At 40.5% G+C, this 72,089-nt stretch overlaps 2 protein-coding genes across 5 annotated transcripts; one reads left to right on the plus strand and one right to left on the minus strand.

Annotated features, from left to right (window-relative positions):
* Window positions 1-1,566: 1,566 nt before the first annotated feature.
* On the minus strand, window positions 1,567-27,799 carry RDH10 (retinol dehydrogenase 10). Of its 4 annotated transcripts, none has more exons than XM_030489174.1 (7): window positions 26,794-27,799; window positions 26,061-26,293; window positions 6,838-6,936; window positions 5,322-5,467; window positions 4,859-4,990; window positions 2,801-2,953; window positions 1,567-2,018 (listed from the first exon to the last, which is right to left on the minus strand). In XM_030489174.1, the coding sequence occupies exons 1-6, from the start codon at window positions 27,083-27,085 to the stop codon at window positions 2,830-2,832; spliced, it is 1,026 nt and encodes a 341-aa protein (XP_030345034.1). In that variant the 5' UTR covers window positions 27,086-27,799; the 3' UTR covers window positions 1,567-2,018; window positions 2,801-2,829. The 4 variants fall into 4 exon arrangements, with proteins under 4 accessions (XP_030345034.1, XP_030345015.1, XP_030345024.1 ...); XM_030489155.1 differs by having other exon boundaries at window positions 26,061-26,296; window positions 26,794-27,455; XM_030489164.1 differs by having other exon boundaries at window positions 1,567-2,953; window positions 26,794-27,472.
* Window positions 27,800-29,831: 2,032 nt separating this feature from the next.
* RPL7 (ribosomal protein L7) lies at window positions 29,832-37,423 on the plus strand. Its single transcript, XM_030489185.1, is given in 7 exon segments — window positions 29,832-29,862; window positions 30,776-30,875; window positions 31,367-31,533; window positions 32,149-32,286; window positions 32,661-32,770; window positions 34,171-34,381; window positions 37,359-37,423. Coding segments are annotated over 6 exon segments (738 nt in total). The 5' UTR covers window positions 29,832-29,848; the 3' UTR covers window positions 34,380-34,381; window positions 37,359-37,423.
* The last annotated feature ends 34,666 nt before the right edge of the window (window positions 37,424-72,089 follow it).

Below are 72,089 nucleotides of genomic sequence, written 5' to 3' on the forward strand. Positions count from 1 at the left end.
TAGGACCTTGCACTTGGCTTGGTTAAACTTCATAAGGTTGGCATCGGCCCACCTCACAAGCGTGTCAAGGTCCCTCTGGATGGCATCCCTTCCCTCCAGCGTATCAACCGAACCACACAGCTTGCTGTTGTTGGCAAACTTGCTGAGGGCGCACTCAATCCCACTGTCCATGTCGCTGACAAAGATGTACAGGTGACCAGCTTCTTTATGTGCTGTTTTTTTCTAGGTGTGACTAGAGGTGACAGAAGTTTCAAAATTGTTTCTAAAACACCTCATCTGTATCAGGAAAAACTAACACTTTGAATTTGTTTCTCTGGAGGCTTGAACTGAATTTAAGCTCAATTTCCCATTCTGCAAGACAAGCATTGTTCATTTTGTTAAGTTTGGAGCCATGGCTGTCTCCAGGGATATTGTGTGCAGTAACTTTGATATTACTTCACAAACTAAAATATAAAATTAGCCACAAAGCTCCTCCCCACAAGCACTTCTGCAGTTCTCACCAGATCTACAAGATAGCCTGTATCCCTTTTCTCTATCTGTATCTAATTGACTTTTGAATAGGAGATTAAAAGTTAATGGTCTGAACAAGATTTAGAAATATGCTCACAGAGTGCACCAGTCATGAGCCACCCCTCAGCCACACAGTTCAAGAACTGAGATGAACTATTGTATTTCTAGAACAGTAGTAAATTCAGAGAAACAAGGATGACAATGCATTTGATAATTAAAGTAGAACTCCACAAGCCCTGAAACTTGCTTTAAGTCTGTAACTATTGTAATTTGGCATGATGCTTTATAGAAGCTTGGTATTACTGGTCAGTTGCTTATTTTTCCTTTTTGTCAGGCTAATAAGTGTCTTGAGTATCAATATATCAAACTTCAAAAATTGCTTCTTAATCCAACACAACAATACAGATTGAGACATAGTAGAAAAACAAATGTGCATTAAAATGATGCTGCGTAATAGAATGAAAGTCACTGTACTTGCTCTTAGTGACTTTGCTGTAAGAACCTGGGAGTTAATTTGGCCCTGGGGAAGTCATTAAAAGGCTTTTTCAAAAAAGCGAGGAATTTGGAGTAAGGGTTAAAGCAAATAGCTTTTTATACTTTAGATTAATTTCTAAACAGGCTTAGTTAACAACACTATTCTCCACACAGATATTGGTTTATTTTATATGTATGCTGTATATATATGCAGTAATAACTACAATTGTACTGAAACTACATTTTTTAATTCACTAAAACTGCATCCACATGGGGTCATTTTTATGTAGATCTAAAGCTCCATAGAAAACCAAAATGAATATTCTTCAAAATATTCATTTTCTTTGATCAGTTACTTCATTGATGAGTGTAGAAACTAGAGAAAACGGTCACCTCCTAAAGCCTAATTTCACAGTACCTACTGATAAACCTAAGAGATTACATTGTAAAACCATGTAGCTGATAAAGTGGATATAGGTATTGAGCAATACATTTCTGAACTGCGTCAATACTCAAGAGCTACGGAACAGGCACAAGTAGTTTGCATTAGTTTAGTCTTTAAAGGAAGCATTCCAGTCACTGTTTTAAGGAAAAGGTGGCTCACTTTAATAACCACAGGCATTGGTCACTATTTAACAAGACATTCTAAAAAAGTAATCACAATTTCTCCGATAGTAGTTTACAAGTGGATGGTATACATTAAGATACAGAGGTAGAAGTTCACTTTTACAATGCTTCACTAATACAGATTACCAAATTCAAGGCACAAAATTGTTCGCTTTACAAAAAATACTGTAAAAATGTCATTTGCTGTTCTACAATGTGAGTACAACTCAAAAAAAATCTTTACACCCTTCCATATTCTGCATGTAGAGTTGCATCAGGCATTATTCTATTTTTCCTTTGCTAATAATTGGCATATGACCAGCACTTACATAAACAGTTTGTATCTCAGCTGAGTTGCTTTGTCTTTTAGGCACAAGTCCAGTTACAGAAATTGAATACAACAGCTTCCTCAGGGGGGTGAGAGAACTCTGTCAAAAGAAAGAATGAGGAGGAAGAAGAGAAACATATAACCCATAACAGTAGATGGGACTCTGACATGTAAAGGGAAACAGAACAGAGCATATTTCAAATCAAGTGACTTGAAAAAAGTCAGTTTAAATCATTGACTGCATTCCTAGAAAACCAGATGCCCAGTACAAGTTTGCTCTGAGAGTATTTAAGACATTCACTTGCCTTTGAATCGGCAGAGATTTACAAATTTCTTTTTATCTTTAAATAGAACACACAGTAGATACAAAAGAGAATTACACCATAATCGGGTCATGTGTCCTTCAGAGCTTGGGTGAACAAGTGAAGAGATGCATTCAGAAACTGTCCTTGAATTTACTAAAAGGTCATGAGCAGTAGCTTAAATGGCAAGATTTCCCTCCTCCTTCTCAAACAACATAGGGAAAGACAAACTATTTCTGAAACATTCCATCTTCTAGTTGGAGACGGTTCTTACAAACCTTGGCAGGCTGAGGAAGAGATATCACACAGTGCATCCCTACAACAACTATTATGACTAGTTTGCTGTACATACAGTGATATTCTAAAGGACAATGGTGGCAGCTACATTGTAAATTCATTTTGTTTTCCTATCAAGTACTCTAGTCAGTTTTATTTACAGTATATAAAAAACCCCATTGATTTTTAGAGTTCAATACACAGGTTTAGGACCCAAGAGAATGCCACAGCAAGATGTTGACATTTGCATCTGTTAGATGCAAGTGCACTTTGCAATTCAGTCATGTAACATTATCGTATTCACCTATAAATGTTAGTCGATCCAAAATAGTGTTACATTCCATTTTTCGCTTCATTGTTGTTTGTAGCCTGTTTCCTTTGAGCGATGAAAGGGTACATACACTTGTCTGCTCCCAAAAATCGGTACATGCATACCACTGCTTCAAAGGGCAGGATACTGTGAAAAACAGGTTACAAAATTGTTAGGAGACAGAGTAAAACAAAACCCCTGCTTACACTACGTACTTGGTCTCCTTAAAAGCAATATAACAGCTATTTGAGGGGCTTTTTAAAAGACTTAAAGGATTTTTATCTCACAGGGATACTTACAGAGAGAATTTAAATTCTAGAGTGCTAAGCATGCAGGCAAGCAGAAAGAAGGAAGCTGCTTAGTCACATGCCTCCAGCTTAGGACAGATTTTCTGCTGTTTCTTCGCAAGCAGTATGATAGCTTGTTTTAAAGAGGTGGGGGGACAAGGGCATCACAGAAGGCCCACTGAAAGCAAAGCATCTGCTCAAAGCTACATCAGCAGAGGTCACCAGATATTGAAGATGTTCTTTAATGTGGGATTAGAGTTAGTTAATGCCATTCTTTGATCACCAAATGTCTAACTGCCTTGACTTATATTCTAAACTCAATCATCCACCCTCAGAAAGAGAGGTTCAAAGTAAAGAGAGCAATTTCCTTTCTCCCCCTCCAGATAAAATTCCAGGAATTGTCTATGTGATGGGTACCTGACTACAGACCCTCCCCTCCTTCCCACATCCACGAAATACTTTTATTTCAAGCGTAGTACTCAGGAGCTCTAGCGAAGAACTAGAATGGGATTTCCTCAGCCCCAGGAAATAGTGGCAAACATTCATTCAGTGGAAAGCAGTGCACAGAATCTAGCCATTAGGAGTAATGCCCACTGAAGCACTGAGGAGTACGTCACGGTACAGATGTCCTCACTGCTAGTAGTACTGCTTGTGCACTAGTGACTGGAGGGCCTTTGATCCAAGTGCTGCTGCCTGAGGCATGGATTATGCAGAAGCTTTGATCTCCCTGTTGGAAGCTAAAGTGTTGAACCAGGACAACACGAAGGGCCTTTGATGTGACTGTTGCTGCATAAAGGCACTGTTTGTGCAGAGGGCACTGAAGGACCCTCTGAGCTTCTGGTTGAAGAAGATGGTTCTTAAAGATGCTGACAGTGGCCTTGATTTGTTGGCAGAAGACACATACACATACTCTTCCAGGAAAGAGGTGAGCGATGACAGCTCCTCTAGTCTTTGGTGAGCCTGTCCACCATAAAAGACTCAAGGCAGAGAAGAATAAAAGTGCAAATAGAACAGAAATCACCAAGGTTTTCTGTTTCAACCATCACTCACAGAAGGAAAATATGACAATCCTGTATTTTAAAGGTTCTTCCTACACACTGCACATTTAAAACAAAAACACAGACAGCTGTGAGGATGTCCTCTATACTAGAATGCAACTGATGTCGCATCAGTGGAACTGAGCCAACTCCTGTATTACCCTGCATCATTGAAATGTCAGCCTAGTTACAGCTTAAACAGTGTTCCCATCCAAAAACTGTGGTGTGTCAGAACAAAGGAGGTAATATCCTTTAAATAGCCCTTTTTCCAGACTTAGACTCTGAAAAATGGTTCTGAATGTGCAGATTTGCAGTTTATCTACCATATCTGTACAAGTCCTAGAGAATCTGTAGGCAGGGCCTCCTACACACTGGTTCTAGAGACAAACAGCTAGAGGTTCCTTTGCTGGAAGCTGCCTCGGGCCCTATTCCTAAGGGGAAACCCAAACAATAGAAATAAGTCCATTGAAAAGAAAGCAGGAATCTAAGAAAAAAGATACAAGAAAGGTAAAACAGGGATGCATAATACATGGGATCTGTTTTATGGAGCTTCCCAAGCAAGCAACCTACACTCATGCAAGCCAAGAAATATTTACGAATTCTAACAAAACAGCACCAACAGCCTGTGTGAGTGAGAGGGTGTTTATATCCAGAAAGCGGACATGCTCATGGATTTTACTAGTATTCTGTAGAAAGTATTGCCAACTAACTAGCAGTTCAGCTCTTACCTTTTCATGAAGGTGACCATATACATGAGACGAGGTGTGCAAATCATTGGCTGGTCTGTAAGGATGGCTCTCATAGCCTGCTTCACACAGTATTCTGGTTTCAAGGGTGGAAGGAAAGGCTCAATTTCTTTTCTAAAATATTTAAGACAGATTCATAAGATAAATAAAAGACCACAGACCTCACTCATTAACTCACTTTCTCTGGAATGCCTCAGCAGGGACAAAGACTTCCAATTTTTTAATATTCACAGTTAGGATATACAGACTATAGCTCAGAACTTGTGTAGCCTAACTACAAAAGGACCAAAACCACTCACTGAATTCAGAAAGTCTACTTTTTGAGTCTAATGCTAATGTATATTAAAGCAGATATAATACTTAAAAGTATTTTTATGGTAACAGGTTAGTTACCTTCAAGTACTTTTATACTACAAACATAGAGCAGGAGGAGAATTTTACTCACCTGATCCTGCACCCTCTAAACATTCCTGTATCTACAAGATAAGGGCAGACTAAAGTTGTTTTGATTCCATCTTTTTCAGCAGCCTTCAATTCATGGCTCAAAGATTCATGGAAACCTACAGCTCCAAATTTGCTGGCGCAATAATCCTGTGTTGCCAATGAATGAAGGAAAAAAAGGCAACTTAAAAAGGATAGATATGGATCACGTTCAAAGTCAAAGCAAATCTGCACAGATTTTCAAAGCAACAACAAAGGACACCCACTGAACAGAGCATCACATCAACTCATTATCGCTTTACTCTTGAGGCAATTAGCACAGAATCATGAAAGCAGGAAAGCTGAATGTAGGAGGATATTACCTTGGATTCAAGTCTGACCAGGCAGGCTCACATGGCAAGTTACTCCAATTACCAATTTGTTGTAACATTTAATATTAAGCAAAGGACTGAGACACCTAATACTATCTTGGGTGAGATTTGAAAAAGATTGGAGAATTGGCAGGGCATAGGTGCAAAAAAATCTTAAACACTTTACTTCTAAGCTTAGTTTCAACAGAAGATATAATGGAGATCTGAGTGTATTTAATTTTCAGAAGAGGATATAGCTTGTGTATCCCAAAAATACTAAGTTCAGCAACATTAAAAAATAGTTACATAGACAGCAGTAGCATTTGAGTTTTCTGTTGGATGCATCCACCTCTGCTGCTCACACCCACAAGTCTAGGAAATTCTTTTTAGTTTTCTCAAGACAGTAAATACTCTAAAAAGCCCAAACTTACACCAGCTTCATTCATTTCTGCTACAAGACACGGCAGTCTAAGGTCCTGGATTAAACCTTACCTGTATGGAAATAAGCCTTTGTATATGGGATAATATGACCATTATTCCATTAGGCACATTAATTAATTTTCATTAACTGAATGCTTTTTGTTCACACTTGCATTTGTGCTAATGACCCCAAAAGCAAGATAATAGGCTCTAACCCTAACCTAGCTTTATGTATCAAACAAGCCTCACAAACTGGTGTTCTCAGACAGCTGCTAGCAACTAGACAACCTCATGCTTATAACCGGGAGCCTACTAAAGCAAGTGAGATATGTATTCTGGAAGGAAGGCTGGTGGCCATTTCCTCACAGAAACAGAAAGCATTACTTTTGAAATACCTTGCCTTTTGCTTCAAGCTTAGCACTGAAGATCTTGACAGCAGTAGATAAGTGGGCACCTGTCAGTTTCTTAATTTTATCAGATAATTCAAAGACCATTTAGCATTCCGAAATCCTTTGCCCTCCTAGGCTTTCACTTTTAACTGGCAAGCCCACCTGCAATGTAGTTGAATACAGTGGCTGCCCAACTCCTGTCGATCCCCCCCACACGGAGCCATGTGCTGATATGGTACTCAGCACCATGGCTTCCAAGCATCTTTGAAGATTTGACTTTATTTTCCCTAGCTAATAATACAAAAAAAGCTTATCCTAAGCAAGAAGTGACAAATTTATTGTTAATTATAGTCTAACAAACCTCCACTCCAGCAGTGCTGAACAATCCCAAAGAACTTGCAACTGTCACAATGTGTCCATGGTTCATTTCCAGCATCTTGGGAAGGAATGCTTTAGTAGTCTACAAAGTAAAAAATAAAAAAAAAAAAAAAAAAAGGAGAAAACAAAATAAAAAACCCCGTACCACAAACACGCTATATTAGTGATAGGCCTTCAAAACCTCCATCTCAGTTTACTGTCAAGAATTTAGAAGCACAATCACTGCACAGGTTTTGAACTTCTGAGTTTTTCAAAAAAGGTCAAAAGAAAATCTCCAGCTTGTTTGTGAATTCAGACAGCAAGGCAGCAAGGATTATATCTCCAGAAATCCTAAGGTTAAAGGATCAATTGAGCTCAGACCTGTTTATTTTTCTGCAAGAGACTAGTTATCAGAAAGAGATAATTTGACCCTAAAATGGAAGTCAGATTTTTTTTTTAAGACATAAAAAGGAACGCAAAGTGTTTAATTACACCATCCAGCACATCTGTGTTAAGACCACTGAAGATTATCTGTTCTAATTATTGACAGTGTGTTTTGTAAGTTGGTTATGGCTAGTCTTACTCAATTAACTTATCTTGAGCATTTTACATTAAAAGAAATACTAGCGAAAGAGCTTTTGATGATGTTACTTTTTACACATAAATCAATAAGCATCTGCTAGTCTAAATTAATTTTCATCTTTATTAGTATCCATAAGCAATTGCTCTAACAAAAAAGACAAGATGTACATTTCTATTATCAATTCTTTAAGAGTTTTAAAATAAAATGAAATAAAACAAAAGCAAGTCACAAGATGAAACTTTGTTTTTAATCTCTAGCTTTTATGCTTTGAATTATAACAAAATTTGTTTCGGTTTAAAACCCCAGAGTTAACACCTTTAAAAAATTAAATTTTAAGCAATAAATCGAAGGCATTTGCTAGAAGATCATCCCTGCTAGAATACCTCTGTCATATCTGTTCGCTGAAGCTGACCCAACACTTTCCTTTTTTAAATAAGTATTAAGCAGATAACCGTGTATGCTAAAAACTACATATACCATTTTTCTACTTGATTGATTTATGGTTTATTTCAGCTTCTAGATTGGCAGTTTACTATGAAAAATCATTTTTAAATTGCCAAAGAACTTGAGACAATACTTCTTAATCACAAGCATGCCTAGTTAATATATAAATCTATTAACGACAGAGCTATTATTCTATTCTAGTCTAATTTGGTCAGTACCATGAATGCTTAATCCTCCCAGAAACGTGGTCTTCCCATGTAATTTGGATCCAAACTCAGAGCATGCATATGCCCCTTAAGTATTTGCTACTAGCTTAATTGTTGGTCTGAGTTGTGTCAGCTGCATTCTTAAAAAGATGTGCAAGCTACAGCTGAATCCATCTAATTCCATTCTTATGCTGTCTGCATTTTCCAATCACAGACGTCAGGACAGTTTTGCTCTAATGATTTTCACATGTTCTTGTACAACATTTTTGCCTGCAGGTGTTAAATGACTAATCCAGACCTCCTAACACCACACAAAAGAGTGTTTTCACTGGACAGCTGGCAGATGATAGAAGATTAACAGACCTCCTGACTCCTTGCCTTTTCTACTGTTGATTCATACAACTCCTAGATTCTGTCATAACTGCATAACGAAGCCAATTATAAAAATAATCTGAGCAAGCTGCCTTGCATTTGTTTCTTTCCTCATGGCAGGAATCTCTAAACCTCTTATACAGAGCCTCGGACAAGCATTTAGTTCACTGTTAAACTAATCTGTGCCAGGCACACAAAGTTTCAGCCTCTCTTCACATGTTGCATGGCAACAAAGCCCAGTGATCACAGGGTAGCGCCCTCTTAAAAGTAAGAGGCTTCACTCAAACACACTGAAGTTTTACAGCGTGTTATTTATCTGCAGCTTGCCTGATGCACCCCAACACTGAGAGTGTGTATGCTAGCTCTGACACTCCATGCTATCCCTGTAAGAGATCCATTCTCCCAACTCAGTTCTGCTAACAATTTACTCCTGCCTCTGGAGCATTAGTCAGCTCCATCAGCAGTTTCCACTTATGTCTCAGTTATCTGCCCACATCACATTGGAATGACTGACTGCCACCTCGCATTGCCAGAAAGTCTGATAATGCAGACTGAAGCTCTGGCTGCAAACCACAGCAACTACAGAAATGAAGGGGCACTCGCCTTGGAGCTCATCTTGGGGAAGAGAAAGAAGGGAAAGAAGCAGTAATAGATTTCCCCACCACCACCACCACCTTCAAGGCATGAATCAATGTGTTTTCTTCCAAGAAATAAACAACAGACAGACAAGCACACCAAGCTTTGTTGGACTGGCTTTTCTATGATCTTTATTATGGCACTGGTTTTTTCCCTTTTTTTTTTTTTTTAATATGGTGAGCTATAACTAGGTGTCCATAAGTGCCTATATCTACAGCTGAAGAGGAGGAGAATTTTCACAGGCACATATATACACACACACACACACAGAGGAAATAACCAGCACAACTGCAGAGCCCGTTCAACAATGCTACACTCTTTCAAAGCATAAAGATTACAAAGACCGAGTCTTCAGAGCTTGTGGCTACAGTAACCTATTTTCAACCAAGAGGAAACTGGCACATAAATAAACCCTGTTGAGGACACTTTTGGGTGACGTCTTCTGCAATTCAAGCGCAGAGTGAACAACTTCCAGCAGCAGAACCGCAGTCACTTCACGTAAGTCATCTCTTAAAAGGCCATTTATAGCCACATAGGAAAAACACAGCTCCTCTGCTCTGAAGACAATTAGCAATTCATGGAAATCTTTGCGTGAGACCTCAGTGTTCTGAAACAGCTTGTTCACAGCAGGCCCCTGTACTTTGTCATGGGACATTATCCTGCAAATCCATTTAAAACCTGAAGCTGAAGGACTCTATAAAGATAGCACAACTATCACATGTATAGAAAACTTAGCAGTCAACTATCAACATTTCAGCCAAACGGATGTCAGAGAAAGTCATCTTGGTTGCTGCCACCCTCCAGCCATCTGCAACAGCTGGGAGTCAGTACTTGAAAACAAGCACTGTCAGAGGCAGACACACCCTATGGGGGGACGCATTTCCAGTCTCAGAGTAAAGGCTTGCCCACTGCTCCTCCCAGCCTCCTCTTGCTGGGAAAAACAATCCCAAAGTGAAGTTATTCTCTTTCGTGGTATAAGCAATCCCCAAATAAATCAGTGCTCTTACTGAGCTTCTGGCACAGCCCACTTCCTTGATCAAAGCAGCTTCCTCCATACGCTGGTCCCCAGTTTTTTTGCCTGTTACATAAACCAGATCAACCTAGTTTCTTATTTCTAGTTTCTTTCAGCTTCAGCTACATCTGCCCGCCAGACCTGAAGTCTTCTGTGTGCTGCTGAGAAACTAGTTAAGAGCTTGACCGGTTCGGGGCAAGATGCCTCCTGGGTGGCCTTTCCATCTGGAGTTTGTCTGAACAGGTAGCACAGCCCACATTAGTCTTCTGAGGTGATGCATGGACATGCTAATCCTCCATAAAAAGTATTAGAAGATACCAAGCAAGAAATGTGTTTTGTCCATGGCATTAGAGGTCATGAACCAGGCCCCCAAAATAATTCAAATCAACTCAAGTGATTTAATCAACTATCTGCCTTCTGGTTTGATCTTTTAGGTTTCAGTTTTACCTCTCACAGCTGCAGAGGAAGACATTTAACCAAAACATTTAAGTACTTAAAGTCAGACCTGGGTCTTTTATTAATGACAAACATAACACACATTTCAACACTGAGGAGAAACCAGGAAGGAGAATATAGCAGAGGAAAGGAACTGTGTTGTGATGCATCAGGAGGAAGAATCGGGGAAGTTATGCAGCATTCAACAGCTAGAAATTTAAGTTAAGAATCCTCTTCACTTGGATTAACATCTTCTTTTAGAAAAAATTAAAACCTCCAAAAGCATAGTGCAAACATGCATTTTCTAACCTGCAGTGCAGTTTAGATAGAGCAACTAGGTAGGCTTAAATAGAACGCATGAGGCTGTTCTGAACAGAGAGTAGAGCTAGATTTTCAAGCTAGTTTAACCTTTAAGTTTTTTGGAACCTAGAGATCAATTCCTAATCTAACTGTTTTCCTCCATGCTTCTGAATATACCAGTAAAAACAAACTATTCCCAGTAGCTGTAACCAAACATCTATTTCATGCGCACACAGCTTTAATGACTTATTTCTCACAAGTGTGAAACTGAACAAGCATTTACATGTCACTTCATAGCTTTTGTAATCTGTTCTCAACATTTTGGTTTACGGCAAATTAACTTCTAACAGTCTAGCACTTCTTCCCTCCCCTTCCCCAAATTCTTTAGTTCCATTCTTAATGAAACAAAACTCAAAAGATTGTGCAACACAAAGAACAGCACAGCTGCAATGTCAAGACAAATTAGTCTAAATACAGCAAATGAGAATATGAAGAAATACTGTGTTTGGGAAAGTGATTTTTTTAATTAAATTTTGGATTAATTATTCTTAAAGAAGAAAGCAAGCATCCACAGAAAACAATGTTAGCAGTATGCAGCTCAAGACAATAGATACCAAATGAAGAAAGCACACCATAGTAGAAAAGTATGTGCTACCTCGTGTTTAGAGAGTTGTCTTTATATCAAAGAAATTAAGCAGAAACTTAAAGGACCTTATCTGTTGGTACCTATTGCTTCAATACAGTAATTTTCTTTACTTTCTGCCTTCTGTCAGCCATTTTAAACTGTTTTGATGGCATAAACAGCCTGCTTTACTGTAAGGCAGGAATTTCTTTATGCCAAAGGAATAACTCATTTTCCATATAGGCCTATCAGATAAGGAGAATAGAGCATGGCTATCTTTCTGGGGCTGATCAAAACAGGTGAGTTTTTACATCAACATTGTTATCCCCAACAGTGGTGTACTAGTGTAACAGGACATTTCCTCCCAAGTCACAGCTATTCCTGACTGCCAGAACAGCTGCATAACTGCAAAAGAGTGCAACATTTGGGTAAATGTATTGTTTCATTTTCATGTTAAACATTATTTGGCCAGACTCAAGAAACAAAATTGGTGCAATTAGCCAAGAACTCATCCAGACAACTCCGGGAGCTAATGTACCAGAGATAACAACAGCCTGCTGCCATATGTTAGCTAATTCTAAAACTATCATGTAGCAACAGAGCTGGTGACAAGAAAACATTGTTCCAAGTTTCTGTCCTTTCCCTCTCCCCTCACCCCCCTCGTAGCATGGACATTCACTCTTCTTTTCTTCCCATTCTTCATAGCCCACAGCAGGACACACCGCAGGTTCCCCTGCAAGACAGCATGTGGCCACTCACTCCACCGTGGAATGAAATACAGCGATTTCCATGTGCCCCAGTTTCTCTTTCCATTCCAGTAACTGAGAAGGAAAGCACAAAGGTCTGACAAAAGAGCACCTCTAACTATTGTGCAGACAGGCTGTAGCACCTTGCTTTAAAATCAGTTTGTCCAAACTGCATAGTACAGCACTAATGCACTACTATATGTTAAAAGGGAGAGATGCCTGAAAGGCAGAAAATCCCCACAGCAAGCTTATCAGTAAATATACTGAAGTTATTTTCAGCTACAGTCATACAGCCCAGCTTATTACAGAAGATAACCACTTTAAATACGTTTTATATACACTGGGTAAAACTTCAGTTACAGGATTACAGTGAAAGCCACCACCAAATAGTTTTAGAAGGGGCCTTGAAAGTATACCCTAGAACTGTGTAACTCTCAAAGGGGAACTTATTCAAATTAGAGGCTATAATATCCAAAGTGCCTTCTCATGCACCAAAGCATGCAGTTACAAGCCTGGATTTAAGCATTTATTTTCCTTCTAGCTTTTTTATCTGGTTCCAGTGGGTGCTGAGAATAATTACTTCTCATTTGTGCTTCCATCTCAATTACCTTTCGCATATTACCTCCACATCCTTTATAATTCCACTACACAAGCATCTCCAAAATGCTAGATTAAGGTGGGCTTAGTAACTGTGCTAAGACTACATGAAAATACCAAGTACTGAGTTGAAGACAAGAGAGACCAGAGAGCACAAAGGGTATGGCTCAGCCAGTAATAGGCTGAATACAGAAGGTAGACAGAAGTCTACAACTACTGTTGACCTTGCTAACACACGGGACCAAAGCTGTACTTTGAAGGACCTCAGATGTCTCTGCTGACTGTTTTTAAGAAGTGCTGGGCCCCTTCTGGATAATTAGCCACTGTCTAAGTAAATATTTGAATAGCTGTGGAAGTTAGTACTATTTTTGATCTTCAGTTTCTATTCTCAACATAATGAAAAATAGGCCAGAATTACTAAGTCTTCCAAAAGTAATGGATTAAAAAAGAAAGTCATATATTTATCTGGATTTTTGATGCTCTACTCAGGTCCTTTCAGAGCAAAAAAGATCAGGAGATAAACATGATGTCCTCAAGCCAAGCTTCCATAGACAGCTGTATTAAAAGCACTACAGGAAACTATTCAAAGATTGCCCTCGAGTGTCTTGAGCAGGCCCGGTGTTCAAAACAAAAAAAGCTACACCTTCCAATATTTCATCTCAAAAGGGGTCCCTTAGTTATGTAGCTCCTGGCAGGCAACACAACCTTCAATTTCTCACTAAAGCTTTATTTGTCCTTCACATAAAAACCCACTGTTTTGGGGCCATGGGGATTCCTTTAATACTGAACTGCAACAGCAGTTAATGCTTAACATACATGCACAGTAATAATATTACAGTTGCCTTGCAACCAGAAGCTCAGGAAAGAACAAGATAGACTTAAACAGAAGTCTATAATGATGACTAGTAACAAGGAAGCAAAGCCACACATACCCCAATACTTTGGATATCCTACATTTGCAGACAGAGTGAAACTACAGATAAGATCTAACCAGGTTAAAAGGTGAAGGTAGCAAAATAAATACCATGAAGAATTAAGTCACAATGAAAAGCAAAACTGGTTAATTTAAAACTGTATTTGATATATAGAGAAATAAGCATCTTTCTTCTCCTCTCCGAGTCCGCATGAAATACTGCTTTGAAGTACATGAAGTCTTAGCTTAATAAAAACATAAGCTATTACTTCAATCACTTAATTCATTACTAATTCATGTGAGTGATTAACATTCCTGTTTTCTCCACCCTCATGACCAACCCATACACATAAAATCCCCTGCTTCACAACAGACATTTAAGCAGCTGAAAAGCACCAAACTTGTACAAAACTAGGTTAAATTTTATTTACTGAAGTTTGTAATTGGGTTTGTTAGTAGTAAGAAACATCTGTCATGCCATTTGCTAAAGAACAAGTATCCTACAGTCCACGTTTACATTACTACTTTCTTTAGCATTTGCAGTATTTAGGTTCCAGCTCTAAAATTTCTTCAATTTTCAAAGCCAATAGTTACCACTGTTTCCTGTGAATAGTTCAGTTATTGTAGTATTTTGTCTTACATGGAATCAACTCATGTTGAGTATACCAGAAGAAAGCTGAAACTGAATTAAGTAGTTTCCTTAATCAGAACTTAGTGCCACAAAGCTGTTTACAATGGGTAGACAGTAAAGATAAGATAAGTAATGCTATTAAAAAAAAACCACACGGGAAACTAATACCACTAGTTATCTCTCAAACATTAATCATTGATTTCCACTCTTTACTATTAGAACTAATTATGCTATGCCTAGAGCAACTGAACATTGCCTGGCTAAATTGCCTTTTGTATAGCTTGTTAACAAGGCTTAGTTGAAGAAGGGTTATGTCTACAGAGACTGGGATATGAAAAGTTCTCAGAGAAGGAGATTGCAACAGAAACTTTTGTTACTGTTGCCTTATCAAATCACTACATTGTTTCCCCCCTCCCTTTCTTTTAAGGGCTTCATTTCCTATGATCTTACCCTAAATTGGGTAACCAAGAGTGAAGCAGAAAACAGCTTTGTTCTCCCACTTGCCTGAAGTATAGGATAAGTATTGAAGAACACTACCTAAATACAATTCCTGCTTCAGAAACTTTCTTCTTGAGAGTCAAGGTGGAAAAGTTATTACCTAAGCTTTACGGTTATCTGCTGTTGTCCTGGTTTTAGCTGCAACAGCGTTTAGGTACATATAACACAGCCAAAGGTGGCCCCAATTTCTTCTTAAGAAGATTTCACTTCAGCTTAGACAGGGCATTACTCTATATGCTTTCTGGGCATGAAGAAGTCCAGGTATTCAAGGTGAACTATCCTTGTTATTTCAATGCCAGCAAGTGGTAATTAGAGCCTTTACGCTATTTGTAAGCAGCCTCCATCTTTCTGCTCCTGAGAACTTTCATATTCTTTCTTTCTTCAAAAGAAGAAACAGATTTTAGATTTACAAGATTTTAAAATTATTTCCACCCTCAGATACCAGGTGTGCCCCGTAAAGTGTCTGATCTTTCTAACGACTATATACTACCAGTCATTTCTGTGGAAGCACCTAGCTGCCTCTAATGGACATGCTTGTATATATGCTACCATAAATACACACCTACTTGTCTACTTTCATCTGTTCTTGCAGATATCACTTTGCTGATGTATAACTGCTTCATATACATGCAGCAGCATATATAATTGTTTAAATCACTGGTGGTATTTATAGAACTCTTCCCTCCAGAGTTAGCAAGTCTTTGATTTCACACAGCTATGAAAAACAAAGCATACCCTCACAGGTTGCCCAGAGAGGCCACGGAAATGTCCATTTTTGGAGACACTCAAAAGCCAACTGGACACAGCCCTGGGCCCACAGCTCTAGGTGGTCCTGCTTCAGCTGGGGGGGGGGAGGGGGTTGGACCTGATGACCTCCAGAGGTCCCTTCCCACCTCAACCGTTCTGTGATTCTCCACTTAAGCATACCAGATCCCTGCTCAACTTCTTTCTCTCACAGCCCATTCTTCTTTCTCTCAGAGGAAGAAGTTCATAAGCCAGCAGAGAATTGACACTCTGTGTTCCTACATTAACTGCAAGTTTATCAACACAGAATCGTAACTAACTGGAAATCATCTCTCTCCTGTATCTCCCCTACAGGAGCTCCTGCTTGTAATAAATTATCCTGCTCTGTTTAAAACAGTGTCTGTTCTCCTTCCATTTCTCTTTCTCCTTTTCCTTTGGTCTCAAAGTCCTTTCAGCTGGAGAGAGGGTCCAATGAAGCAGTGCAGAGCACCTAGGCTAATTTCTTGTGGAATTAATATTCTCAGCTGAGTCCAGAACATCCACATACCAAACTGTTTTCAAAATCTAATGATGTCCCCCCAGCTGCTAAATGCCCTCCAGCAACTTCACTCCCTTGCCACCTTCTTAAGGGTATTCTGAGCCCTCACAGACAAATTCTGCCCACTTTTAACAGCTTTTAAAGCTTGGACAAAGCAATCATATTGGATTCTTGACAGCTAGCAATGAACCGGGAGAAAGACAGTATCTCTCTCTGTGCAGAACAGGGACAGTAAAAGTGCAGAACATAAGTTGCTAGTGGTGTTTGTTGCGGATTTCAAATGCCAAACTAATCTAAAAGCTGAGAATGATTAGTAGTAGGTAAGATGGCGTGGTAGGAAGGCTACTGGAGGCCCAGCTATGTGGTTAGCCTGCCTTACACTGCAAGACAAACAAGATACAGGTCTCAGCTGAAGTAGAACTTGGGAACAAATGTATACATGCAAAATAACATGCAGTTTAAAGAAAGTGAATCTTTCTGCTCAGATCTACCATGTCAATGTTTGAGCTTTCCACATACTCACAACTAATACAGAGCTCCAACATGGCTGTTACAGCCTAGTTATACTTCCATAAATTCAGGATCTTAAGTTACAGTCCGAGTATGCAGCACCACCAACCTTGTGTTCTTCCACAGGCAGATCTATGAGTAAAGATGGCCTACATTGCATTTATTCAGATGTCAAATCTGAAATAACTTTAGAGTTTGCTGGTCAAACGATATAAGAAATTGACACTTAGCTACTCTTTTTCACAAAAGCTGGTTTAAGCCCTGTTGAAGTCAAGCAACTAGAAATTCGGCTTTGTTTATACACTGACAAATGGCCATGTCAAAGGATTTGTAGTGTTTTGGAGCTATGTTGACATTAGTGTAACAAACACATTAGTCCATCACCTTCATTAGCACAAGTTTGAAGCAAATGTCCAACCATTTGGAGAGCAGTTATTTATTGCCAGCTATTTGATAATCTTGACAAAAATGAAAACACGCTCCTATGAGTCAGTGAAAAATCCACATAACAAATTCATTTCAGAACAACTATTGGATAAGAACTCAGAATATTGTTCAGTGAACAAGAACACAATCCAACTTTTATATACACATTTTTCTACAGCTTGCCATAAGCTTAGTCATCCTCTGGAATATTTAGTAAAACTTGGTATTTTAGTCTGCATGTTTCCAAAAAGTTACTAGAGAATAGCACTGTCAGAACTACTTACAGAAAATATGAAGTCATCATTCATGCTTTTTGATTTATGTAACAGACTTTTCAGGAAGTGGCTAAACTGAGACTATCTCATTTTATAGATACCGTAAAGCCAATACTTCCATAGCACTGCAATTGCTATAGTACTTGCGTGCAGATGAAAGCTGAGTCACTTTACTCATCCTCCCCAACTCAGTCACTAAGTCATTGTTTTGAATCGATTACTTTATAAAAAGTAAAGTGATTATGCGATAACTGAGTATCTCACAAGAGGAACAAGATTAGAAGGAAAGCTTCCCTTTTCATGTAACAGTCTTAATGGAAATAGAAAAATAAAGAAGATGTAGTTGAATGGAAGCTTCAAAGTTTGTTTAGGAAATAGTAAGGCCTTAGAAGGCTCCATCTTATGAAGTAACTCACTGAATGAGATGTAACATTTTTACAATGCATGCAGCTTAGAGGTTTTTAAAAAACAAGGTGTTTGTTTCATACTTTACCTCACTCTCCCAAAAAGAGGTATGCAGAAAACAACCTTAGCAGGTAAACTTTACCTTCATAAGCAAGCAAGAGCTAAAATGACAAAAAGCTTCCAGCTGATACAGTGACCAAAAGAGCGACTGATGCAATTGTCAGAGATTCTACTTGCGCAGGTATTTTAACCAAACACCAGCAAACTGCTCCCTTCCTCAGGGGTGAGTTTTCAAAGGCAGAGAGATACTTCCTTTGCCTGCCTGTGGAAACTGTGCTTGTTTCCCACAAGCTCAAACACGGCTCTGGCCTGGCTTTTCCACATTCAGTGTTAGTACAACTGATTTTCAGAGAAGTCAAACAGCTCAGTAAGCAGAGAGATCATTGCTCTTGATGGTACACAACGGCAACCACAGTATCACTGCAAGGTAAACAAGTTAGAGCTGTCAACACAACATTATTTCATGTGTTCAGAAAACTAACTTACCTTTAAGAGTTTTTAATAGCGTGTAACTAAAATACTGCAATTTCTTTAGAAGTTGTTACATTCAAACTGTTATGTCAGTGTCAGATTTGCTACAGCTTGGAACCATTTATGCTTAACTATTTACGGCCTGTAAATCCTACTCCAGAAAATCTCTCCAAGAATGAGGTTTCATTAGACAGCCACAGCTATGTGATTTTGTCTTATTCCTCCTTACCCTTTTCCCAAAACAGCCCCCTCCCCCCCACTGGCTAGTCCAAGTCTGAAAAGTCAATGCGGTGATTCTAGTCTCTAAACAGAAAAACTAATCGACCTGGCCAAGAAAATGAACAGCTTTCCTCACTGCCTTCTGGACAAGTTAGTGAGCTGAACTGGCTCACCCATGGATCAGATGAATACCAAAACTAGTGCAAGGTAAGATGCAGATTCAAGGAGTGGCCTTGCATGAAAGCTTGCTACCACTAAGCTTTCTTGTAGTTTAACCCTAAAATCAGCAGAAATTCTGGAGAAGTCACTTTAAAGTATATATGCTCCAGCACTTTTCCAAACCAATGTTAAAAGGTGAGTGCTTGAAAAGCTGTCACGCAAGTTCAAACAGATGGCAGAAGTGACCAGCACCAGGGCACATTTAGGTGCAGAATTCAACAGCCAAACAAACTTGAATTTCAAAAGGCTCACACCAAGCCAGCCACTTCGGCACTGCAGCTGTTCTGGCATTCCCTGGCCTACCATGCTCTCCCATCCCAGTTGTGATAACTCACTCGTGTCAAGTGCTAATTTGAGTGGCATATAAATCATTATACTAATATAATTATTTATAAGAACAGAGTGTTCATTCAGAAGTGTAAGCACAGATGTAAATCTCTCCCTTTTGTGACATATCTTCTTTCAAAATAAACTCTCAGAAACTGAGATTCTACCAGTCTTAAAGTCTGCCTACTTACCTACATTAACTGTATTTCAAAAGACTTTTTTAACAGAAGAAGCTCAAGACCACAGGTAAAAGCACATAGCATCACAAGAAAATCAGCTTCAGTTTGCCTTTGCAGAAAGACCTCTACCATTTTTTCCACAAAAGACAAACAGGTATCAGTAACTTAGTTTTACCATCAGTGTGAACAGCCAGAAAACCTCAAAGGTCAAAGGAGCAAGGTTTATCAAGAGAGTGATGCTCTGGCTTTTACATAGAGGATTGTGGAAAGGTTTAGTACTAGAGATACATAACAAAAGCCTTCCCTTTCCCTCCCCCGCAAAAAAAACCCAAAACAAACCTGGAAGTGAAATCAAAGCATGAGAAGCATTGGGAAAAAATACCACTTCATATCTTTATCATACTGATAAAGATAAAAGTAGAAAAGAATTAAGAAGTGCAGTGCTAAAATGGCAGGGATGGTGCTAGAAAACATAACATTCATCTTTCCTCAACCTGTCTGGTCAGAGTAATTGATGACAGCAAGAGCTACAGAAGAAGGATTGCTTACCCACACAAATCAGTTAAGACAGGTCTTAGGCAGTGATGGAAACACTGGGTTAGCAGGACACTTAGCCATATCATAATTAGGATTGCTTTTCTCCACATTTGAACACAGGCCTATCTTCTAGAAGTCTGCTATAGTTTCTTGGTTATTACAGAGAGTTAATAATACAATAAGATCTCATTAACTTAGCTGCTTTTCATAAAATTAAAGTAGACGTTACTTGTAGATAAAAGAATCTGGAACTCCATTGCTCTCCTAACCATCCACAGGACAAGAAAGGCATACACAATCTTTTAGACTATTTCACTGAAACAGTGAAAAGCCACTCTCCCTGCTTCTAGCAAAGTTAGGCACCACACTGGCAAAGACTACTGTGCCATTACAAGTAACAGCATAATATCAGACCAAAGTCCCAAAGTCAGTGCATAAGTTTTTGCTTATTCAGCTGATCTACCTCATTCCATAAGAAGCAGGAATTTAATCATCATACTGATTGGTCACCCAAGACTATTTCTTCTGAATAGATTAGCAACCCTGAAAGCATTCATATGGCTTCGTGAAAAGCCTCCAATCCGCAGAAAAAGTCACAGGAGACTGAAGAGTGAGATTATCCCAAGTGCCTTACCTCTGCAAGCTATACTGCAACTCCACCTTTTAAGTGGTGCAGCAAATTAATTTCCAAAATATGCCTGAGAGAAGCTGTCACAAAACCTCGGGTGTAACTTCAGTTTAAGGAAAACATTCTGAATGCTCATTTCAGATTTGTTAACTGACTGGGATGATCAAGTACTTTACATCCTTAAAGAGACGAGAAATGCATTAATTCAGTTGCTTCTTGAACAAAATAGGTCAGCATTCTCCATCATGCAAGGAAGATGCTCTAGCACAGAAAGTGTATGTAGGAACGCTGGTGTCATAACATATTCAGTCTTCTATACAATTTTCCACAGCCCTGATGGAAGTGCTGCCAATTAAACAAATCAAGAATGCTACATAAGCTGCTTTGTTCAGACTCCTTGATATATAATTACTCATTTATCATCAAGATACAGTAGATGATGGAGAGCCATGACTAAACAGCCTCAATAGACCTCAGAGACTAGAGTTGAGTAACTTGTAGAACAGAAGTTTGGTGGGCAGCATTCTGGAATCCCAATTATAGGTACTTGAACTCATACAATTCCCACACAAGGCAAATAAAGGGCCATTTTGCATAAGACTAAGACCCACCTACTACACCATCCCAACTTGCTTAACTGCGCTTGCTGACTCTTCAGATGAGTACATTGCCTGAAGAATCACTTTCATCCTTACCCACAGCTACTCCAAAACTGATAAAAGATAACTTCTACAGCCAAAACTTAGATATTAAGGTACCTAACCAAAAGGTTTGTGTTAGCTCCCCCCCTCTCAAAAAAACAACCAAAAAAACAACCCCACACCACTCAAAAAAAAGCAGAACAACCCAGGATCAGAAAACTGAAGAACTTTTTTAAATTATCACTACCACTAAAACCTGACAACAACGCTACATCACAGATACTGATCACAAGATACAGGTTACAAAATTCAGCATTGCATGCTGTGACAACTGTGCTTAACACAATGTTAGACAAGCTCCTAGTAGACTAGAAAATAAAACTGTGAGGAAAGCTCTGAGCCAGTAGTCTTGTGCCCACTCAAGCTCCAGAAATATATCTCCACCTATTTATTCTCTAAAACTTGTGGTAAATACATCCCTTTATAAAATGGGAAAGTGCAATTTTCTAGAACATGCATTTGGAAGATAGTATTTTCTTAACTAAGATTCTCTTCTATTTTCTTGATAGATGAACCCAAGAACATATGAACTGCAGAACCATACCAAAGCACTTATAAGTACAACTAACATGACTATTTCTATATCTAAGAGTAGGACTGTTTTTTCCTTCATACTCATTACCCAGCATGCTACCACAGTATACGAAACACATGTGCTGTCCAGGGTAATTTACTGGTGGCATGTAGTTGGAACCATTTTGCTGGGGAAGAGTTAGTTTTGATGACACTTTTTGGATCACATACACATATTTTGCTTGAAATTGATCCAGCTCATTTTTCAAAGAAAAAAAAAGTCCAGAACTTGTAGATTAAACTTTGTGAGTAAATTTGTGCATCTTGGGATACATTATCATGAAATGGGGGGTGGTGGTGGAATTAAAGCAGCTAATTCGTCTCATCCAAAATGCTAAATATAGCTAGCTGGCCTGTCAGTGGAATATTGTGTCTATATTTGATCATAGATACCAGAATTCTAGAGATGAAGACAAAAATCAAAACTGCTATGCCAACAGGCCACAAGACTCAGCATGATATAGTTTCAAATACTATAACTTAAGCTGTCTTTTCTTCTGTGGAACATTCAGTGTGCACACTAAGTGCAATAATTCCATATTTAAACTAAACAAACTACAGCCATGTGAGCTTTATTTAACACCAGGGAGCTTAAAGAGACTATCAAAATAATACATAAGTATTGATACATGATAGATAACTACAAGCCACTTATTTCCAAGGCTTTAGTTATCCTGTCAGTCTAATTAGACTGACAAATACAGCGGCTTGCATAAATAGGTATTTTGATTTAGTAACTCTGCCATTAACTTTTCTTCAAAGATACATTTAAGTTTTAGACTATTTACAAATGCCCTAATTCCTTGAGTAGTAGTTCCCTCTTTACTCAGTATTGTATTTTTCTGTGTTAATGTCAGGCCACCTAAAAGATTTTTCCCAATTCCTACAAATACCCCTGCATAACTTCAAAAAATCAAGTAATTTGCAAGTAAATGAGCATAACTGTTCTAGTTAAGACAGCCATACACAAGTCTCCAAACTCTGTGCTCTAGTCTCTTACTATGTAGATTATTTATTTTTTTTTAATAAATATGACAGAGCTGGAGCTGAATGCTTTTGCTTCCCCCTTTTGGTAAGTTGAAGAGAACTCTAGGAGAGCTTTAAGCCGAAAGCTTTGAAGGATCCACATGATAGGGAAACACAGATCATGGTTCCCCGAGCGTAATACCGAAGATCTGCTGTACAGAAGGACATTCATGTCACAGAACTTCAGAACCTGGTCACCACCTTGCTCTTGCCTCTCCATGAGTTCCATTCAACCACTAAATCTAGAAGCATTTCCTAGGTAGCAAGCTTATGTCCCATATTAATACCTACTTACCCAGCAATAGCATTATTCTTCTGGAAAAAAATGTTAGAGTAGTTACAAGAATCTCAAATTGTCATGAAATAAGAGTTTCCACAGCAGTTTTATTAGATACAATTCTGCAATTTAAACCACTGTGTTTTGATACACTTCACTTAAACTTTATTGTAAAGCCATAAGAAAACTGATTAAGCAACAGCTTATGTTAGACTACAATTTAATTTTTTTCAAATTTGTATCCTGACATATCGCAGGAAGAAAATTTCCTAGTCTGCAGAAGTTCAGTTCCAGTAATTGACAAGTGCAGCCGAGTTAGTTATTCTTGCAACAGACTGGGAGGAAAGATAGCATTACACTCCTGCTACAGTTTTATGCATCTGCAAATTATAGTAAACCAGAGCTGGCTTATTTCAAACCGGGAATGGATTTTGTCCCTATGTTTTCAATATCAGAAGCATTCAAGTTATCACAGCATGAAATAACAGGTTTTTAATACTGCAGTGGATTTTATGCTGTGGAAATTGCTACATGATGCAGTGGTGACATGTTTATATAGAACACTCATGGGAAGGATTATACAAATCATGAATGTCAGCAAATGGAAAGCATCTGTTTAGGCTGTGGCATGCTGCTAAGGCTCTCCTGACTGCCAGTTTGCGATATGGTACACAGCCCAGTTGGAATCACATCAGCAAAGCAGTGACAGACTCTCATGTCACTGCCTACTGCAGAAGTTGGGCAGTCCTCAGATTGTAGCTGCTAACAAAGCAAGCTCAGATTACCTGTGTTCTTCATGGAGAGCAGACAATCAGTCTTATTTCAGATGTTTCAAAGGGAAAATACTAGAGGCCCAATCTAGGTTTTTATATAGAAGCACACTGAGGGTTGATTAATGATAAAGGGATGATGAAGAATTTTCCATCACGTAAACAAAACCTCAACAAAAACCCAGAAAGTACAGACAACTACTGAAGCAATATTAACATGAAAGATCCATGTCTTTATAAAACCCATTTACAGCTTTTTGGAAGAAACACCCTCCAAGAATAGTTAAAAGCCTGCATAATGCTCCAGAGTATTAGCTTTGCTTTTGGACCACCAGTTTAGCTGACATGAAACAACTAGCTGTATAAAACTTCACACATCTAGACACATTGTTCTATTTAAGTCAGCACTGACTTGTACCAAAAAAAAAATTGGCTTCAAATCAGCTGATTCAGATGATACCTTATGAATTAAGTACTATTACTTTTAATAGAAGTCCACCCACTGCTGTCAAGCCAACCTTTTTCTGGGATCATGAAGGGGTAGACAAGGAAAAAAGCTTTGCCAAAAGTGGACAAAAAAGAAAAATGAAAGGCAAAGCAGGACACCAATCTGCAGGAAGCATACATATGAACAGATCCTCAACCTGGGTGTTGACTGCTCCTTAGAAGCTTAAGCCAAGATTTCAAGGTCCACAGGTCAGATCTAACTATACCTTCTTGGAGTAATTTTTTCTTTTTATTATTTTTAATTTTAAAGTCACTTCACACTAACATTTGGAGATGAATGAAACTTATGGAAACCCAATCATAGCAATATTAGACTAAGTTTAGTTTTCTATAACACACAGAGGGTGCTTTTAAAAAAGGTTTCTGAACTGTTATAATAAGTGTATGATCTTGGGCCTGAAGGAAGAACAGCTGGAGAATTTAGGATCCTCCATATTTTTAATTCATGGTGATGTCATAATTTAGAGTCTTTGGAAACTTTGTCAATTCAGCATTTAAACCACATCAATAGCAGTCATTAAATCTAGTGCACATCTCTGTTTGCTTAAGCATCAATTTAACTTTTATGAAGAGAACACGCAGAGCTCTTAGTTGTAAGTAGTCATATGAGCTTTCTCAGAACATTTCAAGTTGTCTTAAAATACACTTTCAGAGTTTGAAAAGTTTCTAAACACACTATCTTGTGTGCACTGAAGTTAAGGCACTCTCTCTGCAAGCTTTACAATACATTGGGAAAAGCCGGCTATGCCATTATGTTTCCACAGCACATATTTGAAGGGGCTCCTTTAGGGTTATGAAACAGCTTTTCTCTTCCACGTTAAAAAAAAAAAATTAAAAAATATCAAGTTTGGGAGGGCCTTCTAAGTTTTGAAAATGAGGCATTTTATAGAATTTTGTTATGAAAAGGTAAGACAAGCCAAACAAGGCTTAAATTGAAGTATATTTCAGATTGCTTAATCCTTTGATTGTTATGCAAGTGTATTTCATAACCTTATTTGAAGGACCAAAGAACAGTTTTAGTACTAACAATGGGCTCAGTCTGACAGCTAATGCTAACCCAAGTGTGCATCATGCCCTCCTTCAACACTTTAATTTATGTAACTCCACACCACCATGGGTTTAAAAATAAACTACACAGGAAAACAAGGTTGAGATAGAGTAAGATCACATAACTTGTTCTCCTTGATTAGCATCTGCTCTTCACGGAGACAATATCACCCCAGAAATCATGGTACAGATTTTCTTACTTCTCCTGGCAGCCCCCAGAGAAAGCTATGAGGACAAATACGCAGGATTCCTGAAAAAGTGTTCTTGGCTTGATTTCTTGAGAAATCTTTTTTGCCATCCTCCCAGCCTTCAAAAGGAACAATTTGCCTCCAAGGCAATTCAAACAACATTTCCAGCAGGGGTTTTAAGTATTTTTTTCCAGAAATGTGCAAGTTTGGTATTGCAACTATCATTAAAAGAGCATCTTAAAGCTGTCAACATGCTGGCAGAAGACTATAGAAGGAAGGCTTAGAAGCCATTCATTAACAGTAACAAACTTTACACAGATTCAGAGGTTATGCTTACAAAGGTTTCATACCCAGGGCTAGAAAACAGGGCAGGAGACTTGGAACTCTGGGTTATAGGAATATATAGTTGATTTAAAGCTATTTGTTAATAATACCCACCATTCCTGCTAAACAGAAGAGTAAGTTAAAGATAAGAAACCCTCAAAGCACTGAGCTTGCAAGTGAGGGAGCAATTGCAAATCTCAAGGAGACAGGAATTAAGCAAGAGCAGCTAGTTTCCCAAAATTAACTGACAAAAAGGGCAGCAGAATGGAGTTTATAGTTACCCAGAAGTGTGCATGGCAGTTGACCATCATGGTCCTCTCAATAAGCTCGTCAGGACACTCCAGAAGATGGTGCCCAGAGACCACACCAGCATTGTTAACCAGGACAGACACTTCGCCAACCTCCTTGCGGACCCTCTCAGCTGTTGAGTAGACATTCTCTCTTTTGCCCACATCACAGGTGTATGTGTAAACCTGCAAGTTGCAATGGGGCAGCGCATCTTTCTCTCCATCTCCTAAGGAATACGGACAAGAGAACAAAGGGGGGGGGGATTAAGTTGTTACTTGTATTATGTATTTGACATTCAAACAAGTAGTCGAGTGGAAACAGCAAATACATTTCCACTACAGTAAAACTTCTATTTGCTTTGGTGTTGCCAAAGTACACATGGACTTGTCTATTTACTATTGCTGCCAAGTGTTTTAAGAAAAGCTGCAGGGTTTAGAGCCGCTGTCGAAGTCCGAGGCTACACGAAGCAGGTCTGTCCGGGGCACGGGGCCGGCCCGGCTGGCAGAGGCACTGACCGGACGCCCGACGGCCCCGCGCCCGCTGGAGTCCAGCCCGGAACCGCTTTCACCTGCCCGCCGCACGCGAGAATGGCTCCGGGCCGGAGCCCGTCGAGCACGCAGCCCCGGCTAACTCCTGCGCGGCCCGGCAGGTGAAGCGCCAGGGGCAGCGCCCGGGCCGGGCAGCGGGGGCAGCCCAGGGAGCCCGCCCCGTCAGGCCGCCGCTTACCTCGGGGGGCGCCGGCAGCGGCCGCCTCGGCCATCTCCCGGTAGATGTGGCGCACCATGCCCGCCGTCTCCTCGTTGCTCTGCGTGTTGATGTCCCATAGCACCAGCAACGCCCGGCGCCGGGCAAACTCCAGGGCGAAGAGGCGGCCCAGGCCGCTGCCCGCCCCGGTGATCAGGCACACCTGCCCCGCCACACTCTTCTCCTTGGGCCGCACCAGCCACTTAGCCGCGGCCAGCACGAAAGCCCACAGCACTCTGAAAGTGACCACGAAGAGCTCCAGCAGGATGTTCATGCTGCCGGACCCCGACCGCGGTGGGGGGGGAACGGACCCGCGCGTCCCGGCACGGCCGCCCGCGGAGCCGGAGGGGGCGGACGGACGCCGGCGGCGCGGAGCCTCTCCGCGGTGGAGGCGGCTCCTCCTCGTCGCCCGGCTCCCCCACCTGGGGCCGCCCCTGCCCGGGACCTCCCGCTACGGGCGGGGAGGGAGACAGGCTCCGCTCCCGCTGCTGAAGGTCCCGCTGCGCCGCCTGGGGCCGGGCTCCCCCTCCCCGGTCCGCTCGTACTCAGAGCCGGGCGGCTCCGCGCCCTGCCTCAGTCACACACACCGAGGAAAGAGCCCGGACTCAGCTCTACCCGCCCGCCGCCTCCCCGGCCCCGCACGCCCGCGGCCCCGCTACTGGCAGTGAGCATCTTGCTCGCTCGCCCCTCTATATAGGGCGGGCCCGGCGGCCGGGCCCCTCCCCCGGGCTCTCCAGCCCTCCCCCGGGCCGGTCCAGCCCGCCCCGCATTCCAGGGACCCCCCGCCCCGCCGCGGTCCCTCCTCCCCCAGCTCGTCGGGACGGCCTCGCTCCGCCCCGCCGCCGGGGGCGGGTCCCGCGGCCTCGGGGAGCGGGCCGAGCTGGAGCTCCGAGCTACTTAGGGGCTGGCGGGCCGGCGGCAGGGACTACGTGTCCCAGGGTCCGCGGCGCCCGGCGCGCCCCCCGCCGCAGCGCCATCTTGAGGCGGCAGAGGGCGCCTGGCGGAGGCCCGGACTGGCCGCGGAGCAGCGGCGTGCCTTCCGCTGCCGGAGCGCCAGTTGGAACAGCACGAACGCGGGCCCGAGCACGGAAGCAGCGAGATGCTGGGAGCCGCCGGGAACCCCACAGGTTCCCCGAAGCCTGCGTGTCTTGGGTTTCTCTGCCAGACTGAAGCTGCTGGGGAAACCCCCGATGTTCTGGTTATTTTTGGTCCATCAGCAAAATACAGAGACTGTTAATATCTAACCAACCACTGATGGAAATGGGAGCTCACAAGTACCAGTGTGTGAAAACTATTTTCTTCCATGGGAGAACAACGGCAGTTTTCTGTAGATGGGCTCCCTGAGGCCGGCCAGCAGCCAACACCCGGAGCAGCTTAGGGAAGCCGAGGGGATCCCTATGCGGGGCACCCGGACGGGGAGCCCAGCGTGCCCCTTTGATTGCCTACATGTGGCTGGGCAGGACTCATCCCGTGGCCTGCTGCTGCCTGCCAAAGAGCACTGCTGTGTTCTTCCTTTCTGCACGGTCTCCTTCCCTGCACATTCTTCCCTGCGCAGCTGCCCACTCTCAGAAGAGCTGTTGGGACTTTTTATTTGTGAACACTGCCTCTCAGGCTTAGCAGGAATCCAGGTTCTAAAGTTCTGGGAGAAAGTGCAGAAAGCCTTTTCCTTTGGTAGATGTACAATTGTGGCCTTTTATAATGTTTCTAATGAGATCAAGCAATACAAGTTTCTGTCTTAGCATAAAGCAATGCTATTTGACAAAAATCAGCATTGACACAGCTACCATTCAAATCTAGAGCATTCTTGGTAATGTTCTCCAGTGCTACCTCTGCGTGCCACGAACAGGCAACAAATAAAACCAGCAAATGCACAGCTCGGTGTCTGTTACCTCCAGCCCAGTGCCCTACACTTTTATTTTTTATACTGGATAATCCTCTTCTGCCCCAAGTTCCACTAATTTCCCCTCTTCCTGTGCCTAAGTAATGGTGTATCAGGGCCGGAGCCTTGGTGGATGACTTTAAGAGCAGAGGTAGGTGCTCACAGGGTCAGGCTTAAAAGCCGCAGTCTGCAGCCTTCAGCAGCCTTCAAAATGAAACACCACTGTGGTGCGAGGGGCAGCTCAGCTTCCTGAACCGTCCTCCCTTCCCTAGCTACACAATTAGCATTTTTGCATGGTGTATAGTTTTACCTGCAGTACTGCGGCCAGCTCTGGGGCCCCCAACACAAGAAGGACATGGACCTGTTGGAATGAGTCCAGGGGAAGCTATGAAGATGCTCAGAGGGCTGGAGCACCTCTCCTATGGAGACAGGCTGAGAGAGTTGGGCTTGCTCAGCCTGGAGAAGAGAAGGCTCTGCGGAGACCCCAGAGCAGCTTCCAGTGCCTAAAGAGCAGCTACAAGAAATCTGGAGAGGGACTTTTTACAAGGACATGTAGTGATAGGACAAGTGGGAATGGGGGAATTTACGTTAGGTATTAGGCAGAAGCTCTTCCCTGTGAGGGTGGTGAGACACTGGCACAGGGTGCCCAGAGAAGCTGTGGCAGTGTTCAAGGCCAGGCTGGATGGGGCTTGGAGCAACCTGGTCTAGTGGAAGGTGTCCCTGCCCGTGACAGGGGGTTGGAACTGGATGATCTTCAAGGTCCCTCCAACCCAAACCAGTCTGGGATTCTATTTCAGCCAGGGTGGGAAAGCCCATCCCATAGGATTTCAGCGCAGGTTCTGAGGCTGGAATAGGGGAGGGGAGACTCCTGGCAGCCGCGGCACCGCACGTTTCCACAGCCTCCTGCGGGGAAGGCTATACTGGACAGCGGAGCGGCTCCCGCCGGCCCGAAATACCGACAGTCCCGGCCCGTGGGGCGGCTCCCGGGCGCTCTTACCTCAGGTGGTCGACGGGCAGCCCGGCACCCGCACGGCGCCCAGGCACCGCCGCGGGCGCCCGAACCCGGGGTCCTGCTGGTGCCCAGGGCCCTGCCTGCGCAGGCAGGTGGGTTAAGTCCGGCCTGCGCATGCGCCCGCCCTCTCTCTTCCGGCGCTGATCATGGCGGAGAAGGAGTAAGTAGCTGTCCCGCCCCGGGGGTAATCCGCCGCCATCGGCGGCTGCGGCTGTGCTTGCGCCCTTCCCCGCCACCGGGACGCTGCTACCGCTCCCCGGTTGCCAGCCTCCGCCGGCGGCGCGGGAGGGCATAAATGGCTTGGGTGTGGGAGCAGCGGGAGGATAGGGCCCGGCGCGGAGGGATGGAGCCTCCGCCGGTCCTGTCTCTTCTGCAGGCGGCAGTTGTAGCCCCACCGGCCCCCAGGCACTGCTTCCATGATGATGGACCTGGGCCCGTAGAGGTTTCTGGCTAGGCGGGAGGGCGGTCAGTGCCGCGCCGGGTGCGCGGGCGGTGTGTGGCTCAAGTAGGAAGCCCTGGCCGGGTGCGCTGGGAGTGCCTGCTCGCCCGTGTAATTATGCTCCACAAACACTGGTCTTGCAAGTTTTGTCACATCTAGGAGTTTTAAAACTGGGCCAGTTTGAAGTCCTGTGAAATAAATTTCTACTAACCTAGCTTTTCTCTTAAAGCACCAATTGAAAGGTTAGTTTGAATGAGATGTGCTTGTAACAGACTTTGTTTTATTGAAAATTGTATTGCAAAGTAGGGGGAAAACGTCACTCAAGTGGTCTCAGTCGTTACTGTTCTGTGCAGCTCAGCAGCTGGTCCGTCAGACTGCCTTGTCTGGTATAGAAGGTGATCTGTTCAGGTTGCAGCAGAGGCCTGGTAACAGTGGGAGCAAGGAAGATGTGTTTAGTGAAGCTGGCTTGAGGCAGTGAGGGGCCACGTGCACATTGTATTAAGAGTTTGCATTGATTGACTGTATGTCGTGTAGCTTTAAAGCCCAGTTTTCTCATATCAGCTAAAAGAGTTTTGTTGCCTTTTGGTTTGTTTTTTTTTTTGCTTTCTTTTTCTTTTCGTCTCTCTTCATTCAGAGCAAAGAAGGTGCCACCTGTACCGGAAAGCTGCTGAAAAGCGCAGGCTTATGCAGCTTTGAAAGCCAAACGTCAGAAGAAGATCTTGGCTATAAAAAAGGTGACTATTCATGGCTCCTTATCTGGAACCATTTATTTATGCTGTTATTATACTGTTGAAATATCAGCTACTACTGCTGATACAATGCAATACAGAAGTTGGCAGCATTTAGGTGTACATGTTGGTATTTCTTTAATGCTTAGAACTGCGATGTCTTTGTCCATAAAAAAACAGTACTGGACAGAGTAAGGGCAAAGCATACTGTTTGTAAGATTGAAGTTAACCTTTTGCAAGCCAAGAGATTTACCACCTTTGTGAGGGTAAGCTTGACATATAGCACTGCTGAAGGTAAAGCAGCAGTGCTGTGGTAACAGTCTTCCAGGTTCTCTAAAATATCACTGAGAGTGATTCTAAACTCCCTGATGTGGGCAGATGTTCCTTAATCTGGTGTTATTTGTGGTAAGTTCTAGAGTATGCTATGTTATTTGAAGGTGATTTCCATGTGTTAAAAGGTATTTTAAAATCTTAAGTAATTTTTGAATGTATTTCAGTTCCGTAAGGCACAACGAAAATTGATCTATGCCAGAGCCCAGGCGTACCACAAGGAGTACAGGCACATGTATCGGCAGGAGATCCGCATGGCCAGGATGGCCCGAAAAGCTGGCAACTACTATGTTCCAGCGGAACCGAAGCTGGCATTTGTGATCAGGATAAGAGGGTAAGATTGAATGCAGATGTAAACAATTCCGTGTTCAAAAACACTGAAATTGGCTTTCTTGTTATATGTCTGTTTTGAGGGCTTAAATATGTAAATAAAATAAAATATTCCACTGGTGGTTTGGAAAGTTTTTGGCAGGATGTTGCGCGTGTATCAGAGGCTTATTTAGCTAAGTGCAAAATGGTTATGCTGGCTGTCTCCTGTCTTTAGGAATCCCTGGATTTTTAAGAAGGCAGCAAGGCTACAAGTACATGCAGACAATTGTTCTGTTTCACCTTAATTTTAATAAAATTACATGCTAGTATTCCCTAATATTCGAAGTGTCTGTTTAGCTCTCCTCTGATAAAGTGTTATAGGAAACTATCAAAAGGTGTGAGTGGAAGAATGATGTTCAGGGAGAGCACAAGGATAGTTGTAAATGGTTTCAGTGTAATGTTTTTTTCCGGTATTTTAATACTGAAATGTATAGAAAAATTGAATAATTGCTAAGCTTGGCTTTGTGTAATTGGTAAAATAGTGATGTGTTTAGTATGGCAACAATATAATTGCTTCTAACCTGATACTTAGTGTTTTCTGGGATGTAGATAACTGAGACTTTTTTCCTGTGTTCTCTAGCACCAATGGTGTCAGCCCCAAAGTCCGCAAGGTGCTGCAGCTGCTTCGCCTGCGTCAGATTTTTAATGGCACGTTTGTAAAACTCAACAAAGCTTCTATCAACATGTTGCGGATTGTTGAACCCTATATTGCATGGGGGTGAGTGCCAGTTTTATCAAATTGGAGTGCTAATGTTGAGTGTCTTTTGCATTTTGCTTCACTATACTTGCAGGTTTCCCTTTTTTAAAATCTTTTTCTATGTTCTGTGTGCTTTCTCTTTGAATTGAAAGCACGATTAAGGCAGTGCTTTAAAAGGTAATGCTTGCTAGATACAATTACACTCTCATACTGGTGTGCTTGGGAATTTGGTGTGAGGAAGATTTGCTTCTCTTGCTTTTCTGTTTACATTTGGGACATGCTGAATTGATCTTAAATTGTTTGTTATGGAAGTTTCATTCAGGGATGTTAACTCGGAGTGTGGCTTGCAAAGACTTATAATTTGTTTCTGTTTATTTTTTACTTGACTGTTTCAGTTATCCCAATCTGAAGTCTGTGCATGAATTGATCTACAAGCGTGGTTATGGCAAGATCAACAAGCAGCGCATTGCTCTTACTGATAATTCCCTGATCCAGAAACGCCTTGGTAAATAGCGCTTCACTTAACAAAAGAGAAACCAACTTGTTGCATTTGGATGATTAATGCGAAGCTGGACAACTATCCTTATTATTTCTGGGGAGTAGGAGTGATTGGTTAATAATCTCTTCTTTCGTCTTAATAGCTTGATATAAAGCAAGCTGGAAGTAACTTTCATTACAAAGTATTGAAAACCAGTGTAAAGAATCATATTTTAGCATTTTAAATTTGTAATTTTAAATGTAAACTCCTCGACTTTTAATAGGTCAGTAGATCTTTCAGTAATGAAAAGATGCTGCAGCAGGAAAGAAACCTATCATAGATAGCCTTGAAGTTTCAAACTCAATATTAGATATTGTTTGGATGCTGGAGGGGGACTATTCATCAGGAACTGTAGTGATAGGACAAGGGGTAACGAGATCAAACTTAAACAGGGAAAGTTCAAGTTAGATACAAGGAAGAAGTTCTTTACTGTGAGCATGGTGAGGCACTGGAACAGGTTGCCCAAAGAAATGGTAAATGCTCCATCCCTGGCAGTGTTCAAGGCCAGGTTGGACAGAGCTTTGGGCAGTGTGGTCTAGGGTGAGGCATCCCTGCCCATGGCAGGGGGTTGGAACTAGAAGATCTTAAGGTCCTTTCCAACCCAGATGATTCTATGATCTGGTAAACAGACTTCTAAAACTTCCTGTTAGAAGAGCTAGCTAGTAAAAGTGATTCGTGTCTTTAGTTAAAACAAAGTGTGGTCAAGAAATAGGCTGCTCTAGGACGCTCCTTTTCCAGTCATGCCAGGAGTGAAAGCAAACGCTGACATGTCTCCAGTTTTTGGCAGTTGGTTGCGTATCACTTCAAATTAGACTCTGTCACATTTGTTCCTTTTCCAGTGCAATAGATAATCAGGCTCGAAGGGTACAAACATTTCGCTGTAATAGCTTTTCTTTTTAACATTGTATTTTATGAGCAGTTGACTCGTAATTTGTCACTGAAGACTGTGGAAAGGCATTAAGGAAATGTGGTGGTGCATTGTTCATCAGAATGAGTAGTTCAGTTAATTTCCCTGAGCTACAAGTAACTGGTTTAAGTGTATTTAATCTAGTTTTTCTTCAAAGAACACAGTCTGTTTTCCTCAGTGGGGTTTGGTTTTGTTGTTCTTCATTGCTGGCTACAAATACTCAACAACTGAAATTGGTGCCTCTTGCCAAATCTAACAACTAAGTAATGCTGAGCTGGCTAGAGCTAAGCCATTTGAATTGAATTTAATCTGTCACTGGGTGTCATGACAGAGTGGGTGCTTTCTGACCTTCTGAAGCTTATCAAAATAAGTAGATATGACAGTAATGGTGTAATAATTTGTAGCTTGTTATTGACCAGTGGCTCTGTAGCCTTTCTGAAAACAACATTCTGAATTTTAGGAAAACTTGGTATCATCTGCATGGAAGATGTGATCCATGAAATTTACACTGTTGGCAAGAACTTCAAAGTTGTGAACAACTTTCTGTGGCCCTTCAAGTTATCCTCTCCTCGGGGTGGAATGAAGAAGAAAACGATCCACTTCGTGGAAGGTGGGGATGCTGGTAACAGAGAAGACCAGATCAACAGACTCATAAGGAGAATGAACTGAAGGTGAGCTGTTACCAAAGGTTAATACTGCCCGCTGTTCCATCTCTGCTGTGTAGGCTGCTGCTGTTACTGGCTGAACATTCAGGTTTCATACACACTCATGCTTGGGTGGTACCTACAGTATAAAGCTACGTGGACAATAGTGTTCTATTTTATTTTTAAAGTCTTCCTAAAGCTTAAAACATTTGTGTTTAGCTTAAAGCTTAAAAATCTTTATAGGTGGTACCTTTAGGAAGTTTAAACATTACCAATAACTTACTTTTCATTCACCCATAACTTGTTTTAAAACTTTATTTGGGTTTTATGATGAGAAGCCTTGAGACCTCTGCTAAAATTTTCAGCCCTTATTAATAATTCCTAATATGATCAAAGATCAAAGTCTTGTGATTGCAAGTAGTGGGGTTTTTTTTCAGATTGTCTGATTTCTGTTCTAAAAAACCTGTTCAGAACTGGGAGAAGTTAAATTACCAATTTAGACCATAATAATAGTAGAAATTGTCAGCTTCTTCAAGCATCAGAATGATTCAGTTTAAGCTTTCGTGGTAACATAACCAAGAATAATAATTTTGAAAGTCTAATTTGCCCATTTGAATAGTCTATCCTTTAGAAATGGGAAAGTTTATTAATATTTAAAGCAGTTTGACAGTGACAGCTGAGTCCTGAAGTTAGTATCTAGTTCAAACAAAATCTGTGTTCCCATCTACTGTTGTCATTCTGCTGTTCCTGCTTTGATGAGAAGTCTGCCATTCAAAGCTAAAACTATTTTTTTGTTCTTTAGTTCTCATTCCCTTTGACCTTTCCACTTCTCTTCACACACCAAAGTAGCTTCGGTGTTGCCCGTATCTTATTTTCAATCAAGGATAAATGCTTTTGTGGTATAACAGCTGTGCTGGAATGTAGGAAAACTTTGTTGTGTCGGAATACTTGGAAAGAATAACAAAGACCCAGTTTTCCTCAAACTGATTCCTCCAAAGGAAAGAAGGATTTTGGTTGGGTTGGTTTGGGTTTGGGGGTGTTGTGTTTTGTTGTTGTTTTGTTTGCTTGCTTGTTTTGGGGTGTATGTGTTTTTTAGAAATAAGATGTGCAGTTAGAATTCATAACTTCCAGAGGGTCAGTTAATAAAAGCATAGTGGGTAGAGATGTGACTTTCCAGCTTAAAACAGGTGCAGTTGCTGTTTGCATGAGTTCTCAGGAATACAATTTTTTGAAAGGTTTTTTTTAAGCCTTTTAAAGATGCTTTCATAGCCAACAGGGCAGAGCAAGCTGAGCTTATAGAGGTCTGCTGTCTGTCTGAGGAGCTAAAGGAAACATATGAAATATCTTTCCATTGCCTGACAGCTTTTTTTTTCTTGAAGCTTTTTTGTAGGCTGTTCTTTCTCAGTTTCTGCTCCCCCAAGCTGCTTGCGTGCTGCTTTGTTGGCTCCATCTGTGAAGCAGCAGAGTTTTAAAGCACTGGTTACATGGCACATGGAAACTTGTGCTTAGGAAAATAGTTGTTTACCGGGGACAGTGTTCTTGTAAAGCTTTTTAGCTCAACTGTGGGAAGAAATGGGCAACGTTGAGAAGCAGAATTGCTGTAATATTTGGTGCCTGGGGTGATGTTGTGTTACTCACACTAGCATTCTTGTAGAAATTATGCTGCTGGTGGCAGAGACTGTTAAAAGTTCAGTACCGGCAGATGTTTCCCTTAAGTTAGCGCATGAGGCATCGTAACCAAGATTGAGCTAAGCTACTTTCACTTCATGCTCCTGTCTGGTTTCTGAGCAGAAGATGGAAACTGCTGTATTTAATTGAAAACCTGCAGCTTTTCTGTCAGCGTGGATCCTTTCTCCTCCGTCTTCACTGCCAAACACCAGAAGTACGCTGGTGGTCTTGAGGGATTTCTTCCCTCCCTACAGGAAGGAAGCTTCTAGTTCATTACTGCAGCATCTGTAAATCCCTGTGAGAGGAGTAGTGTATTGGCACAGAAACTTCAGATATTCAGCTGGTTGCTTGTGATTTTCATTGGACTTCTAGCACAGTGTCCTGTGTAGGTAGCAGACATCAGGGCTTTATCTTTCAATTTAGGAAGTGACCTTGCAGTTTCTTACTTCATGCCTACAAGCAGTTAGTTGGTCTGCTTGGACTGCAAACAAACATACCTCTGGTGTAAAGCTAAGAAAACTGATTTTTCTTGTTTCCTGCACTTTATATTCCCAGTTTTCCTACTGTTCTGATAAGAGTGCATGTTTGAAACACAAATAACCTACACATAGAAAATAGGAGAATGTTGTAGTTTCTACTGAGGCAATGGGCAGCTAGAGTGTACTGTCAATTCTCAAAGGCCATGTATCTGAAGATGAGTATCCCTCTTCCTTATATGTAGGTGGTTTCCTGCTGTTTGTCTTAATTTTATATTTAAGTTAGAGTCTTAAATTTAAAATAGTAGTAAAAAGATGTCCAGTACCAACTTATTCATATAGATTGTGAAAAAGAGCATATTACTTGTTACCAAATTTTGACAATCCAGTATTGGCAAGATACTGAATTTCATTAGCTCTCAAGCAAACTTTATGGGAGCTGGTCTCAAGTCTTTGTGACTTTCATTTTTTTTATGTAGACAGTCCATAAAATGTGATGAAAATAATTACCTGCCACAAAAGTTGGAATACTCACAGTGTCTCCAGTGTGTCTTTAAATATTGAGTTCCCCCTGCTAAGCTTTTAGACAAGTGATAAAATAGGTACCAGTGTTTCAAAGCAGAAATGTTTATTGTGTAGTTCTGGCACTTGAAATCTGTGTTTTGAGTGAAGAGGTGTTAGTATAGAAGTTAGTTATTGTCTGCAAGACTATTAAAGTCTTAAATTCAGGTAAACAAAATTAGTATTTTCAGCCCAAATAATGAACTGTAGAAATGTGTTGGTTCTTTGGGTGGCTAAGGTAGTTTCAGATCTACATGTGTCTAATGATACTTATTTTTTTTTTTCCTCCCCCCTTTCAGATTCTGATGCCCAGCTGCAATCTTTCAAACTTCGGTCTGTTAATAAAACCATCTTGCACAAAACAGTGTCGTCTCGATTGGTCTCACTTTGTGACCCTCTTCTCTTGTGGAGGTGGTTGCTAAGTTAACTTTGGAGTAACCTGTTTCAAACCATGTGTTGTTTGAAGTAGCAGTGTATGGATAATATTCCTTCACCTTCATTTGGAGGAAGAAAATGTGGAAGGATTCATGCAGGTAACACATTAGATTTAGAGTGGCAGCAATTACTTTTGTTGTGATTAAAAGTACAATAAATGACTGAGCTGTGTGCTGTTGAGTAGGCAGGATACCTACATAGTGTACCAGGAAGCTGTGCAAAAGTTTTTTATGTAAAGAAGAGGTAAGGATAAATCAGTTCTTCACTTGTTAAGATCCTGATTTCAAGATCACCGTAATTCCTTCCAGCTGTGAAAATCTTCGGGTATTTTTTACCAAAGGAAACACACAACACTTCACGAAATAGCAAATTATTTTCCACATTGTAGATAATTAGCTTTACATGATTTGTTTGCAGTGTTTTATTTCAGATACTACAGAAGTGGAGACCACAGGATTGATGAGGGTATGGACAGTTGTTGATACTATGCAGGTCTGTCAGAGTACACATTAGAAACCCAGGGACTGGTAGAACACGTAATTCAACTTGTGTTCAGGCTGACTGCTTGTGTTGTCAGCACTTCACTGATAGAGCCTTAGTCTGATGAGGGGTTTGGTACAAGAGCTCAACAAGCTACGTCTGCTCTGACTGATGAGCTTTTCTCAGTGACAGGCAAGCTGTATTTACATAGTTTACCAGTGAAGGATGTTGACTTAAAAGTCGCTGGCATTGATTATTTTTTTCCAATTTGTGCAAATTCTAATAAAGCTTGTCAAAAGCTAGTTTTGTTTTTAAATAATTGCAAATTTTGACAGTGGCTTAACTGAAAATAGTGGGTGTGCTTTTTTGGTTAATGTGTTTGGACACTGGCAGAAGAGTGGAGTGTTTCCAGATACTTGGAACAACTGAATTCTGAAACTTGAAGTGACAATTGTGACTCGAGCTCCAAAATCTAGTAATGCAGCTTCCTCTGTCTAAATATGAAAGTATCAACACCTTTGTCCATTTGTCCAAGTCAGAAGAACTTGCAGTTCCTTACAATTACTCAGTGCAAGTAATCAGACTACTGATACATGCTTGGAAAGGGTTTAATGAGCTTAATTTGTTAGGCATCTTTGTAAAGTGATAAGCAGAGTGATCAACTCATAGAGTTGCTGGATGAGGGGAAAAGAAATGGTGAAAATCATAATAGTAACTGCACTATTAATGGGAGACCCCAGTTTTGATCTTGATCTTGTAAGAGCAAAGTCTGACTCCACTGAGCTTAAAACCACCAATGTGCAATGAAATTCAGATATCGAGGGATGTATCTGAGTTTTGTTGGCTTCAGTATCCTTGTTTCCAGTTGTAGAGTTCTTCCATTACTTTGCTACAAGGTTTTTGATTGTTTCCCTTTGATTCATACATGTATTTTAGTATATTCTTAAAAGAAAAGCATTTCATGGATGTAATGAAGCCATGCAAATGAATAGCAAACTTTGTATGATAGGTATAGAGAATAAAAGATTAACTGGTAAAGTTAATCATATCAGACAAACAAGGTCTGATAAGAATGCCCCGTAGGCTGAAATTTTGTTTTAAGGAGCACATGCACTAAAGTGTTAGTGAGGAGAAAGTTAATTTGGTTTTCAGGGTATTTGAGCAACTCGTTTTTCTTACCTGCCTCTGAAATGCACTTTCAGATAAGAGCTGCAGAATGTTGATGTGTAGTGTGGGAACTCACATGAAAGCGTAGCTGTGTTTAAGCTGGGAATCCTGTGTAGTCGATCACCTTTTATAGCAGCATTGCTTTCAGGAGTTTTAGTGTTGCTTTTCATGCATGTCCCATAGTAGGCAATTACAGAAACAGTGAAGGTCAGAATTCGCACTGCAAATGAGGCACAATCTGCTTACTCAATGCATGAGTAGTACATTTTGGACCATTTATGAGGTAATTTGAGTGAAAAACGTAGCTGGTAAAGGCAATCGCTTGGTCCCCAAACAGTATTGCAGGTCGTTTGTCAACATTCTGTGATAAAGTTCAGGTTCTTGTGAACATGTTGTTGTTTTCTCACTCCATAACTGCCAGCTGCTGACACATTCTGAAATAAAATTCCTATGAACTCTTCTCCTCTTTCAGAATGACCAACATCTTCCCTTTTTCCCTCAGAACTGAAGCCAGAAGCTTTACCTAATAGCCATTGGAGGAGCAGCAGGAGACTTTGAAATACTAACAACTCACAGATTTTTCGGGGATGTGAAGGTTTATAGGCTTTGCAGTTAATTGGTGTTTCTTTCTTTGCTGGTGTCCAGCTTGTACAGCCTGCTTCACTATCACCAAGTGTAAAAGTTATACAGCTGGAAACAGAATGGGAGCCCGTCCCGAGAGTCTCTCTTTTTTTGAGAGAAAGTTGGGAGACGTAATGGATAATCAGCTGAACGTAAGCTCCCACTTGGCCAAATGCAATTCTTGGATGCATTAAAAAGGGAATATCAAGTGCTATGGGGGAGGTAATACAACTTTTGTTCCAGTAGTGCTTACGCTAGCGCCAAATGCAGTATCCAGTTCTCGTGCCAAAAGTCAAGCACATGCCTTGTAATGCTCAGAGCGCTTACTTTAAAGGCAGACATGGTTATGAAATGAGTATCTACCTATAATTACCTCCATGGAGAAAAGTAGTTTGATAAAAGAGAATTCTTTGATGTAACAAAGCTATAATAGGATGAAATGTCTTGAAATTGAAGCCAGATAAATTTTGGCTTTAAGCAGACAATTTTAATGGGACAATTAGACGCTTAACCACTGGTGTGCCAGATTTTTTTGTCAGCGGTCATTTCTAAATTGAGGTTTGGGGTTTTCTTCTTCCTTTGAAACACATGCTGTACTTCTAGGAGATTTGTTGTGGGCAGTCTGGGAGCCTCTCTTACTCAGCAGAAGTTACTAAATGCAGGCTCTTCAGGTTCTTGAGGGGTACAAGTTAGAGACTTGTTTTAAGGGTCAGAGCGAAATTCAGAATGTCAGTGGTGGGTGTTACGTGATTCACAAGGGAACTTAGGCTAATGCAGCACCAAAGTCACCGGAACCTCAGCATAAATAGTGCTCAGGAGAGGGATGGTAGGGCTTTGTGTACCTTTCATGGGCTTTGCTGCTTTCACCCATTTGGAATCCATATTGCACAGCTCTCCTAAGGACTGCGTGTTTTTCAGAGAATTAAGCAGGGCTTACTGTCAATTCTGAGACTCCCAGCAAGCAAAGTGGTGTTCCTGCTTCATATAGCAACTGGTCTGCTTGCACTTAAGAAATGAGATACATGGGGTTTGTTCAAACCATTCCTTCCATCTCCCAGTTTCAAGAACACTGTCCTTTCTGCAGAACCATAAGTAAGAAAATCTTTGCACATTACTCATTGAAGCTGTGCCAAAGTCTAAACCAGGGAGGAGATCCTGATTTTTATATTAGGAAACTGCAGAGCAGACAGATACAAATCTGAAAACAGTCAAACTTAGAATGGAACAAAATATTAGCCTCCCAAATCCCAAGTGAAATGTTCTGCTCAACAAGTTTCATTAGGTGTATGTTGTTGTGGGAATTTCTATGTCATCAGGGATCTTCAATGTGATTGTGCCAGTTTTCTTTTGTGAAGTTCCTATTCTTGGCATGACTATTCCTATTCTTTTTCATGACTGAAATCTCAAAAATCAAATACTGAGCTCATGATTGCTAACAAGGATGTTCAGAAACAATTTTCTACACAAAGCTCCGGTCATTTTTCAGTCTGTCTGTGGGTGATGACACCAGCCGTTTCTAGCCTGATCCTGAAAATGAGGAGCACTTGTGACCTTGGTCACATTGCAAAGAAGAGCAAATTTCCAAAGTTGGGAGCTGTAAGCAATTTCCCCTGAATTATTTTTCTAAAGATAAAAAAACTCCACAAAAGCAGTTTTTTATCTGCTAAGTATTTCTTCATATAAACTTCTCATTGCACCAAATATATTTCATTATGAAATAAGTGGGTATTTGGGTGGAGGAAACAGTGAGAAACAAGGGAGTGTGCAGTCTTAGGGCCATGGGGTGTATATGGGGAAGAAGCCACATGCAAAGTGAAATCTAGGGTAGAGGAGGAAAAGGGAGCAGAGGGAGATGTAAGCAGCAGCATTACTCTGCTTGCTTAGCACTGTTTTGGCAGTGCAGGGAGACTGTAAATCCAGTTTAACTAGCCAGCATGCCACATGCTTTCCATGTTTCCCATCCTGAGTTGCTCTGGCAGTTAGAGGCATTTTGTACAACTTCGCTAGTGTTTGGAGTCTGCCTGGAGCACTGGTGGCCACCTCCTGGTGCATGCCCCGGCTCTGCAGCGGTGTCATGAAGATCTGCCCATGGCACATTTCCACTCCTGTTGCACTTTGTTAGGAGCTGTGCAGGGATTACTGCACTCTGCAGTATCTGATGGTCTGTTATCCACACTATTATCCTCTTCTTGTTTGTTTTTTATTGCACAGTAAAATCCAGTTGAAGTTTTCAAGTCCTGATGACTCTGAATCTTATGTATAGAGTACTGCAGTAGTACCTAATAATTTCAGCACAATGCATGTTTAAATTTTTGGTACAAATACTGTATGTCACACATCATTATACCAAAAGCCTCTGAGATAAGAAGAAATAGGATATAGCGAGCCAAGACAAGTAGGAAAATGGGATTCAGGGAAGGCTCTAAGCATCTCTAGTTTTAGTTTGAAAAACAGAGCTTTTTATTTCTTCCTTTAACTTCTTTTGCCAAGTGTTATTTAACACAACTGAACTGCAAGAGAACAAGTTTAACTTGTTCTCTTAGCAGATTGTAATACTGGCACCTTTTTGTACCAGTCCTAATATAATTTTAACTACTTTTTTAACCTGATTTCTTTTTTCTCCCTATCCCCTCTTACTACTGCAATATATTTTGTGAAAGGAGAAAGAAAAATTGGGTAAGGCTTTTCTTTATACAGATGGTCTATTAATGCACACACACACCTTTTGTGGAAGAAGCCATCAGGAATGAAAGCAGCATAAACAGTGGGTGACAGTTCAGTTGGTTTTAGTTGGGCACAGGAAGTGTTTATTATGTATTAAGAAGAAATTAAACTGATTATATAGTAGTGTCTAGCTCTAACATTCTTTGGGAGACTAAAGGAGCCAGGATGTGTTGCATTTACTTAAAACCCAAAGTGTTGAAGGTAAGGGGGGTTTAGCTCTGATTTGAGTACAGTGTTAACTGGTAGATGAGGTTACTTTTATTATTATTATGGTTTAGTTTTCGTGATTGCTTTGTCAGTTTAGTCTGCTGGTTCTTTGAAGCTTCTGCATGATCTTTGTGGTTCTTCTTGTGGCTATCTCTGAAACTATTACTCTCAAGTAAGTATCCTGAGGACGTGAAACTTGGTAGACAAAAGTTCCAGGGAAAACCCCACAACGTTCCTTTAATCCTTTGATTTGCTTTTACTTACTGTATAAAACTAAAAATTAACTGGCTTAATGTAGAATGAAATTAATTACTCCAGAGAATGTGTTTTGAACAGTACTTCCAGGCTAGCTTGTTTGTAATACTTTATGAGGGAGGACTGAGTTAACTGCCTTCTAGTCTCTCTGTCCTAACATCTGGCTTTCTGCTGTTACAGCATTCATTTCTACTCTGTTGGATTGCAGTCCCTGGCTTTCCCAAATGAAGGTTAAATGTTTATAGCTACTGTCCTACAGCTTCCATTTCTAAAGCCGTTGTGTGGCAGCATCCTTCTTAACAGAAGTACTTCACCACTGACACCAGTACTATGCTTTGCTTTCTGCTGGGAGAACAGACCTACACAGACAACATGACTTGCTGAGGGTTACCTGGCAGGCTGGTAGCAGAGCCAAGATTCAGCCTGCAGGAATGAGAGGGGAATCAGCAGCCTGGAAGGAAGCCTCTGAGCGGTGTCAGGGAGCTGGTGGCAGTGGCTGGGAATGGGATTTGTGCTAGGGAGGCTGTGAAGCCAGATCTCTATGATCACAAATAGGGGGAGATGTACCTGAGAAACTACCATTGTGGTTGCTCTCTCCCTCTCCCCACAGCTCCCCAGCTGAGCTATCCTTGTAGGCAGGGTTGGGACTCACCCTGCAAAATCCTGTCCTGGGTTTAGTTGTCTTGAACATGAATCTCTGACTCAGGATTTCAGAGGTGTCTGGGAAGGTGGTAATAGCCTGTGCTCTTTTTTTAAAACATTAGTCAGTCTAGCATACTTACCTGGGAAAAGGTCATCTGTGTGTACTCAGTAATTTTTGGTGATTGAGATGGGTTCATATTCACATATATCAGGCTGCAGCAAAACTGACCTACACTTCTTAGAAGCTGAGTTTTTCTGAGTAATGGTTATGCTTTCTTTTGAACTCGGCATTACATATGGTCTGAGTTATCCTACTGGCTTGAGTGTCTTTTGGTTTCTAGACATCTATCGTGGATGTTAAATAAATTTAGACTTGATATAAATACAGATATTTTCTCTGTCCTGCCAAAATGTTCATTACTCTGGACAAGCACAGTAGGAGAATTTTAGGAGACAGTTTTGGCTCTGGTAGTCCTGCAGGACTAAGCAAGTAGATAGAATTTAGATACCCATTTGGGTACCTATCTGCAAAGGGAACTGGGTCCAGAGCCAGCTCTGAGCCAGCAGAGTTTTCAGTTGGAGTGAGGGTTGGGCTGGACCATCAGAGGGGCAACATCCTTGGACTACTCCCTCTTAGATCTGCTCTTTTTCATATATTTAAATGACCAAGGCCCTCTTTTGAAAGTTACTCACTATTTGCTTTTATTTAAATTGGCTTCTTTTCTTACAGTTTTTACCCCTGGGTTCTGTGAAAACTTAAGCTGTGAAAAAAACAGGGAATGGGAATGCAGTAACACTTAATTTCTATCCCTTCCTTTAACATGCTTCTTTTCACCAAGCCCGCTGATTCTCCACTGTTCAAGTAATCTAGCTGAGTAATCAGTGGTGTCGGAGTGGCAAGCCAAAACCTGAGATAAATTTGCAGAGTTTTTGTCCTGGATGCTGTACTAGCACTTTCTGGAAGATTGTTGTTGTACTGAGGAAACTATAAACTAACTATAAACTAAAATGAATGGAGCTTGTAAATTAAGTGATGGCACATACATGTGACCTTTAAAATATAATCTTAGTGTATCGTGTTACATTGAAAACATTTATATGTAGTTGGATTTAAATGCACTTTTTGTTAAATGCCAAGATTGTTGTTGTTTCTGTTCATTCCCTTGTTGCTTTCTTTTCCTCTTTCACAAGACTTGCGTGCTGAGCAAAATGGTCTATTTCTGTCTGAATTTTGCTTTTCAGAATGGAAATCTTGATTCTAGTATTTAATTTCTTATCATGTTTTCAATCTGAGCATTCCTGAAACAGGATTTTGCAATGGGAATAAACTTCTCTTAACTTGTGCTCAGAAGCTGAGCTTTTGAAGTGAGTATATGTATTTTTCTCAATGATAAGCTGTCACTTCTGAAAAAAACAGTAAAATATTCAATTTTTCCTATTTTTTTGGATGACGTGCTTGAACAGTATAGATAAATGTGTGTGGGTAGCAGTTGTTCTGCATGGGAAATGGAATGAAATCTGTGGAAAAAGTCTGTGTATGCCTGAAGAAGAGCAGGACTTTTCTCCAGCTGGGAATCAGGATGATAAGTTCTCCCTCCACAGATTATTTTTCCCAAGGACTCCTCTCACTTAACCATCTGCAATGTCTCCTCTTGAAGTGCTGAACTTAAACCTGGGTGTTTGTAGTACAGAAGTATTACGAGTAGCTACTGGGTTTTTAAGACCTTCAGGATCCTATCGAAATGCCAGAGTTAATGGTGTTGACAGCTCTATCAGACAGAAAGGCTCCTTCTGCAGTAACATACTGTAGAAATGTTCCTCCTGGTAACCCCCCTGTACAAAGCTACGTGTAGCTGAAGGCTACAGAGAAGCAATTGCTCTGGTGTGTTGAAATTGTTTTATTTCAAACAATAGTGCTTAGACTGAGATGCAGCAATACTACTATTAGTTACATGAAATTTAATTAAAATTGCATCCAAAGCAGGCTTTGGTTGGGAAGAGAAAACAGCCCCTAGACAAAAGCTGCCAACATCTGGCTGAAGCCTTCAACAAGTGAAACGCGGTTCCTGTAATCAATTTATGTGTTTGAATGCTGCTGAATACCTATGAAGTGGGATGTATCAGAGCACATGTCAAGCTCTCTCCTCTGCAGAAAGTTTTGGTCATTTTCTGAAAGTTCACTTAGACAAAAAGAAACCCTTATAAGCATGTGTGTTTTGTGGGGTCCACATTCTAGGAGTGGCTGGGAAAAGACAGGGCACATGGTTAAGAACCCGTAGTAATCTAAGCATCAAATATAGTTATAGTACTCAACTCCACATACCTTTTGGTCTCTTACACAGTCTGTAGGGACGTGGCAGGTGACTGTATCACAGTCAATTTGTAAATCTATCTCTAGATGGAGCCAAACCAGATCTAATGTATGAGTTTTGCAGACAAAGAAATAACCTTAAGATTTTCTACTGAAGGCCTACAGTTATGAGAAAACATCTAATTCCGTAATAGATCTTTATATGTACCTGAAAACTGCTGAGGTTCCTTACTGATTTTAAGGTTTAAAGCCTAAAAAACTGCAGTGCTCATACTCTAAATGGTTGGCTATCAGGGCATTTTACTACACATTAATGGCTGATGCAATGCTAGAATCCCTTATCTCACAGTAAATCTGGGCATCCATTACATATACAAAATCAGTATGATGATCTTATGGTGAGCCCTCCAATATCTGCCTGCACATTAATGATTTACTGAACTGTCAGCATGGATAAGTGCCAGTCACACATGTTCCCTTTTGGTGCTGTATTTATGGTGTGATGTCTGGTTTGCCAGTCATTTGCTTGCCAAGTGTTTTAGCAAAGCATTTACCAGCTGTGTGTTTTGTAAAGGCTTGAGAATCCCAACACTGTTGTTGCCTGAAGCGCTTATTGATAGTTTAGGGTAGACCAATGCATGAAAATCCTTCTTTTCCTTGAGAAAAGAAATTGCAGAGTGCAAATACAACACTGAGTAAAAATAATCCTTGATTAGTTTTCTATGTTGTTCTTAGTTATTTCCATAATGTAGACCATATCATAACAAAGAGACCGTTTGAAGTTGCTTTTGCTTTCATTTTTCCTCCATACAACTTTATAGAAATGCATGGTTTTGCAGACTTACAACAATAACTGCTGTATCTGGAAGGGTAGGAAAGCCTCCATGTTAAAACTGACCAAATTAAAACCAACTTTATGAGCTTTCAAGGTCCTTTTTTGGCACATAACCTCCTTTCTCCTGCTGTCTCACTGGAGCTGAGGGTAGCTGCGCTGTGGGCAGCACCTTTCCAGCCAATCCTGTAAAAAACATGGTGAGTTTGTGCCATATTGTGTTAAGACTAAGAAAACTATAGCTCTCAAAAATACAGCTTTCTGCACTGACCCTGAACAACTAATTGCTTAGACAGCGTGATCTGGGTGGATACTCTCAGCCTTGCAATGGCTTTCTACCTTGGCAAAACCAGAAGATCCCAGTAGTGACTGCTCACAGATACTGCAGAATACCTAGTGAAGCAAGTTGAGGACCATGAATATTGCCTTGCAGGGAACCCAGCTGGCACTAACTCACAGTAACCACCCTTGTGATGTTGTAACTGATCCTCAGAAACTGCTCTTGAAGAGACTACAGGTAGTTTCTCAGTCAAAAGTCACACACCACCTCATTTTATCTCTGACTTCATTGCATGAGATCCCTCCTGTTTTCAGACAGTAATACTCACATGCTGAGTGACCCAGAAACTTTTTGCCCCAATTAGTAGATGACCCTTACTCATAACGTGACTGATGGAAGAACATCAAGTGTGTTGTCCACCTCTCTGCAGACTCAGTTGCAGTGCGGTAACTGCCTCTATTTGGTCTGTTTGTTGCTGATGAGAGGTGTCCACTAGACGCAAAATGTGAAACCAATTAGGGGTGCTTTGTCAAGGTAGTAAAACCACAATCTTTTTCAGTGATTTATTCCTATCATAGTGACCTGCAAAAAGAGAATGAGGTAGATCTGGTTAATGTATGCAGAGAGCGTCTTTGCCATTATCTGCTGTTGAATGTGGATAACTGCAGTAGGTGATATTGCAGCTCTAATTCTACCCCAGTATTCCTCTGTGATCCCTGGCAAAGCACCAAGAGCCAGATAAACATTCATAGTGAAATGGCAAATGGCAGAACTTTCTCTCTACCCTCAGAGAAACAATGAAAGGTGATTAATGTGAACAGAAAAGCATGCTCTGTAGTGACAAGGAGTTAACTTTAAAGTAAATGGGGACTTGCATAACTAATAGAGATGAATCATGAAAAAAACCAGGTTGGAAGGAAGCTTTTGAAGTCAATTACCTGCCTGCAATGGGAAGTGGTGAATGAATTCCTCATTTTGTTTTGCTTGTGCATGCAGCTTTTGCTTTACCTATGAAACGGTCTTTATCCCAACCCACGAGTTTTCTCACTTTTAACCTTCCAATTCTCTTCCACATCCCGCTGGGTGAAAAGAGAGCAAGCAGCTGTGTGGTGCTTATTTGGCAGCTGGGGTTAAACCATGACAGTCCTTTTTGGCTATTAATTAACAGGCTTCTGTGCTTCCTATAGGACTTAGTTGCCTCACTGTATATTAGAGTCTAGTGCTGGTTAGTGGCTGCTTTTTGCTTTTGCTGCTCCGTGTACGCTGTACTGCTTGTCATCTTACTGTGCTGTGCCTGGGAACATTCTGATCCCACCTGGCTCCATAGACACACTGTGTGTGTCTAAGTCATGTAGCAGGTAGCTGACCATTTTCACTTGGAATATGGAGGCTTCATTCTGCTCCCTGTCCCTGTCTTCCAGCTCAGGGGGCTGGGTACCCTGGGAATAACTGGTCTTACTATTCCTCCCTCTGCGCTGTGTGGGGCTTGGGCTGTTGTCTCTCTGCAAAGGTCCTATCTTCTGTTCTTCCTCTCTGATGCGACTGCATGGTCAGCTCTTCTTTTCCTTCAAGTGGTTACTCACCTGGTGACTTGACCAGGGTCCACTTCCAGCATGTGACACTACTGTAGACCAGCTGTGTTCTCAGGGAGGAGCACCCAGCACTCTGCAGCCTGTGACCTGTATGGCTGCGTCCTCCTTTTGAGTTTCGGCTGGAGGTGGGCCCCTCACAAATGCTACTCTTAGCTTCAAGTTCCCATGCTAGGGAGACAGATCACGTGTTTTGCACATGACTGTGGTGAGTCACCCTACAAATATAGCTTGATTATAACCCCTTTTGAATTGTGTTGGTCTTCATTACATGACTACATGCAGTGGCTTGCCATCATGTGTCAAAGGGACTTCAGATTTTTGCTATGTGGCATCCTGCCCCTTTTCCCAGTGTCTTCTCCTCTCATCTTTCTAGTCTGTTCATAGCCCTTGCCTCTAGGAATGAGTCACGTTTGTGTAGGCAAGGACACTTCTGTTTTCAGAATCACTATGTTTTACTGCTGAAGTTTAATGACAGTGAGTAAGATACAGGGATGCCTGGGAGAGAAAGAGGTTTTCAGTTCATACTACAAGAAAATTGAATTCCACTGCATTAAAACAGTTGCAACTGTATGTTTCCAAATTTTCTATGTGTCTGGCCAGAGATGTCAGACTATTACTCACAAAAACCTTGAGAACTCACAGTAAGAGCACTGGGATCTGTGTTTTTGCATATAAAGGCCTATTCATTGCCAGTACCTTGAACAAACCAGTTCCAGAATGCCTCAGATTAGGCAACCAAAATCAAAATCAGCAGGTATTTTGAAATGTATTCTCTGTGTGGAGCAGCCCCTCACCTGCAACAGTAAAATAACTTGTATTGTGAGACACGTGTACACTGTGGTGAGGAAAACTCCTAAGAGAATTTGTAGCTCTGTCTTCAGAACAATATGTAATAAATCATTTTGAGGGCCACACACTGAGTAACAAAGGGAAAACAGTACTGAGCTGTTGTTCATTAAGTGAGCATCGCTTATCTGATGCACCAAAGGAGGCAGGAGTGCTGATGAATAAAAAGCCTGTGACTATATAATGACGCTACAGCTTATTTAAGGGTCATTGATGGAAGAACATGATATAACCTCTAATATTAGTGCATATGGAGAGCTTAAGCTAGACATAAACTTCCCACCACAGTTATCATTTTGCTGAATGCAGACCAACCCCAGAATGCCTCATACTACTTCCTCAGTATACAGCACAGCAACACCCTGAACTGTCACTTTTTTAGCTGTCATTTCAGAGTTACATCACTAATTGTCTAACAGCCTTCCCTGCTCACCACCATTTCTCCATTCATTTTTCCATCCTTCATGCTTTAATGTCCTTAATTCATCTAAGGAAGATGGTGATAGTGATGAAATCATAGCTATTCAAAAGGAGCCAGTAAGATCATCAGGCTTGTCAGCTGGAGGAGATGCTGACTTCCTGGGGGCTAGCATTTGTGGCTTTATGTCTGTCAAACTTGGTCACTTTAATGAGGCCAAAAGCCTGACCTTAATCTTTTCTGCCTTCTTGTGGCCTGTTTCCGAATGGTTACATATTCGTCATTGTCATCATCTTTCTCTAACTGGAGTGAATTTTAGTTATGTATCAAGGATGAAGGATGGAAAAAGAAGGTAATGATGGCAGCAGTCTGTGATCAATCATACTGAAACATCTCAGCTGCCAAAAATCCACTATCTCCTCCAGCTGATAGTCCTGCTTCTGACTCTTCACTTTCCACACAATATACACTGTCCTTGTGTATTTGATATACACTTGTGTATTTAATATACACTTAATATACACAATATACATTTGTCCTTCTATGCATCTCCCATCTGTTAAATTCATTCTTATGGGAACAAGTGCTTTGCTGCCCGCAGACTTACTAATCACTGCACGTTTTAGGAACACAACCTTCCTGGATGGAGGCGTAAGGTGTGTCAAAGCACCCAAAAGGATAACTGCTTTGTGATGTTGGGGTAAATGAAAATAGTGTTACACTAGAATTTGTCCCCAACCTCCTAAAGCCTGCTGATAACAAGGAAGTAAGTAATCCTTTATCACTTGAGGCAAAGTGATATTCAAGGATCACCTGCTACGTGCTCAAGAGTGTTGCATCCCGACTAGAAGAAAGTGCAGCAGGAGGGCCAGGAGACCTCCATGGATGGACAAGGAGCTGCTGAGGAAACTTAGAGGGAAAAAAGAAGCTTATAGAAGGTGGAAGCGAGGACAGGCGGCCTGGGAAGAATACAGGAACATTGCCCGAGAAGCTAGGGACCAGGTTAGGAAAGCTAGGCCCAGCTAGAATTAAGTTTGGCAAGGGATGTAAAAGATAACAGGAAAGGATTCTATAGATACGTAGCAAATAAAAGACAGGCTAGGGACAATGTAGGCCCTCTCCAGAAGCTATCAGGAGAACTGGCTACCATGGATTTGGAGAAGGCTGAGGTTCTTAATGACTTCTTTGCCTCAGTCTTCACCAGCAAATGCTCTGACCACACAACCCAAGTCTTGGAAAGCAAATGCAGGGACTGTGAGAACGAAGACCTTAGGCCCACTGTAGGAGAGGATCAGGTTCGAGACCATCTTAAGAACCTGAACGTGCACAAGTCCATGGGACCTGATGAAATCCATCCACGGGTCCTGAAGGAGCTGGCGAATGAAGTTGCTAAGCCACTGGTCCATCATATTCGAAAAAATCCTGGCAGTCAGGTGAAGTTCCCGATGACTGGAAGAAGGGTAATATAACCCCATTTTTCAAGAAAGGGGAAGGTGGAAGACCCGGGGAACTACAGACCAGTCAGCCTCACCTCTGTGCCTGGCAAAATCTTGGAACAGTTTCTCCTGGAAACATGCTAAGGCACATGAAAAACAATGAGGTGGTTGGTGACAGCCAACATGGCTTCACTAAGGGGAAATCTGCTGACCAATTTGGTGGCCTTCTATGATGGAGCCACGGAACTGAATGGACAGCGGCAGAGCAGTTGATGTCATCTACCTGGACTTGTGCAAAGCATTCGACACTGTCCCACATGACATCCTTGTCTCTAAAATTGGAGAGACATCAATTTGATAGAATGGACCACTCGGTGGATAAAAAACTGGCTCGATGGCCGCAACGCAAAGAGTTGTGGTAAATGGCTCGATGTCCAGTTGGAAACCTGTAATGAGTGGTGTCCCTCAGGGATCGGTGTTGGGACCAGTCCCTGTTCAACATCTTTGTCGGTGACATGGACAGTGGGATTGGAGTGCGCCCTCAGCAGGTTTGCCGATGACACCAAGCTGTGTGGTTCGGTTGATACGCTGAAGGGAAGGGATGCCATCCAGAGGGACCTTGACAACGCTTGTGAGGTGGGCCGATGCCAACCTTATGAAGTTTAACCAAGGCAAGTGCAAGGTCCTACATCTGGGTCGGGGCAACCCCAGGCACTGCTACAGGCTGGGCAGAGAAGAGATTCAGAGCAGCCCTGCAGAAAAGGACTTGGGGGTGTTGGTTGACGAGAAGCTTAACATGAGCCGGCAGTGTGCGCTTGCAGCCCAGAAAGCCAACCGTATCCTGGGCTGCATCAAAAGAAGCGTGGCCAGCAGGTCGAAGGAGGTGATCCTGCCCCTCTACTCTGCTCTTGTGAGACCCCACTTTGGAGTACTGCGTACAGTTCTGGTGTCCTCAACATAAAAAGGACATGGAGCTGTTGGAGCGAGTCCAGAGGAGGGCCACGAGGATGATAAGAGGGCTGGAGCACCTCCCATATGAGACAGGCTGAGAAAGTTGGGGCTGTTCAGCCTGGAGAAGAGAAGGCTGCGTGGTGACCTCATAGCAGCCTTCCAGTATCTGAAGGGGTCTACAAGGATGCTGGGGAGGGACTCTTCCTTAGGGACTGTAGTGGTAGGACAAGGGGTAATGGGTTCAAACTTAAACAGAGGAAGTTTAGATTAGATATAAGGAAGAAGTTCTTTACAGTGAGGGTGGTGAAGCACTGGAATGGGTTTGCCCAGGGAGGTTGTGGATGCTCCATCCCTGGCGGTGTTCAAGGCCAGGTTGGACAGAGCCTTGAGCCACATGGTTTAGGGCAAGGTGTCCCTGCCCATGGCAGGGGGGTTGGAACTAGATGATCTTAAGGTCCTTTCCAACCCTTACGATTCTATGATTCTATGATTCTAAGTGACCAGTTCAGTTTAATTCATCAGTGAAGGTGGTTTCAGCTAACATACTTGGCTTTGCCAGGGCAGTAGGAGCACTTCTACACATACTTTTGCAGGAATCCTGTAAGAGGTACTAACCTGCAGTTGGTGGGCAGTGATAGCCAACTAAGGGCAGTACCAGTAGAGCTGAAAGTGGACAACTTCCTAAAGGTTTATAACAATGAACCTTTGAAGTCTTTCTACTGGTAGAAAGCAGAATAAATTGTAGAGTTTACCTTGTGTGCTTTTTCTTAATGGATTCATAACAGTCCAAAGACAAGAACCAAATGTATTATCTGCTCATATCAGCTCTTCAGCTACTATAATGAGTGTTACAATGGCTCATGAATCCACGTTTCCTTTATCACTCAAGATCACAGTGCTGTGGGGCCTCTGCTGGCTCCCTGCCCTATGGGATAAAGGAAAATCAATATTCATTGTAAATGTCTCTTTCCAAAACAGAGGAATACTTTATTTTGGGACACACAAGTTCAAGTAGGAGAAGCCACTTCCTACCATCTTCACACCACATATTCTTGGAGAACTCAGTATTTGTAAACATTTTTTTCTTCTATCCACATTTACACAAGGAGAAATGTAATTAGAGGTTAGGATAAAGGAGGCTCTAAGCAAAGAAAACATTCTAGCAAAGCATTAGAGCTAGCTTCAGTAATTCTTGATGTATTTCTTGCTCTAAGAAATAAACAACTGATTCTTTACTGATGTTGCACCACAGGAAGGGTGCAATAGCAACAGAAATCTTGGGCTCATGTCAGTGTTTTCCATGACAATAGTTTGCTTGAGGTAGTCTTCCTAACAGTCAGGTCTTATTGCAAGATTTCATCTGTTACTGGTGAGAAAGAAAAGAGAACACCCACAGACACTCTCTTCTGGGAAGCGGTCAAAATGACAGTCTGGTTTTCTTCCAGCAAATAAACTAACAGCAGCTAGATTGCAGTCTGCTGTAGAGATTTCTCACAGGCAGATTCTCCCTCAGTGGAATCAGGTTAACTCCTTTTGCTTGTTCAGTGTTTTCTTTTAAAAACTGCATTACTTTACATAGGAAATGTTCGGTATTTACAAAATACTCCTAAAAAATGGGAAATTTGATACTTTTGTACTGAGATATGCAGTGACCTCTGAGTATCTAGAGTAGTAAGGACTCAATTACTTCAAATTATGAAGAGAAAAACTTGGAAAACATGGTATCCAAGAGAGAGGTTATGGGTAGCATGACATGCATGCCTCTGAGTAGCTCTGCATGGAGGTCGTTCAAGCTGAGCTGATCTCTTTAGTGTTAGCTCTGGCTTAACATTACTACTTAGAAGCAGATGTTGTACAGAAGCACTGCTGGCTCTCCCTCGTGCTCTCCAGTACTCCAGCGAAGATTTTTAGTTTATGCAGAATCCCAGATTAGGTCTGGCTTAGAACTTCACACAATGGAGATCATGACTTATGGTTCCTTATGGAACCTAAAGACCAAGAGAGATAAGCACAGAGGTCTCATAGAAATGTCTCTCACCTGAAAGTCCAGCAGGACTGAGACTGACTTATGTTAGAGCTCAGTGCAACCAAACAGGACTCATGCAGAACTCTTCTGTACTGCTAAAGCCTATCTCTGCATTATTCTTCTCCAGCTGTGTATGGAACAAGCTGAAGGAGCAGCTAGGCTAAATCTGTAATCACAATGGCGCTGAAAGCCAAACAACTGTGTTAGTTCCTGTGAGTGCTGCCCCAGTAAGCATAGCCAGAGACAGGTTGGCTTTTAATGACACCAGCTCTGCATCTGGGACATGGTTAAAATCAGTACCACAAACAACCTCAATAACTGAAGGCTGAGTTCAGTGATGAGTATTGCATGTTTTTATGACGAGCTTTAAAATACTACTGATATTTCACTGAAGTTCATGCATATAAAAACTATGAAGCCAAAAGAACTCAAGCCTTGCATGTTCTAGGAGAGACCAGCAAGTGTCATCTGCAAAAGCAAGACACAGTGATGTTAGCTTTATACAGATACGGCAAGAAAGAATGAATATATGTGTCAAGCCACCTCTTAATTATCTTTGAGTAGTCTCTCTGGGTTGTAGATTAACTATACCATAGACCAGTGCCAGACTGGTTGAAACTACCAGGATTTATTAACTAAGGACAGAACTGTACTAGTATGGTTACACTGTGCTAGGGCAGGTTTTCAACAGGTTAATCCCTGGAAATCCAGAGGCTCACAAACAGTATCCTGCTATTGCCCCATACTATTCTGTGCAGGAAGTATCTTTAACAACAGGTTGTAAGGACAGGCTTTCCTTAGCTACTATATATGAAAAATACCGATCAGTAGATGGAGAGGGAAAAAAATGACCCTAACAGAAAAGAGTTATGATGAAAGAAAGTGAAAGACAGGCAACAAAGGATAAACAGCTAGACATGTGTTATTATTTTGCTTGTTTTTTTAAAGGGTAGAAGGGAAGAAATTATGAAGCAATACAAAAGAAACTTCACATTTTTAAGGCTTTTTTCCTATAGGATTTACAAATATTTCAAGTAATCTTTGATTCCTATGGAAGACCAACAGTTCTTTTAAAAAAACTCCCAACAATTAAAGCCTTTTTTTCTCAATGAAATAATTTTCATTTAAAGCAAACTGAACTTCTCTAATCTTTAACAGAAAACCCTTATTAGGGACATAAAAGCTGATGTCTTTTCCCGCCCCCACAAAGACCAAACCAAAGCAGTTCGGTATGGTTTGTAATGAGATCATCATGCAAATACACTTTCTCCAAAGATCTTCCATCTCAGGTATACCCTCCCTCACATTTTAAACCTGAAAGTGAAAAATTCCAAGTTTCTTTTTTTGGCATCTTTCCTACCTTTCCTCCTTTCACACATGCTGCTCTCTCTTTACTGACATAAACCATAAGTCTTAAACAGAGCTTTGAAGAGCAATGCAATGGTGTCTCTCTAAAGCACTTTTGCTGTCTTACTTATCTAACTAAACCTAAATGCTGTTGCCAGTTATTTATTTGGGAATAACTCAAAACAGAATGATTCTGCTTATGCAGCTGGCACAGATTCAGGAAAACTGATAGGCTGAACTTGATCAGATTTTTATCAGTTAAAATGTATTAAGCTTTCTAAAACATTAAAAAAAAAATAAAATTGCCTAACATAGGTCAATGTAAAAGCCCGTGTAATGACAAGGAAAGTTATTTTTGGATATTATTTTGTATTGTCTATCAATTCTAGATTGTCCTTGTTTAGCAAAAAACAGAAGAGACATGCCACAGCAGTTAGGCATGAAATTAGAGCTAGTGCACTTTAAACAAAAGAATCAGCATGAGACCTCTGAGCATATTCTAAAACTAAAATAATTAAAAATGCTGTTGGAGTCTTAGATATTTATTTTGAGGCTGAATCTAATTCTAGTTTTTGGAGACTCCAGGCTGTTTACCAAATAAGGAATCAGATTGCTTAGTTTCTTTGAGATAAGCCATTTATTTCAATATTATTTAACTGTAATTCATTTAACCAAAACTTGACATATTTAGAACCAGCTGTTCAGAATCATACTCCACAATTTTCTGGATTCCAGCAAGAAAGGTAGGAATAAAGTTATCTTTTTTTCTTTTTTTTTCCCTTTTTCTCCCCATATTGTCTATCATTACAGAACAGCAAATATTTAAATTAAAAAGCCAGTAGATTTTAATTATGCCAAACCACCCAAACAACAGCATCAAAACCACCATTTTGTTAATTAAATCCAATCTATAAATCAAAACCAATTTCTACAAAGACTAATCCAAATAATTATGGAAAAGGCTTTTACAATAATAAAGCTAAATTGTTTTTGCTGAAATGACCATGGAAAAGTTCTAGGTGTTCAGGCCTTGGTAAAAGCTTTGGAGCTTTCTGCTATGGGACCAACAAGAAGAGCTTTCCAGCTTATCTGGTCTAATGAGCTAAAGAGATAAATACGTTCCTGGGTATTTGGGATTTTAAAGATAGTTTAGGGATAACTATAGAATAGTACCTGGATGTTTGTAGCCTATAAATCCTAGGAAGGATTCCTAGAAAATTTTCTCCTTCGTCATAGGGAAACATCTGAATGGTCCAGCCCAGGGCAGAACACTAAGTACAACCAGCTGCATTCCCTGGTTCAGGGAACTCTGTCACGGATGTCAGAGCGGCTGGACTGATATTGTCAGACAGAGTGAAGACATACAAGTGCAGAAAGCAGCCTAAAGGGCTGAAAAGAGCGCAGAAGCCAGGGAGCACTGACATCCTGGCTGATGATGGTCTAATTCAGATTTAGACTTCTTCACTGAGGATCAGGAGTAGCATTAAGGATAAATGATTTCTAAAAGTCAGTTTGATAAAGATGGCCATGTTAAATGGCAAGGAAGTTTTTCAGGAAAGAGACTGTCCTCAGTATCTATAAGATGACCTGTTTGTGGTTCAAATTCCTGAGAAAACTGCAAGGTATTACAGTTGAACAGCATGATGAGGGTGAGGATGGCTAGGTAAATACCTGAAATTCAGAAAAGCCAGAGCGAAATGATACATAATTCAACTACAGGAAGGAACAGTTTCACCTCTCTGAATGACATAAATGAGAAGGAGCATCCTTTTATTGCTGCAAGAAAATGATCTCATGGGCTATATGTTCAAAGATTTGTTACATATTAAAGACTTTTCTGAACTTGTGAAGGTTCATTCTGTGAAGGTCTGCAAAGTCATCCATTCAATCCCAAAGAAACATTAGTGAAAAACATTAAACAGAGTATATTTGACTTGGACTAGAGTATAGCCTAAACCAACTATCAAAATTTCAATTGGTGTTTCGGATTTTAGTTGACAGAGAATTAATTAAACTTGGTTGAATGCAAGAAAAATTTCCGTATGAAAATAAGAAAGAGAGAAAAATATGTCTTTTAATTTTAACACCCTTTGAGCACCATTTTAGCAGCTCTATTCAAGTTCTTGCATTCAGACAGACATGTTCTTCAACTACAATTGTACAAGCTACTCTGAAAACAGCGTCCTGACCAAATAAAGTTGTGATTAACTGTCACAAAACAAATGGTTTTCTCATTTTAACTTAACAAGACAGAACAATTAGTTACTGAGGAAATACTCTGAGAAAACAGAATAGATTTCACTACATATACAACACATTGGCAAGACATCAAAACTAAAATGTCATGAAAACTTACAGCATACTAGGCAAGTAGAAAAAAAAAAATCTTGTCAAAGACTGATACAAGTAAAATTCAACATGTTAGAGAAGGACTGTATCCACTTGAAAGATTCACCCTCTTTGAAACAAAGCCAGCTGAAAGTACATGAAAACCTTGAGATACATGAGGCAGTTGATAAAAAATTAAAACAATACAATACAGGTTTTTTGAATTATAAACCCCAGGCCTTGTTAGCCAGTCAATTCCCTTTATTGGCAAAGCTTTCTTAAGGCTGATTTTGAAAATAATCCATAAGTATTTCATTTAGCTACATTGCAAGAGGAAAGAAAAATACATAAAAGGGAAAAAAAACCCCCCAACAAACCTAACAGCCAAACCCGCAGTTTAAACAGCTGAGTCATGAAGATGCTCTCTCAGAGTATCCTGATATGGAATAAACATATCCTTTTTGACTTTACAGTAGAACAACTACTTAGCAAGTAAAATTTAACTTCCATGCTGGGGAAGACTTACTGATTTATTCACTACAGTTCCTTCTTTTGATGGTAGTTGACATCTAGTAGTTCAGGGAGAAGCAAAAATGTATCTCCCAACATGAAATTACCTAGCTACAGACCTTTTTAGCCAGCACATTACCCAATCACTTTAAAAATTCAGCCTGTGCATAAATTTGGAATGTCCTTCATATCTCTATTCCATAAAATAAGCGTTTCATTTTGTGCTAATATGTTAAAAATAATCTAGGTATTTTGTGAATGAAAAATGGACTAATTTACTATGCTTGCACATTTTTTTATGTATCACATAGATGTTCCTTCCTGGGTTCTATAATATAATCACTGTTTACTGTCCTCAGAAATGCCACCACATTTCTAAATCATTCATTCAATACAAATGTTTGGCAAAAATATTTATCATCCACTGATTTGTTACGTAGACTTTTCGGGATTTAAAAATGCTGAGCATCTGTAGCCCCTATGGACTTCTTCAGAAATCAGAAGTAAGCTTCATTTTGTAATTCTCCAAAGACAAAAGCTGTTTCCTCACAATTTGACATTGCAGATTAAACAAGACAAAAGCATTATTTTCCTAAAGCAGCTAAATTTAGGGTGAAATATTTGGCAGTTCTTAAAAGGTCTGAATGGCTTTCAGCTATTACATTTTGTCAGGTTTCAGAGTTGGTTTGCATATTGTGGCATTTTTCTGCAAATCCTGCAGCATCTTCTGCTTAACTGTAGGAAACAGATAGACAAGTAAGTAACTAAACTGAATGCTTCTTAAGTTTTCAGATCAAAGATAGAACCAAATTATTTGGCAATAAAATGGTTATTTGACATCACCAGTGTGCAACACTTAAGGACTAACTTAGTTTCCAAACAGCTATCCACAGATAGTGAACATTTAAGGGTTCATTGTTTTTCTAACCATCTCGTCTGAAACAAACAACTAAAATCTACAAGGTGTATCAATCTGGAAGTATATATCATATTAAAACTCACTTCCTCCTGATTTTCAGGCTGAACAGTGCTATACATAATAAAGAAAATTCACGAGAGTGGTTTTGGTTTGCTGGGTTTTTTGGTTGGTTGGTTGGGGTTTTTTGTTGTTTTGTTTTATTATTTTACGTTGTCTGAATATTTACATCTCTTGGTTTGGAGAACTAGACTACTGCCCTTACAATAGATTTGGGTAAAACACTGAAAACATGGGATGGAAGAGGAGGAGCGGGGAAAGAGCATGCCGCTACTAACCAGAAATTAAGGAGACATAAAGTATCATTAATAATTAGAAATTAAATGACGGATGCCACTCAAAATCTACATGCCAGGAATTGCCTTTTTGTGTGTAAAAAGAGTTTGGCAAGTGAGGTATCCAGACCTGGAAACAAACCAGGAAATATCAGGTTCTTAGTTGTGTACAATGCCAAGTATCACTTCACTAGTTTTCACTAGTGAATTTAGAGGAACATTTGACACTCAAACAACTTTTAGACAATTGGTGGCTTTTGAAGAGTGAGACAGTATGTGTCTCATGACAGACAGCATGCTGCACTGACAGATGCTAACAGGGGACTTCAAAATTTCAGTTTCCTCTCACCAACATTTTTCTGCGTAGAGTAGTACCTTCATGTCAGAAAGTTTGCCTACTTACTTCGTTGAAAGTTTGGCATATACTTAGGATCAGTTCTTAATACTCAGGTTAAGAATATTCACAAAAGCTAGATTTAGGCACAGAAGGTTGTTCACTCTAATTGCTGAAGAGACAGATGTATTTGCAGAATTTAATTTCAAGTTCTATAGACAAGTCAAGGCAAAAGGCAGTTGCTACCCCCTTAGTTCAATTTAAATTATATTTTGGTGACTATTCTTTTCTTGTGATGATATAAGTCTTTACTTCCCATTTGAGATTCTGAGGATTCTTCTAGCATGGGCGCAAGATCTTTTTATTGCATTCTTCAGCCAGCTGTGACCTGTGATTAGCGAGTCAAATGTCTGTTGTCTGGTCCTTGTACAATACAATTCTTACATTTTCCCCCTCAAGATTTCTTTGTTTCTTTTTTCACTAATGCTGTTATCTCCAGAGAAAGCTTCATAAATAAAGTCTGTCTTACACAGATAAAGTTATATTGAGTTGTGCTTGGTTTCCCCAGATATCTGGGATATAAAAGGAGAAAACAAAAGAAACCTACATAGCTATTCTTCATAGTAGAGTTTTGAAAAACTCAAGGCACAGAGCATCTGCAGACTGCCATAAATAGACAGAAGGGACATACTACAGCGGGAGCATTCTCTTTCCATCTATGCCATCAGTGCAAGAGGTAGGGAAGCTCAAAACTCCAAGTTTACTGCAGAATCACATGTACCGGATTTTATACGGGAGAAACTATGCCACCCAGTGGAAGTTTAAAATTAAAGAAGAAAAAGTGCTGGGGGAGACACAGAGGAAAAAGATTGCCCTGATATTTCGAATTTAGAAATGAAACTCATGAAAAAAATATTTAGCTAAAAAAATTACCAGCAAAAGAAAAAAAAATATGGGAAACTACTCTGATAGTCACAGCTGATTTTCGTTAATACCAGACAAAAAAATCTTCATGTTAAATAAGAATTCCTAAAGACATCTATCCAGAACTTTGATTGAAGGTGAGTCTACCATGAACAGACCTGCTGGAATATGGACTATCTATTAGCATGGGCTTTCCCTCCCAGGGAAATTACTGAGGACGAGAGAGAGAGAAAGGAGCAAATAAGCCTGTTTCATTACACAGCACAGAATCAAGGTTTAGGACAAGTCCCAGCTGGACACAGGGCCACCAGACATATCCAACATGATTTTCTAAAAGGAACAGTCTCTATAAATATAAAATACTGATATAAAATATAAAATACTGGTGTAAAATATAATATATATTTTACATCAATATAAATATTGATATAAAACACACAGTCTACGTAAATACAAACATACTTAATACCAAATCATGATCTCTATGAATTACATACACTGATAGTTTTAAGGAAAAATTATTGAGTATCATACTGCATAAGAAGATAACTTTTGGATTTTAATGGCAAGAAACTTAGTTCCTGACTTAACATTCTGAAGAACTTTATTTCCTGTCAGCTTGCCCACATTTTCTCTTTATTTTCTTTTGCAATTGCTTTGTTTCTTTCCTCATACACAGTTCCATATTCTAATGAAGACATTTCAGAAAGCCTTCACAGGTATTCTGGTGGAGCTTCATTTAAAGGATCTGTGTAAAAGGTAGTTATCTAAAAGGGAAGGCCCTAAACCGGGAACTATTTATTATATCATACAAAAGCAAGTGTTTTGCAAACTAGTTCTTTCTTATTAGTATGACCTGGAACTTTCTTTTGTTCATTTAATGGATGATGAATCTAATGCTGAAGTTTCGTATTATGGTTTCCAATTAAACCTTAATATTAAAAAATGAAGTTACAGAAAAGCTGACAAAGATAATTGTATTTCAACGAACAAAGCAGCCTACTTATTATTAAATACAAACAGAGATACCTTCCTCTTTGGGTGCAGCTGCACTGTTCCCTCCAGTGCCCATGACAAAGTAAGAAGTTACTGCTTTCCTTCCTGTTTAGTTAAGGGATTTCACTCCTGCACTGCTATGCGTCCCAGGATGTGCTGAAGCTCTAAGCCAGTCTTAAGCTTGGTGCCAATTAAATTACCATGGTTTAAAAAACCTCCCCAGCATTTTTTTGTCAATTGCTTCATTAATGTATGTCCATGCCCTAAAAGAGAAATAGTTACTTCAACTTTCTCAGCCGGGATAAACTTTATTTCCTTTATTTTTTCTGGTGGATGACTTAGAAGCTGAAGAATTTTGAATGATGGTCAGTCAGGCTTCTTACATATATAAAGTTGCACCCAATTTCCCAGTCAAATTCCAGGCTGGGAAATTACACTTCAGCAAACTGCAGTGATTTCTGTATTGCTCAACAGAGTGTTAAAGCCAAACCAAGATGACAGAGTTTTCTATGATATGTTTTGTATTAGCAAACAATGCACCACCACGGCAATAACAAAAACTATTTTTGTAGAAACTCATCTTTCCTGACAACAATTCTATTGTATTTTTTTACAGATTTTTTTCTCACCTTACTCTTTCCAAAATTTTTCCTACTCTTAGGATGAAGATATACAGCATAGCAACGGGAGATTGACTGGCTCTACTTTGGCTCCAGTGAGCCTGTCCAGAGAATTAAACTCAAGCTATTTGCCATTTCTCTCTGGCAACTGGTCCCCACATTCCTGCAGTGGCCTGATATCCAATATTCCCTTCCTATATAATAAAATGCTTATTCCCCCATATACGGTACTACAAATTACTTAATTGTCAGTTTTCCATCTCTCCCCTCCACCATGCATACCTGCAGCTCCTCCAGCGCCCAACTTCAAGGATTCTTTTGCCCCCACCTGCGGATCTATCACAGACACAATTTCCCCACAGAGAAGTAGTCTTTCTAAAAACGTGGTGTGAGAGGACCAGATTTTTAATTTAATTGCTATTGTGAAGAAAACATGTGGTCATTCTCTTTTTCACCATTATTCCCTTTCCACCAAAAGTAGAATGGATGACTTGTACACGCAAACACTTGTCTGTTACTCCACAGTTTATATTTATTACAGAGAACAGCTTTGAAGTGTAAACTGCTCTGTTGTTTCAGTGGGTGGAAACCGGAGATGATACTGAAGATGAAGTCAACATTCGATTACCTAATGTGCTAAACAAACATGTAAAAATAAGAGGTTTTATGAAGACCATAAGAAAGCACTGGACCTGAAACACACATGGGAGAAGGAATGTATAAGGGATAGCAGGGAGCCGGGGTGGGGGGCGTTGGACGGGCAGCCAGCCCATTCTGTTTCAAAGGAATGCGAAATAGTGAACTCAGCCTTGAAAGAAATCTAATGAATAGACAACTGAGCTCATCTATTTGGATTTTGTATCGGGTAAATGTTATGAGCACAGCAGTGACTTCTTGTTATTGTGAGCATGTAAAGGAAGGAACTGAATCTCTTTGGATAGTGAAGTCGGTATAAATGCTACTGGAGGCGTTACGTCATGGCTACTTGGAACACATGGGGTTTTACTAATATATCTGATCCTTTTCAATAAGCTGGGAGTATTTTTGCCATATGGCAGAAAGGACAACAAATTAAAAACCAACCACCTTCTTTATAGTAGGATCCAAACTAGTCAAAGGAACATTCTAAGAAATGGTGAAAAAAAGGGAAATACTAGTCTGCTAATTAGAGCACTAAATCTCAAGCCACAACTCAGCTTTGGAGTTAAGGCTCTGGAACAGCTTTGTACAAGAAAGCAAGCTACTTTTGTATTTCACATGAACCTAACTGATATTTCAGTGATCTGAGTGATTTTTGTGTAAATAATTCAATGGAAAGTACAATAAGGTTAAAATAAGAAAGGAGCAAAGTTGGCTAAAAAGGTTTCTGCTCATCGCTACTGTTTGTCCTGTCCTCCATGCTGATCTGACAAAAGAAGTGAGTGCAGTGAACTGGATCAGGGAACTGACCTGGACATAAAATGAGAAAACAGTTTAAAACTAAAGAGCAGAAATACATAAGGAAAGATAACTGTCCTAAGAATGGACAGATCTACAGATCCACACACATCGATGTTATGCTCTCATTGAAGCAGAAACTTCTACTTTTGACACAAATCACTCATTCAGCATAATGCAAAACCATTACTACCATTCATAGTTATGTACAGCTTATTAAGAGAAAACTCATGTTCCATAAGGTTCTGAAGAAAGAAGGAAAGAACTGTTGAGCATGCTCCACCACTTATTCCAAGGCCAGATCTATCTTTCACTCTTTTTTTCAGGATGGCTCTACCAGGATATGCTATGTAGGCAATGCTATTCTATCAAAGCACTTTCTTTGGTAAACTGCCTGTAATAATAATAAATCCTGTTATACTAACAAAACTACACATACAGCAAGCAGTGCATTTTTGGCACTATATACACAGCTCTAGCAGTGGCTTCTATTATAACAGTGCTGTTCGGTGACACGAAGAAACAATCTCATTAAAAGACTGGACCATATGATACTGAATAGTAATTTACACTATAAATTGTTGCATAGAACATACTATGGATTTTGTTCTGATTTGGAAGAGAAAGGCAATCTGTTTTGATCTTTTTCCCCCAACACAATGTATGTAAGTAAAAATCTAAAGGGAGGAAAAGGTGTGGGAAGTATGCAAAGAATCAATTGTTCTTTCTCAAATCCACCCCCAGAAAATCCTTGTTTACTTGCTTCCTAACTTCTTGCAGTAAAAGAGTGGATATGTGTATCTACTCCAAACATGATATGTGAATAGTATCAATAAACAGTAGACAGACAGAAGCTGTTGTGCAACACACTATAGTAAGCATGTCAATCATAAAAGGCACCCAAATAGGTTTTCCAAACCCCAGACATTTTTTTGCTTTGCTAGCCATCCAATTTATTTTTTTTCCCAATGGCTACTTTATATATTTCTCAAGAAATTAAATTACCTGTGGATCACAATTACACAAGACTGACATTGATGGGTGACTTGATTGTATATTTAAAAAAAAAATAATGATTTGATGCTGTGTATTGACTGCTCAAGCAAGAGAGTATTTGACGTATTTTAAATGAAAAGATCAATAAAATTTTCCTCCTAAAACTCACTGCTTTTCTGTACTATCTCAGTAAGTCATTTATATACCACAAATCCAAATGAAACATGATTGAGTGTATGATTGCTATGAATACTCTGTGAGTATGAATATTCTGCATTGATTCAGAACCCAAGCCTTCCCATGAAAACTTTCTGTAATGATGAAGTGTTCTCTCCTGTCAGACTGTCATAAAAAACACTGAAGAAAGGACTCAGAATGGTTGCACACTGGTGCAGTAATCAAGATACAATGGTGAGTTTGCAAAAAATGGTCTTTGTGGTTTCAGCAGAGAATGATAAAAAACTTTCAAAACTAGCTAAAATAATATATGAAACCAGTTTTTCTTCAAAACCAGCAGAAGCTGGTCACACATCCTGAAATCTTCTGGATATCAGTTTTTATTCTTTATGAATAACGACTTGTCTAAGGCTGACTGTGCTTTATATTGTTTTTACAGTAATGCCAACATACTGTTCCATCAAGAACACAGACTGCTTGAAGACGGGATAATTCCAGTTACATATTTGGGAGGAATAGAACCAGCACAGAAAATGGTGAGATAGCAGCCATTAAAGTGATATTACATCACCCTCAGACATTAAACAAATAGTTAGAACACTGGCACGTTAATGGAAAATTGTTTAAGTTAATAAAAATACAAGCTATCAAAAAACTCATAATGTCAAGAAATTCTTTAAGCTCTTAGTGATGGGAAACAGAATCATCCGGTGGAATGCAAACAAATGTTTCTGTCAGCTATAAAGAGATCTGGTCTCCATTACCAAGGCTGTCATGACATCTTGTATTTGTGAAGAGGTGTCTTTGTCAACAAGTGCCTGCCTGAACTGCAGGTACCACCTGGATCAGCACTATCCTCTGCAGCGTCCATGCTGCTTTTGATGGAAGTGAGTCTTTCATCTTAATGGTTGCCTATATTACAGAAACTTTTACCACTGACCCCCCCCCCCCCAGTAACACAGAGCCCTTGCAGCCAGAGATGAAGTCAGATCAGTTAGGGCTGAGCTTCTCTCTTCCTAAATTCCAAGTCTGCCTGAACTGATTGCAACAGCAAAGGCAGTGATCATCCCACCAGTACTCAGCACTTGTGAGACTGCATCTCACAAGTGCTGGGCCCCTCACTGCAAGAAACACATTGAGGTGCTGGAGGTCCAGAAAAGGGCAATAAAGCTGGCGAAGGGTCTGGAGAATTAAGCGTGATGAGGAGCAGCTGAGGGAATGGGTTTGTTTAGCCTTGAGAAGAGAAGGCTCAGGGGGGACCTTATTCCTCTCTTACAACTATCTGACAGGAGGTTGTAGTGAGGTGGAGGTTGGTCTCTTCTCCCAAGTAACAAGTGATAGGACAAGAGGCAACAGCCTCAAGCTGAATGAAAATGAAATAGAGGGAACTGACCGCTATGGCCAAAGCAAGAATCTGCAAATTGAAGACAAATAGTGGGCTTGCTCCTTTGGTCACATCTTTTTGCTGTAACATGGAACAACCACCTCAGTTTGAGGGATAGAGTATGAAAAAATACTATAGTGCAATAAAAGCCTCTTTAATTGTCTAGAATTACATCACTGCTTCTTGAAAAGGAGATTGCAGGAAGAAGATAGAACCTGGAAAGAGTAAGAAGGAAATAACCCACTCCGGTATTGCCCTAAACTACAGTCCGCAGGCACCATGAGACTTGAACAACCCTTCTGTCCAGACATTAGGTGGGACACTGCACCAACACTAACACACAAAACAGTAATAGTGCTGATCAGCCTTGCCCTGATTTGCAATACAGAGCTGCCACTCTCACTTCACTGGTGTGTAGGGGAGCAAGTAGACAGATAAACTCAGAAAACCACGGTACCTAGCTGTAGCACACCAGAGCCTTCATCCCTCTATGTGCTTAAACCATCTCTACTACAAATTTGGCCAGTTTGACACCAGTGGAACTAATTAAGAAAAGAGATGATCTTTGGCTTACTTTAAAATTTATTTATTTTGTATGGAAGTATCATGCTGTGTACACTACGTACTATAAGGAAAGACTTACCTTCCAGAAAGAAATTAAGCACCCTAGATGCTTACTTGGTTTTGCATATTATTCTCAAATGCAAAAGGCAATAGACAAAAATTAGAAAAACACCTTTAAATATAAAAACCAAAACACTAGCATTAATAATATTTAAAACAATTTAAATGTTAGTTAATTTTAAAAGTAAACTCATCAGCACCTTTTCCTACACTCAGTCAACAGACTTTAGGGTTTGTTTTCCTGAAGATCCTGCTCCCAGTGACTGCAGGATATCTTTCCCAAGTTCCCTGGGTTCTCGGCTGCACAGATGACATTCCCTGCCCGACTTGGCCTTCCAGGTTGTTGTGCATATACACTGCCATATCTCACACTCCTATAACAGGCTGGATTTCCAGTCACCCTTACTTCGCAGTCACGTTAAGGTGCTGTGGGTTTCTATGTACAGCTGTGTTTAGATGAGGCTCCCTGTGCCAACCACTTCCCATTTGCTGTAATCAAGCTTCGAGTGGCTGTTCAGGTCCTGCACACCAAAGCAGGGCCGAGCAGCAGACAGCCTCAGCCACCCGCACATCCTCCTCCCCTGCAGCCTCCTCCCGCTGCCTGTGCTTGGCCCCTCACCCAGAGCCTCTGTGCTAAACCTTTTGTTTTGTTTGTTTGGGGTTTTCGCACTATCTGCCTAGCCTTCAAACTTAATCCATCAGTCGTTTCTATATCTAGCATCTTCCCTCATCCCACTCTGAAACCTGGGGTTTGGACTTGTCCTGGGGACAGTCCTTGAAGGATTTGATCCTAATGGGGATTTTTTATTCTCCTTGAAGAAGCTGCAAGCCAGGATCAAGAACTGTTGTGGGATGCTGGGATGAAACGGTCTGGAGTAATGGTATCTAAGAGAAGGTTGAGTGTTGTGAGGGGTAATCACTGTTGATCTGGTAAGTAATATTAGAAGACAGTTTTATACAATTTAAACAGGCTTTTTAAATTGTTTTCACTATTTTCATCTGTCAAAGAGATTTGTATCATCTTACATACAGATGAAATGATGTGTCCATTGTCACAAAATATTTCAGACTGAGGTCTAAAATTCCAACTGCTATCTCTTAATTCACAACCTAGTGAAACACATGGAGGCTTGTGTATGGTTACTTGTTCTTCTCTAAGTTTTTGACTTGTGCATGCTATAGCAGCATGCATTGCTTGCACTTGGGACATGGAAAAAAGTTTGAGAGAAGTAATAAGAAATCAGGTTCTGATTATAATATGTAATTATATCATTTCCTCACATTATATTTCAACAAAATATTGTAAATTCCTTGTTTTCATATTAACAAAAATCTTTGTATGATATCAGTGTTATGCCTCTGACCCATAAAAATTATTTTTACATTAAAAGGTATTAGTTTTCCTGGCATCAACAATTCTCTTTGGAGAGGTACTAGTTTTACTTGTCCCCTTCTTGAGTCCTGGCCTCAGAAGTTGCTGCTGCAAGATCTTGCCCACGTAAAAATCCTCTCACCTGATCCATTAGTAGCTAGGATCTGAAAGAAAACACAGAACGACATATCTTATATAGTGTGATTAACGTTTTGTTACTTGTAAGCAACACCATAAAAACGTAATCAATTAAAACCTGCTTTTAACACTATTGTTGGCCTCAGTCTCGTTCTTTAAAAGTGACGTCAATTACAATACCCGCCTTGGCTCTCTACAATATGTCTCTGCACTTGCCACAGGCAGGACACAGCTTTATTGACTTAAGGTGGATGCTTGCTGGGAAGGTTTCTGCCACACAATTTTGCTTTTGCTTGAGAAGCTGTTAATTCTGTTGATAGCACGTTCATCAAGCATGAGTTATTCAAGCACTTAGCAACTGCTTTAGCAACCTCCTTAAAGAGGAAAAGTCATTACAAAAACATGAGTGTGGAAACAAGTGGAAGTTTTATGACTGCCTTGGTGCTGCTTACAACATTGAACATTTAAGTATCTAATTGAGTTGTCTGACTCATGGAAGCCACTGAGCTTGCAGGAGGGAGCATAAATTTGGTACCTACAGTTAAACAGGGCAAACGCTTTTTCTCCATGTAAAGGTAACATTAGCATAATGCGGCTTTGATAAGGTTCCACACGCTTTATTGCTATTTTTTTCTTTAACTGGAATGCTCAGGAAGCGTCCTGCAGGAAACAAGAGTACCAGAAAGCAGAGAGAGCAGAAAGGCCCCACTGTGATAGAAGGACTTCCTCTTGCTACAGCTTTTCTCTGCACCCCCAGTACATTCCTTCGCACATTTGCGCTTTTGACATTTTCAGGCCTGAAGGGGTTCCGCTGGTTTTTGAGTGCATTTTGAGGGCAGTGCAAAAGGATGACCGTAGTGTGCTGTGAGATTAGGTTCAATAAAACGTGGTCATGGTAGAACTAATAATACAGGAGAGTTTCTGGGGGTACTGGCTAAGATGGGAAATGAGATCAAGATGCAGAAAAATAGAAGGCAAAGATTGTATATATAGGGAAAGTGATAAAAGCACTAAATCCATGGTAGGTTTTAGGCTTTCCCCTCCTCCCTCACTTAGTTATCAGATGCAGTTGAGAACCAAAATTAATCATCTGAGTTAAAATGCCACATAACCAGGAAATTCTACCGAAGCAGTACAATTCCTTACCTCATTTTTACAGAAACATCATCTTGTAATTCTCTGCTTTATTCATTTGATACCACAGACTGATGCTGCACCTCCTGCAACCTGAAACCAGTGAACACTATAAATGTTGCTAGATATTTCTGTAACAATGACACTTGGAAAAACACCTAAACTTCAGATGGAGCTGGGCAAGCAAATCTCTTGCAAAGTTTATAAATAGGATTCTGGAGCACTGAACAACTGCAAGGTTGATATTACGGCCCGTAAAACTCAATCCCTATGTGTTGCCTTATTGTGGCAAGCAGGTAATACTTTGTTTGGAAATTATTAGGAAGGCATGCCTTCCCAGTAAATGATCCTTACAAGTTCCTTTTGAACAATAATACATTTAGCATAAAAATTTAGACTCTGGAGTTACTGAGCTTTATGAGTTTGGCTTGGTTTCACTGTGGAACTCTTAGCTTAGAGCATTTCAGAGTTCTGGCTTCGTAAAGACATATGTGAGCAAACTTGCCAAAAATAGAAGTGAGATGCCACTCAATTTTTTTTTATTTTTTTAATTTTTTTCTATCATTAAGCGTTTCAAGAATCTTTCTGCCATAGCAACAAAAGAAAAAGACTTGCTTATTAGATTTTATATGTCACAGAGGGGAAATAAAACCAAGCAAATATTAAGCTGTACATCAAACCATGCACATACAAGCACATTAAATAGGGAAAAAAATCTAATAAAGCTGGATTCTCTCTCATGAAACAGAGAAGCAAAATTGTTGGAGATACTGCCCAGATATTCAGATTCAGCCATCCTGGGAGGCCTATGCAGTCAAACAGGACAGCTATCTAGAATACTAGTGTATAAGATCAATGCTGAACGCATGACAGAAATAGGTGTTGTATAAAAATCCGAAATACAGGCATTTTTATTCTCCTTTTAAAAATTCTTCTAGGAGGGTTTTTTTCCATAAAGAAGAAATGCATTCAGCTGCCTTTATGCCATTCTTCTCACCAATTGCAGTCCCACTGTACAAACAGTGCTATATAAGGAGTATCAGTTACAATGATGCTTAAACAAATGTGGGTGGACCCCCATGGTTTTGTCGGTCAGACTTTTCAAGAAGGTTGGAAAAAGCACTAGGCACAAAAATTGCAAGAAAATAATTTCTTTACAAAGATGCTCTAAAAATGGCTTAGAAAATGTGTTTAAAGGCAAGGAAATAATACGTTTAGAGTATTTTAGTGTCGGTTTACAGTTCGCAATAAATCTTGAACCTGCAAGTTTCTTAGATTTAGTTCTCCCATTGTAATTGTTGAGATTAATTTCCACTAATTACTAGTTTCTCTAGGCAGTTCCACTAGTCTTGCCACCAACATCACTGTAATCTTCTCCTTACTGCTTCTTCATCTAGCAACTAATTACAGCTAGAAAGAACTAGTTCCAGTTTTAAGAGGAACCTTATATAGTCATCAGTAGGAAGAATGAGATTTCTTGTAAAGGTTTATAAGAGGAAGGCAGAACTTGTTCCCATTTGCCCACAGGTTACAAGTTTTCTTTTATTAAAACTGGGGATAATAATACCCATCATCTACCTTTCAGGTGAATACATAATAACTAGTAGCTAACCGCTGAAATAATGTCTTCAAAAGCTGTATGTTATTAGTATTCAGCTGAATGAAAGAACAGTCTTTAGTATGAGACATTAGAGGGTATAGACATCTCATGGAAAGAAAACACAGGTCTGTGTTACCGAAAGAATGAAGTAGGGGACTAATGAGTGAGGACCTGATGTACTGAGAACGCAGAGTTTCCCATGAAGTCAGCATAAGCCGTAGTTGCTTAATAGATTTTAAAATCAAGTCCGATAATTTGTATCTATAAGAAACAGCAGCAGTAGCATGTGAGAGGTGAAGAACAACATCTTCGTTAGTAAAGGTGTCTTTGTTACTAAAACTGTAAGAAACCAGAGTTAAACCTTGATGCATGTGAAATATAAGACACTGGCAACTTGCTTTCTCTCTCGATGACTTGAGAGAGGAGATAACATGCCTTTTTTCAACTTCTAGAAATGTGTTGAACAGCTGTCTACAAAAGATGAATGTTCAGTACTTGGCAGAATAAGGCACACTTCTAGATGCTTGAGAAGTTTGAAATTTCTAATGAACATTGAAGCCTTCTGTGCCACCAGGGTTCTAACACTAACGTCACACTAAGAACATAGTTTTCAGTAGTTCAGTTAATGCAGATTA

The sequence above is a fragment of the Strigops habroptila genome, chromosome 1 (assembly GCF_004027225.2).
Source record: "Strigops habroptila isolate Jane chromosome 1, bStrHab1.2.pri, whole genome shotgun sequence".
Lineage (NCBI taxonomy): Eukaryota > Metazoa > Chordata > Aves > Psittaciformes > Psittacidae > Strigops > Strigops habroptila.

Excerpts from the sequence above, each read along its gene's own strand:
- RDH10 (XM_030489155.1), bottom strand. The coding sequence starts at position 27,085 with ATGAACATCCTGCTGGAGCTCTTCGTGGTCACTTTCAGAGTGCTGTGG. Across the intron at positions 26,297-26,793 it reads CGCTGCCGGCGCCCCCCGAG|TAGGAGATGGAGAGAAAGAT; the intron begins GTAAGCGGCGGC and ends GTCCGTATTCCT. Across the intron at positions 2,954-4,858 it reads ATGGTCACCTTCATGAAAAG|TATCCTGCCCTTTGAAGCAG; the intron begins GTAAGAGCTGAA and ends TGTTTTTCACAG.